This window comes from Triticum aestivum, chromosome 4B, assembly GCF_018294505.1.
Source record: "Triticum aestivum cultivar Chinese Spring chromosome 4B, IWGSC CS RefSeq v2.1, whole genome shotgun sequence".
NCBI lineage: Eukaryota > Viridiplantae > Streptophyta > Magnoliopsida > Poales > Poaceae > Triticum > Triticum aestivum.
Window position 1 is genome coordinate 40,394,059 of NC_057804.1, and position 72,089 is coordinate 40,466,147.

Genomic DNA, 72,089 nt, shown 5'->3' on the forward strand with positions numbered 1-72,089 from the left:
GATGCCACTGTTGGGGAACGTAGTAATTTCAAAAATTTCCTACGCACACGCAAGATCATGGTGATGCATAGCAACGAGAGGGGAGAGTGTTGTCCACGTACCCTCGTAGACCGAAAGCGGAAGCGTTATGACAACGCGGTTGGTGTAGTCGTACATCTTCACGTCCCGACCGATCAAGCACCGAAACTACGGCACCTCCGAGTTCTAGCACACGTTCAGCTCGATGACGTCCCTCGAACTCCGATCCAGCCGAGTGTCGAGGGAGAGTTCCGTCAGCACGACGGCGTGATGACGATCTTGATGTTCTACCATCACAGGGCTTCGCCTAAGCACCGCTACAATATTATCGAGGTGGACTATGGTGGAGGGGGCACCGCACACGGCTAAGAGATCCAAGGGATCAATTGTTGTTGTGTCTAGAGGTGCCCCCTGCCCCCGTATATAAAGGATCAAGGGGGAGGGGGCGGCCGGCCAGGAGGAGGCGCGCCAAGGAGGAGTCCTACTCCAACCGGGAGTAGGATTCCCCCCCCCCCTTCCAAGTAGTAGGAGTAGGAGTCAAGGAAAGGGGGAAGAGAAGAGAACGAAGGAGGGGGCGCAGCCCCTCCCCCTAGTCCAATTCGGACTAGGCCTTGGGGGGGCGCCCAGCCTCTCCTCTCTCTTTCCCCTAAAGCCCAATAAGGCCCATATACTCCCCGGCGAATTCCCGTAACTCTCCGGTACTCCGGAAAATACCCGAATCACTCGGAACCTTTCCGAACTCCGAATATAGTCGCCCAATATATCGATCTTTACGTCTCGACCATTTCGAGACTCCTCATCATGTCCCCAATCTCATCTGGGACTCCGAACTCCTTCGGTACATCAAAACACATAAACTCATAATATAACTGTCATCGAAACTTTAAGCGTGTGGACCCTATGGGTTCGAGAACTATGTAGACATGACCGAGACACATTTCCGGTCAATAACCAATAGCGGAACCTGGATGCTCATATTGGCTCCCACATATTCTACGAAGATCTTTATCGGTCAGACCGCATAACAACATACGTTGTTCCCTTTGTCATCGGTATGTTACTTGCCCGAGATTCGATCGTCGGTATCTCAATACCTAGCTCAATATCGTTATCGGCAAGTCTCTTTACTCGTTCCATAATACATCATCCCGCAACTGACTCATTAGTTGCAATGCTTGCAAGGCTTAAGTGATGTGTATTACCGAGAGGGCCCAGAGATACCTCTCCGACAATCGGAGTGACAAATCCTAATCTCAAAATACGCCAACCCAACATGTACCTTCGGAGACACCTGTAGAGCACCTTTATAATCACCCAGTTACGTTGTGACGTTTGGTAGCACACAAAGTTTTCCTCCGGTAAACGGGAGTTGCATAATCTCATAGTCATAGGAACATGTATAAGTCATGAAGAAAGCAACAACAGCATACTAAACGATCATGTGCTAAGCTAACTGAATGGGTCATGTCAATCACATCATTCTCCTAATGATGTGATCCCGTTAATCAAATGACAACTCATGTCAATGGCTAGGAAACATAACCATCTTTGATCAACGAGCTAGTCAAGTAGAGGCATACTAGTGACAATCTGTTTGTCTATGTGTTCACACATGTATTATGTTTCCGGTTAATACAATTCTAGCATGATTAATAAACATTTATCATGATATAAGGACATAAATAATAACTTTATTATTGCCGCTAGGGCATATTTCCTTCAACAGAAAGGATCGGATACAACTAAACTAATAATCTCAGGATCAACAGAGAATTCATATTGCTTATCAGTAACAAAGATAGGTGAAGTGGCAAAAGCAGGGTCATGTTTCATTTTAGCATTTAAAGTCTTTTGTTTCAGCTTAGCTAACAATTTCTTAAGATCTGATATATCTTTGCAAGCAAGAAAATCTCTAGCAGTTTCTTCATCCATAACATAACCCTCAGGAACAACAGGCAATTCATAATCATTCGGAGAACTTTCATCATCACTATCATCAATAATAGCATCTTCAATAATTTCATTCTCTCTAGCCCTAGCAAGTTGTTCATCAAGAAATTCACCTAATAGCACAGTAGTATCACGCACAGAAGTAGTTTCATCATAAGTATCATGCATAGCAGAAGTGGCATCATTAATAACATGCAACATATCAGAATTCATAGCAGTAGCAGGTTTAGGTGTCGCAAGAGAACGGGGTTGAGGGAGTCGTACTCGTCGTGATCCAAATCACCGATGACCAAGTGCCGAAGGGATAGCACCTCCGCGTTCAACACACGTATGGAGCGGATGACGTCTCCTCCTTCTTGATCCAACAAGGGGAAAGGAGAGGTTGATGAAGATCCAGCAGCACGACGGCGTGGTGGTGGATGCAGCAGGGTTCCGGCAGAGCTTCGCCGAGCTTCTACGAGAGGGAGAGGTGTAGCAGGGGAGAGGGAGGCGCCAAGACTTCAGGGTGCAGCTGTCCTCCCCCCTTTATATAGGCCCCCTGGGGGGAAGCCGGCCCTGGAGATGGGATCTCCCAAGGGGGGCGACGGCCAGGGGGTTGGAGTGCGCCCCCAAGGCAAGTGGAGGTGCCCCCCACCCCACCCTAGGGTTTCCAACCCTAGGCGCAGGGGGGGCCAAGGGGGGTGCACCAGCCCACCAGGGGCTGGTCCCCTCCCCACTTCAGCCCACGGGGCCCTCCAGGATAGGTGGCCCCACCCGGTGGACCCCCGGGACCCTTCCTGTGGTCCCGGTACAATACTGGTGACCCCCGAAACTCTCCCGATGGCCGAAACTGCACTTCCTATATATAATTCTTTACCTCCGGACTATTTCGGAACTCCTCATGACGTCTAGGATCTCATCCGGGACTCCGAACAACTTTCGGTTTGCTGCATACTCATATTCATACAACCCTAGCGTCACCGAACCTTAAGTGTGTAGACCCTACGGGTTCGGAAGACATGTAGACATGACCGAGACGGCTCTCCGGTCAATAACCAACAGCGGGATCTGGATACCCATGTTGGCTCCCACATGCTCCTCGATGATCTCATCAGATGAACCACGATGTCGAGGATTTAAGCAACCCCGTATACAATTCCCTTTGTCAATCGGTACATTACTTGCCCGAGATTCGATCGTCGGTATCCCAATACCTCGTTCAATCTCGTTACCGGTAAGTCACTTTACTCGTACCGTAATGCATGATCCCGTGACCAGACACTTGGTCACTTTGAGCTCATTATGATGATGCATTACCGAGTGGGCCCAGAGATACCTCTCCGTCATACGGAGTGACAAATCCCAGTCTCGATCCGTGTCAACCCAACAGACACTTTTGGAGATACCTGTAGTGCACCTTTATAGCCACCCAGTTACGTTGTGATGTTTGGTACACCCAAAGCACTCCTACGGTATCCGGGAGTTACATGATCTCATGGTCTAAGGAAGAGATACTTGACATTGGAAAAGCTCTAGCAAAACAAACTACATGATCTTGTGCTATGCTTAGGATTGGGTCTTGTCCGTCACATCATTCTCCTAATGATGTGATCCCGTTATCAATGACATCTAATGTCCATAGTCAGGAAACCATGACTATCTGTTGATCAACGAGCTAGTCAACTAGAGGCTCACTAGGGACGTATTGTGGTCTATGTATTCACATGTGTATTACGATTTCCGGATAATACAATTATAGCATGAATAAAAGACAATTATCATGAACAAGGAAATATAATAATAATCCTTTTATTATTGCCTCTAGGGCATATTTCCAACAGTCTCCCACTTGCACTAGAGTCAATAATCTAGTTACATTGTGATGAATCGAACACCCATAGAGTTCTGGTGTTGATCATGTTTTGCTCGCGGAAGAGGTTTAGTCAACGGATCTGCGACATTCAGATCCATATGTACTTTGCAAATATCTATGTCTCCATCTTGAACATTTTCACGGATGGAGTTGAAACGACGCTTGATGTGCCTGGTCTTCTTGTGAAACCTGGGCTCCTTGGCAAGGGCAATAGCTCCAGTGTTGTCACAGAAGAGAGTGATTGGCCCCGACGCATTGGGTATGACTCCTAGGTCGGTGATGAACTCCTTCATCCATATTGCTTCATGCGCTGCCTCCGAGGCTGCCATGTACTCTGCTTCACATGTAGATCCCGCCACGACACTCTGCTTGCAACTGCACCAGCTTACTGCTCCACGATTCAACATATACACGTATCCGGTTTGTGACTTAGAGTCATCCAGATCTGTGTCGAAGCTAGCATCGACGTAACCCTTTACGACGAGCTCTTCGTCACCTCCATAAACGAGAAACATGTCCTTTGTCCTTTTCAGGTACTTCAGGATATTCTTGACCGCTGTCCAGTGTTCCTTGCCGGGATTACTTTGGTACCTTCCTACCAAACTTACGGCAAGGTTTACATCAGGTCTGGTACACAACATGGCATACATAATAGATCCTATGGCTGAGGCATAGGGGATGACACTCATCTCTTCTTTATCTTTTGCCGTGGTCGGGCATTGAGCCGAGCTCAATCTCACACCTTGCAATACAGGCAAGAACCCTTTCTTGGACTGATCCATTTTGAACTTCTTCAATATCTTATCAAGGTATGTGCTTTGTGAAAGACCTATGAGGCGTCTCGATCTATCCCTATAGATCTTGATGCCTAATATGTAAGCAGCTTCTCCAAGGTCCTTCATTGAAAAACACTTATTCAAGTAGGCCTTAATGCTGTCCAAAAGTTCTATATCATTTCCCATCAAAAGTATGTCATCTACATATAATATGAGAAATGCTACAGAGCTCCCACTCACTTTCTTGTAAACGCAGGCTTCTCCATAAGTCTGCATAAACCCAAACGCTTTGATCATCTCATCAAAGCGAATGTTCCAACTCCGAGATGCTTGCACCAGCCCATAAATGGATCGCTGGAGCTTGCATACCTTGTTAGCATTCTTAGGATCGACAAAACCCTCCGGCTGCATCATATACAGTTCTTCCTTAAGATAGCCGTTAAGGAATGCCGTTTTGACGTCCATCTGCCATATCTCATAATCATAGTATGCGGCAATTGCTAACATGATTCGTACGGACTTCAGCTTCGCTACGGGAGAGAAAGTCTCATCGTAGTCAACCCCTTGAACTTGCCGATAACCCTTAGCGACAAGTCGAGCTTTATAGATGGTAACATTACCATCCTCGTCCGTCTTCTTCTTAAAGATCCATTTGTTTTCTATCGCTCGCCGATCATCAGGCAAGTCTGTCAAAGTCCATACTTTGTTTTCATACATGGATTCTATCTCGGATTGCATGGCTTCAAGCCATTTGTTGGAATCTGGGCCCGCCATCGCTTCTTCATAGTTCGAAGGTTCACCGTTGTCTAACAACATGATTTCCAGGACAGGGTTGCCATACCACTCTGGTGTGGAACGTGTCCTTGTGGACCTACGAAGTTCAGTAGCAACTTGATCCGAAGTACCTTGATCATCATCATTAATTTCCTCTCCAGTCGGTGTAGGCACCACAGGAACATTTTCCTGAGCTGCACTACTTTCCGGTTCAAGAGGTAGTACTTCATCGAGTTCTACTTTCCTCCCACTTACTTCTTTCGAGAGAAACTCTTTTTCCAGAAAGGATCCGTTCTTGGCAACAAAGATCTTGCCCTCGGATCTTAAGTAGAAGGTATACCCAATGGTTTCCTTAGGGTATCCTATGAAGACGCATTTTTCCGACTTGGGTTCGAGCTTTTCAGGTTGAAGTTTCTTGACATAAGCATCGCATCCCCAAACTTTTAGAAACGACAGCTTAGGTTTCTTCCCAAACCATAATTCATACGGTGTCGTCTCAACGGATTTAGACGGAGCCCTATTTAAAGTGAATGTAGCTGTCTCTAGAGCGTATCCCCAAAATGATAGCGGTAAATCGGTAAGAGACATCATAGATCGCACCATATCCAATAGAGTGCGATTACGATGTTCGGACACACCGTTACGCTGAGGTGTTCCAGGCGGCGTGAGTTGTGAAACGATTCCACATTTCTTAAGTGTGTACCAAATTCGTGACTTAAATATTCTCCTCCACGATCTGATCGTAAGAATTTTATCTTTCGGTCACGTTGATTCTCTACCTCATTCTGAAATTCCTTGAACTTTTCAAAGGTCTCAGACTTGTGTTTCATCAAGTAGACATACCCATATCTACTCAAGTCATCAGTGAGAGTGAGAACATAACGATATCCTCCGCGAGCCTCAACGCTCATTGGACCGCACACATCGGTATGTATGATTTCCAATAAGTTGGTTGCTCGCTCCATTGTTCCGGAGAACGGAGTCTTGGTCATTTTGCCCATGAGGCATGGTTCGCATGTGTCAAATGATTCATAATCGAGAGACTCTAAAAGTCCATCAGCATGGAGCTTCTTCATGCGCTTGACACCAATGTGACCAAGGCGGCAGTGCCACAAGTATGTGGGACTATCGTTATCAACTTTACATCTTTTGGTATTCACACTATGAATATGTGTAACATTACGTTCGAGATTCATTAAGAATAAACCATTGACCATCGGGGCATGACCATAAAACATATCTCTCATATAAATAGAACAACCATTATTCTCGGATTTAAATGAGTAGCCATCTCGCATTAAACGAGATCCAGATACAATGTTCATGCTCAAACTTGGCACTAAATAACAATTATTGAGGTTTAAAACTAATCCCGTAGGTAAATGTAGAGGTAGCGTGCCGACGGCGATCACATCGACCTTGGAACCATTCCCGACGCGCATCGTCACCTCGTCCTTCGCCAGTCTCCGCTTATTCCGCAGCTCCTGCTGTGAGTTACAAATATGAGCAACGGCACCGGTATCAAATACCCAGGAGTTACTACGAGTACTGGTAAGGTACACATCAATTACATGTATATCAAATATACCTTTAGTGTTGCCGGCCTTCTTGTCCGCTAAGTATTTGGGGCAGTTCCGCTTCCAGTGACCCTTCCCTTTGCAATAAAAGCACTCAGTCTCAGGCTTGGGTCCATTCTTTGACTTCTTCCCGGCAACTGGCTTACCGGGTGCGGCAACATCCTTGCCGTCCTTCTTGAAGTTCTTCTTACCCTTGCCCTTCTTGAACTTAGTGGTTTTATTGACCATCAACACTTGATGTTCTTTCTTGATTTCTACCTCTGCTGACTTCAGCATTGAAAATACTTCAGGAATAGTTTTCACCATCCCCTGCATATTGTAGTTCATCACAAAGCTCTTGTAGCTCGGTGGGAGCGACTGGAGGATTCTGTCAATGACCGCCTCGTCCGGGAGGTTAATGTCCAGCTGGGACAGGCGGTTGTGCAACCCAGACATTTTGAGTATGTGCTCACTGATAGAACTATTTTCCTCCATCTTACAACTATAGAACTTGTCGGAGACTTCATATCTCTCGACCCGGGCATGAGCTTGGAAAACCATTTTCAGCTCCTCGAACATCTCATATGCTCCGTGTCGCTCAAAACGCTTTTGGAGCCCCGGTTCTAAGCTGTAAAGCATGCCGCACTGAACGAGGGAGTAATCATCAGCACGTGACTGCCAAGCATTCATAACGTCTTGGTTCTTTGGGATGGGTGCTTCACCTAGCGGTCCTTCTAGGACATATGCTTTCTTGGCAGCTATGAGGATGATCCTCAGGTTCCGGACCCAGTCCGAATAGTTGCTGCCATCATCTTTCAGCTTGGTTTTCTCTAGGAACGCGTTGAAGTTCATGTTGACATGAGCGTTGGCCATTTGATCTACAAGACATATTTTGCAAAGATTTTAGACTAAGTTCATGATAATTAAGTTCATCTAATCAAATTATTTAATGAACTCCCATCAGATTAGACATCCCTCTAGTCATCTAAGTGTTACACGATCCGAGTCGACTAGGCCGTGTCTGATCATCACGTGAGACGGACTAGTCATCATCGGTGAACATCTCCATGTTGATCGTATCTTCCATACGACTCATGTTCGACCTTTCGGTCTCTGTGTTCCGAGGCCATGTCTGTACATGCTAGGCTCGTCAAGTTAACCCTAAGTGTTTTTGCATGTGTAAAACTGTCTTACACCCGTTGTATGTGAACGTAAGAATCTATCACACCCGATCATCACGTGGTGCTTCGAAACGACGAACTTTAGCAACGGCGCACAGTTAGGGGGAACACTTTCTTGAAATTATTATAAGGGATCATCTTATTTACTACCGTCGTTCTAAGTAAACAAGATGCATAAACATAATAAACATCACATGCAATTATATAGTAGTGACATGATATGGCCAATATCATATAGCTCCTTTGATCTCCATCTTCGGGGCTCCATGATCATCTTCGTCACCGGCATGACACCATGATCTCCATCATCGTGTCTCCATGAAGTTGCTCGCCAACTATTACTTCTACTACTATGGCTAACGGTTTAGCAATAAAGTAAAGTAATTACATGGCGTTAAATCATTGACACGCAGGTCATACAATAATTAAGACAACTCCTATGGCTCCTGCCGGTTGTCATACTCATCGACATGCAAGTCGTGATTCCTATTACAAGAACATGATCTCATACATCACAATATATCATTCATCATTCATCACAACTTTTGGCCATATCACATCACAAAGCAATTGCTGCAAAAACAAGTTAGACGTCCTCTAATTGTTGTTGCATCTTTTACGTGGCTGCAATAGGGTTCTAGCAAGAACGTTTTCTTACCTACGATAAAGCCACAACGTGATTTGTCAACTTCTATTTACCCTTCATAAGGACCCTTTTCATCGAATCTGCTCCAACTAAAGTGGGAGAGACAGACACCCGCTAGCCACCTTATGCAACTAGTGCATGTCAGTCGGTGGAACCTGTCTCACGTAAGCGTACGTGTAAGGTCGGTCCGGGCCGCTTCATCCCACAATACCGCTGAAGCAAAATAATACTAGTAGCGGCAAGAAAGTTGACAACATCTACGCCCACAACAGATTTGTGTTGTACTCGTGCAATAGAGAACTACGCATAGACCTAGCTCATGATGCCACTGTTGGGGGACGTTGTAGAAAATAAAAAAATTCTACGGTTTCACCAAGATCCATCTATGAGTTCATCTAGCAACGAGCGATAGTAGTGCATCTACATACCTTTGTAGATCGCGAGCGGAAGCGTTCAAGAGAATGGGGTTGAGGGAGTCGTACTCGTCGTGATCCAAATCACCGATGACCAAGTGCCGAACGGACAGCACCTCCGCGTTCAACACACGTACGGAGTGGATGACGTCTCCTCCTTCTTGATCCAGCAAGGGGAAAGGAGAGGTTGATGAAGATCCAGCAGCACGACGGCGTGGTGGTGGATGCAGCAGGGTTCCGGCAGAGCTTCGTCGAGCTTCTGCGAGAGGGAGAGGTGTAGCAGGGGAGAGGGAGGCGCCAAGACTTCAGGGTGCGGCTGCCCTCCCTCCCCCCTTTATATAGGCCCCCTAGGGGGGAAGCCGGCCCTGGAGATGGGATCTCCCAAGGGGGGCGGCGGCCAGGGGGTGGAGTGCCCCCCAAGCCAAGTGGAGGCGCCCCCCACCCTAGGGTTTCCAACCCTAGGCGCAGGGGGCCAAGGGGGGCGCACCAGCCCACCAGGGGCTGGTCCCCTCCCCACTTCAGCCCACGGGGCCCTCTGGGATAGGTGGCCCAACCCGGTGGACCCTCGGGACCCTTCCGGTGGTCCCGGTGCAATACCGGTGACCCCCAAAACTCTCCCAATGGCCGAAACTGCACTTCCTATATATAATTCTTTACCTCCGGACTATTCCGGGACTCCTCGTGACGTCCGGGATCTCATCCGGGACTCCGAACAACTTTCGGTTTGCTGCATACTTATATTCATACAACCCTAGCGTCACCGAACCTTAAGTGTGTAGACCCTACGGGTTCGGGAGACATGTAGACATGACCGAGACGGCTCTCCGGTCAATAACCAACAGCGGGATCTGGATACCCATGTTGGCTCCCACGTGCTCCTCAATGATCTCATCGGATGAACCACGAGGTCGAGGATTTAAGCAACCCCGTATACAATTCCCTTTGTCAATCGGTATGTTACTTGCCCGAGATTCGATCGTCGGTATCCCAATACCTCGTTCAATCTCGTTACCGGCAAGTCACTTTACTCGTATCGTAATGCATGATCTCGTGACCAGACACTTGGTCACTTTGAGCTCATTATGATGATGCATACCGAGTGGGCCTAGAGATACCTCTCCGTCATACAGAGTGACAAATCCCAGTCTCGATCCGTGTCAACCCAACAGACACTTTCGGAGATACCTGTAGTGCACCTTTATAGCCACCCAGTTATGTTGTGACGTTTGGTACACCCAAAGCACTCCTACGGTATTCGGGAGTTACACGATCTCATGGTCTAAGGAAAAGATACTTGACATTGGAAAAGCTCTAGCAAAACGAACTACACGATCTTGTGCTATGCTTAGGATTGGGTCTTGTCCATCACATCATTCTCCTAATGATGTGATCCCGTTATCAATGACATCTAATGTCCATAGTCAGGAAACCATGACTATCTGTTGATCAACGAGCTAGTCAACTAGAGGCTCACTAGGGACATATCGTGGTCTATGTATTCACACGTGTATTACGATTTCCGGATAATACAATTATAGCATGAATAAAAGACAATTATCATGAACAAGGAAATATAATAATAATCCTTTTATTATTGCCTCTAGGGCATATTTCCAACAGTAATAGCTATAACATAGGGTGAGACAGAACTAGCTCTAATTCATCAATGTAATGTAGGCATGTATTCTGAATATAGTCATACGTGCTTATGGAAAAGAACTTGCATGGCATCTTTTGTCCTACCCTCTCGTGGCAGCGGGGTCCTAGCGAAAACTAAGGGATATTAAGGCCTCCTTTTAATAGAGAACCGGACCAAAGCATTAACACATAGTGAATACATGAACTCCTCAAACTACGGTCATCACCGAGAAGTATCCCGATTATTGTCACTTCGGGGTTGTCGGATCATAACACATAATAGGTGACTATAGACTTGCAACATAGGATCAAGAACACACTATTGGGGAACGTAGCAGAAATTCAAAATTTTCCTACGAGTCACCAAGATCTATCTACGGAGAGACTAGCAACGAGGGGAAGGAGAGTGCATCTGCATACCCTTGTAGATCGCTAAGCGGAAGCGTTTAAGAGAACGGGGTTGAAGGAGTATGTGTCGTGATCCAAATCACCGGAGATCCTAGTGCCGAACGGACGGCACCTCCGCGTTCAACACACGTACAGTCCGGTGACGTCTCCCATGCCTTGATCCAGCAAGGAGAGAGGGAGAGGTTGAGGAAGACTCCATCCAGCAGGAGCACAACAGCGTGGTGGTGATGGAGGAGCGTGGCAATCCTGCAGGGCTTCGCCAAGCACCGCGGGAGAGGAGGAGGACTTGGGAGAGAGGAAGGGCTGCGCCAGAACTTTGGGGTGCGGCTGCCCTCCCACCCCTCCACTATTTATAGGTGGGGGAGAGGGGGCCGGCCCCCCTAGATCTCATCTAGGGTTGAGGCAGCGGCCAAGGGGGGAGGAGTGCCTCCCAAGTCAAGTGGAGGCCCTCCCCCTTAGGGTTTCCCCTCTCCCATGTGCATGGGCCTTGGGGGGGCTGGTGCCCCTAGCCCATTAAGGCTAGGGCGCCCCCTTACAGCCCATGCTGCTGTATTGGACGTGGTGGAACAATTTCCGGACCTCCGGACCCCTCCGGAATTCTCCGGAACCTTCTGGAAGCTTCCGGTACAATACCGGAAAAACCCGAACTTTTCCCGGAACCCAAACAACAACTTTACATATATAAATCTTTACCTCCGGACCATTCCGAAACTCCTCGTGACGTCCGGGATCTCATCCGGAACAACATTCGGTAACCACATACAAACTTCCTTTATAACCCTAGCGTCATCAAAGCTTAAGTGTGTAGACCCTACGGGTTCGGGAACCATGCAGACATGACCGAGACGTTCTCCGGCCAATAACCAACAGTGGGATCTGGATACCCATGTTGGCTCCCACATGTTCCACGATGATCTCATCGGATGAACCACGATGTCAAGGACTCAATCAATCCCGTATACAATTCCCTTTGTCCAGCGGTATATACTTGCCCGAGATTCGATCGTCGGTATGCCGATACCTTGTTTAATCTCGTTACCGGCAAGTCTCTTTACTCGTTCCGTAACACATCATCCCGTGATCAACCCCTTGGTCACATTGTGCACATTATGATGATGTCCTACCGAGTGGGCCCAGAGATACCTCTCCGTTTACACGGAGTGACAAATCCCAGTCTCGATTCGTGCCAACCCAACAGACACTTTCAGAGATACCTGTAGAGCACCTTTATAGCCACCCAGTTACGTTGTGACGTTTGGTACACCCAAAGCATTCCTACGGTATCCGGGAGTTGCACAATCTCATGGTTTAAGGAAAAGATACTTGACATTAGAAAAGCTTTAGCATACGAACTACACGATCTTTGTGCTAGGCTTAGGATTGGGTCTTGTCCATCACATCATTCTCCTAATGATGTGATCCCGTTATCAACGACATCCAATGTCCATGGTCAGGAAACCGTAACCATCTATTGATCAACGAGCTAGTCAATTAGAGGCTTACTAGGGACATGGTGTTGTCTATGTACCACACATGTATCTGAGTTTCCTATCAATACAATTATAGCATGGATAATAAACGATTATCATGAACAAGGAAATATAATAATAACTAATTTATTATTGCCTCTAGGGCATATTTCCAACAGTCTCCCACTTGCACTAGAGTCAATAATCTAGTTCACATCGCCATGTGATTAACACTGACAGGTCACATCGCCATGTGACCAACATCCAAAGAGTTTACTAGTGTCATTAAACTAGTTCACATCATCATGTGATTAGGACTCAATGAGTTCTGGAGTTTGATCATGTTTTGCTTGTGAAGAAGTTTTAGTCAACGGGTCTGCCAACATTCAGATCCGTATGTACTTCGCAAATCTCTAGGTCATAATGTAAATGCTACTTCCACGCTCCACTTGGAGATATTGCCTCCACTATACGTATCCGGTTTGCTACTCAGAGTCATTCGGATAGGTGTTAAAGCTTGCATTGTTGTAACCCTTTACGCCGAACTCTTTATCACCTCCATAATCGAGAAACAAATCCTTATTCCTCTAAGGATAATTTTGACCGCTAGCTGGTGATCCACTCCTTGATCACCTTTGTACCCTCTTGCCAGACATGTGGAAATGCACACATCAGGTGCGGGTACTTAGCATAGCATACTGTGGAGCCTACGTCTAAAGCATAGGGTGACGACCTTCGTCCTTTCTCTCTTTTCTGCCGTGGTCAAGCTTTAAGTCTTAACTTCATACCTTACAACTCAGGCAAGAACTCCTTCTTTGACTGATCCATCTTGAACACCTTCAAGATCATGTCAAGGTATGTGCTCATTTGAAAGTACCATTTAGCGTTTTTATCTATCCTCATAGATCTTGATGCTCAATGTTCAAGTAGCTTAATCAAGGTTTTCCATTGAAAAACATTTTTCAAACAACCCTATATGATTCCCAGAAAATCTACATCATTTCTGATCAACAATATGTCAACAACATATACTTATCAGAAATTCTATAGTGCTCCCACTCACTTCTTTGGAAATACAAATTTCTCATAAACTTTGTATAAACCCAAAATCTTTGATCATCTCATCAAAGCGTACATCCCAACTCCGAGATGCTTACTCCAGCCCTTAGAAGGATCGCTGGAGCTAGCATACCTTTTAGCATCCTTAGGATCAACAAAACTTTCTGGTTGTATCGCATACAACCTTTCCTTACGAAAACTGGTAAGGAAACTCGTTTTGACATCCATTTGGCAGATTTCGTAAATGCAACTAATACTAACATGATTCCGATGGACTTAAGCATCGCTATGGATGAGAAAATCTCATCGTAGTCAACTTCCTTGAACTTGTGAAAAACTCTTCGCCACAAGTCGAGCTTCACAGACGGTGACATTACCGTCCACGTCCATCTTCTTCTTAAAGATCCATTTATCTCAATGGCTTGCCGATCATCGGGCAAGTCCACCAAAGTCCATGCTTTGTTCTGATACATGGATCCTATCTCGGATTTCATGGCTTCTAACCATTTGTCGGAATTTAGGCCCACCATCGCTTCTCCATAGCTCGTAGGTTCATTGTTGTCTAGCAACATGACCTTTAAGATAGGATTACTGTACCACTCTGAAGCAGTACGCATCCTTGTCGACCTACGAGGTTTGGTAGTGACTTGATCCGAAGTTTCATGATCACTATCATAAGCTTCTACTTCAATTGGTGTAGGTGCCACAGGAACAACTTCCTGTGCCCCGCTACACACTAGTTGAAGTGATGGTTCAATAACCTTATCAAGTCTCCACCATCCTCCCACTCAATTCTTTTGAGAGAAACTTTTCCTCGAGAAAGGACCCGTTTCTAGAAACAATTACTTTTGCTTCCGGATCTGAGATAGGAGGTATACCCAACTGTTTTTGGGTGTCCTATGAAGATGCATTTTATCCGCCTTGGGTTCAAGCTTATCAACCTGAAACTTTTTCACATAAGCGTCGCAGCCCCAAACCTTTACGAAACGACAACTTAGGTTTCTCCAAACCATAGTTCAAACGGTGTTGTCTCAACGGAATTACGTGGTGCCCTATTAAAGTGAGTGTGGTTGTCTCTAATGCCTAACCCATGAACGATAGTGGTAATTCGATAAGAGACATCATGGTATGCACCATGTCCAATAGGGTGCAACTATGATGTTCGGACACACCATCACAGTATGGTGTTCCAGGCGGTATTAATTGTGAAACAATTTCCACAATGTCTTAATTGCGTGCCAAAGCTCATAACTCAGATACTCGTCTCTATGATCATATCATAGACATTTTATCCTCTTGTCACAATGATTTTCAACTTCACTCTGAAATTACTTGAACCATTCAATAATTCAGACTTGTGTTTCATCAAGTAAATATACTCAACATCTACTCGAATCATCTGTGAAGTAAGAACATAACGATATTCACTGCATGCCTCAGCACTCATTGGACTGCACACATCAAAATGTGTTACTTCCAACAAGTTGCTATCTTGTTCCATCTTACTGAAAACGAGGCTATTCAGTCATCTTGCCCATGTGGTATGATTTGCATTTCTCAAGCGATTCAAAATCAAATGAGTCCAAACGATCCATCTGCATGGAGTTTCTTCATGCGTATACACCAATAGACATGGTTCGCATGTCTTAAACTTTTCAAAAACGAGTGAGTCCAAAGATCCATCAACATGGAGCTTCTTCATGCGTTTTATACCAATATGACTTACATGGCAGTGCCACACGTAAGTGGTACTATCATTACTATCTTATATCTTTTGGCATGAAAATGTGTATCACTACGCTCGAGATTCAATAAACCATTCCTTTAGGTGCAAGACCATTGAAGGTATTATTCAAATAAATAGAGTAACCATTATTCTCCTTAAATGAATAACCGTATTGCGATAGACATAATCCAATCATGTCTATGCTCAACGCAAACACCAAATGACAATTATTTAGGTTTAACACCAATCTCGATGGTAGAGGGAGCGTGCGATGCTTGATCATATCAACCTTGGAAACACTTCCAACACATATCGTCAGCTCACCTTTAGCTAGTCTCCGTTTATTCCATAGCTTTTATTTCGAGTTACTAACACTTAGCAACTGAACCGGTATCTAATACCCTGGTGCTACTAGGAGTACTAGTAAAGTACACATTAACATCATGTATATCCAATATACTTCCGTCGACCTTGCCTGCCTTCTTATCTACCAAGTATCTAGGGTGGTTCTGCTTTACTGTCCGTTCCTCTCATTACAGAAGCACTTAGTCTCGGGTTTGGGTTCAACCTTGGGTCTTCACTAGAGCAGCAACTGTTTTGCCGTTTCATGAAGCATCCCTTCTTGCCATGGCCCTTCTTGAAACTAGTGGTTTTACTAACCATCAAAAATTGATGCTCCTACTTGACTTCTACTTTCGCGGTGTCAAACATCGCGAATACTTCAAGGATCATCATATCTATCCCTGATATGTTATAGTTCATCACGAAGCTCTGGTAGCTTCATGGCAATGACTTTAGAGAAACATCACTATCTCATCTGGAAGATCAACTTCCACTCGATTCAAGTGATTGTTGTACTCAAACAATCTGAGCACAAGCTCAACGATTGAGCTTTTCTCCCTTAGTTTGCAGGATAAGAATATCGTCGAAGGTCTTATACCTCTTGACGTGGGCACGAGCCTGAAATCCCAATTTCAGCCCTTGAAACATCTCATATGTTCTGTGACGTTTCGAAATCGTCTTTGGTGCCTCAACTCTAAACCGTTTTAACTGAACTATCACGTAGTTATCAAAACGTGTACGTCCGATGTTCGCAACATCCATAGACGACATTTGGGGTTCAGCACACTGAGCGGTGCATTAAGGACATAAGCTTTCTACTGTCCGCATAATCGCTACTGTCAACTTTCAACTATATTTTCTCTAGGAACATATCTAAACAGTAGAACTAAAGCGCGAGCTTACGACATAATTTGCAAAGATCTTTTGACTATGTTTAGGATAATTAAGTTAATCTTATGAACTCCCACTCAGATAGACATCCCTCTAGTCATCTAAGTGATTACATGATCCGAGTCAACTAGGTCATGTCCTATCATCACGTGAGATGGACTAGTCATCATCGGTGAACATCTTTATGTTGATCGTATCCTCCATACGACTCATGCTCGACCTTTCGGTCTCTTGTGTTCCGAGGCCATGTCTGTACATGCTAGGCTCGTCAAGTTAACCTAAGTGTTTTGCGTGTGTAAATCTGGCTTACACCTGTTGTATGTGAACGTAAGAATCTATCACACCCGATCATCACGTGGTGCTTCGAAACGACGAACTTTCGCAATGGTGCACGTTAGGGGGAACACTTTCTTGAAATTTTAATGAGGGATCATCTTATTTACTACCGTCGTTCTAAGCAAATAAGATGTATAAACATGATAAACATCACATGCAATCAAATAGTGACATGATATGGCCAATATCATATTGCTCCTTTTGATCTCCATCTTCACCATGATCTCCATCATCATGATCTCCATCATCGTGTCTCCATGAAGTTGTCTCGCCAACTTATTACTTCTACTACCATGGCTACCGGTTAGCAATAAAGTAAAGTAATTACATGGCGTTGTTCAATGACACGCAGGTCATACAATAAATAAAGACAACTCCTATGGCTCCTGCCGGTTGTCATACTCATCGACATGCAAGCCGTGATTCCTATTACAAGAACATGATCAATCTCATACATCACATATCATTCATCACATTCTTCTTGGCCATATCACATCACATAGCATACCCTGCAAAAAAAAGTTAGACGTCCTCTAATTGTTGTTTGCATGTTTTACGTGGCTGCTATGGGTTTCTAGCAAGAATGTTTCTTACCTACGCAAAAACCACAATGTGATATGTCAATTGCTATTTACCCTTTATAAGGACCCTTTTCATCGAATCCGATCTGACTAAAGTGGGAGAGACTGGCACCCGCTAGCCACCTTATGCAACAAGTGCATGTCAGTCGGTGGAACCTGTCTCATGTAAGTGTACATGTAAGGTCGGTCCGGGCCGCTTCATCCCACAATACCGTCGAAACAAGATTGGACTAGTAACGGTAAGCATATTGAACAAAATCAACGCCCACAACTACTTTGTGTTCTACTCGTGCAAAGAATCTACGCAATAGACCTAGCTCATGATGCCACTGTTGGGGAACGTAGCAGAAATTCAAAATTTTCCTACGAGTCACCAAGATCTATCTATGGAGAGACTAGCAATGAGGGGAAGGAGAGTGCATCTGCATACCCTTGTAGATCTCTAAGCGGAAGCGTTCAAGAGAACGGGGTTGAAGGAGTCGTACTCGTCGTGATCCAAATCACCGGAGATCCTAGTGCCTAACGGACGGCACCTCCGCGTTCAACACACGTACAGCCCGGTGACGTCTCCCATGCCTTGATCCAGCAAGGAGAGAGGGAGAGGTTGAGGAAGACTCCATCCAGCAGCAGCACAACGGCGTGGTGGTGATGGAGGAGCGTGGCAATCCTGCAGGGCTTCGCCAAGCACCGCGGGAGAGGAGGAGGACTTGGGAGAGAGGAAGGGCTGCGCCAGAACTTTGGGGTGCGGATGCCCTCGCACCCCTCCACTATTTATAGGTGGGGGGAGAGGGGGCCGCCCCCCCTAGATCTCATCTAGGGTTGGGGCGGCGGCCAAGGGGGGAGGAGTGCCTCCCAAGTCAAGTGGAGGCCCTCCCCCTTAGGGTTTCCCCTCTCCCATGCGCATGGGCCTTGGGGGGCCTGGTGCCCCTAGCCCATTAAGGCTAGGGCGCCTCCTTACAGCCCATGCTGCTGTATTGGACGTGGTGGAACAATTTCCGGACCTCTGGACCCCTCCGGAATCCTCCGGAAACTTCTGGAAGCTTCCCGGTACAATACCGGAAAAACCCGAACTTTTCTCGGAACCCGAACAACAACTTTCCATATATAAATATTTACCTCCGGACCATTTTGGAACTCCTCGTGACGTCCGTGATCTCATCTGGGACTCCGAACAACATTCAGTAACCACATACAAACTTCCTTTATAACCCTAGCGTCATCGAACCTTAAGTGTGTAGACCCTACGGGTTCGGGAACCATGCAGACATGACCGAGACGTTCTCCGGCCAATAACCAACAGTGGGATCTGGATACCCATGTTGGCTCCCACATGTTCCACAATGATCTCATTGGATGAACCATGATGTCAAGGACTCAATCAATCCCGTATACAATTCCCTTTGTCCAGCGGTTTTATACTTGCCCGAGATTCGATCGTCGGTATGCCGATACCTTGTTTAATCTCGTTACCGCCAAGTCTCTTTACTCGTTCCGTAACACATCATCCCATGATCAACCCCTTGGTCACATTGTGCACATTATGATGATGTCCTACCGAGTGGGCACAGAGATACCTCTCCGTTTACACAGAGTGACAAATCCCAGTCTCGATTCGTGCCAACCCAACAGACACTTTCGGAGATACCTGTAGTGCACCTTTATAGCCACCCAGTTATGTTGTGACGTTTGGTACACCCAAAGCATTCCTACGGTATCCAGGAGTTGCACAATCTCATGGTCTAAGGAAAAGATACTTGACATTAGAAAAGCTTTAGCATACGAACTACACGATCTATGTGCTAGGCTTAGGATTGGGTCTTGTCCATCACATCATTCTCCTAATGATGTGATCCCGTTATCAACGACATCCAATGTCCATGGTCAGGAAACCGTAACCATCTATTGATCAACGAGCTAGTCAATTAGAGGCTTACTAGGGACATGGTGTTGTCTATGTACCCACACATGTATCTGAGTTTCCTATCAATACAATTATTGCATGGATAATAAACGAATATCATGAACAAGGAAATATAATAATAACTAATTTATTATTGCCTCTAGGGCATATTTCCAACACACACATATATTCATGAAAACATAATAGGTTCAGATCTGAAATCATGGCACTCGGGCCCTAGTAACAAGCATTAAGCATAGCAAAGTCATAGCAACATCAATCTCAGAACATAGTGGATACTAGGGATCAAACCCTAACAAAACTAACTTGATTACATGGTAAATCTCATCCAACCCATCATCGTCCAGCAAGCCAATGATGGAATTAGTCACGCATGGCGGTGAGCATCATGAAATTGGTGATGGAGGATGGTTGATGATGACGCTGGCGACGAACCCCCCTCTCCAAAGCCCCAAATGGACTCCAGATCAGCCCTCTCGAGAGAGATTAGGGATTGGCGGCGGCTCCGTATCGTAAAACGCGATGAAACTTTCTCCCTAAGTTTTTTCTCCGCGAGACGGAATATATGGAGTTGGAGTTGAGGTCAGCGGAGCTGCAGGGGGCCCACGAGACAGGGGGCGCGCCTAGAGCGGGTGGGCGCGCCCCCACCCTCATGGACAGGGTGTGGCCCCCCTGGTCTTGATTCTTTCGCTAGTATTTTTTATATTTTCTGAAACTTGTCTCCGAGGATTTCAGGTCATTCCGAGAACTTTTGTTTTCTACACATGAGACAACATCATGGTAATTCTGCTGAAAACAGCGTCAGTCCAGGTTAGTTTCATTCAAATCATGCAAGTTAGAGTCCAAAACAAGGAAAAAAGTGTTTGGAAAAGTAGATACGTTGGAGGCGTATCAGAGTACAATTTTAAACGTCGCTGTCGGTGTCAAAACTGGCGGATCTCGGGTAGGGGGTCCCGAACTGTGCGTCTAGGCGGATGGTAATAGGAGACAAGGGACACGATGTTTTACCCAGGTTCGGTCCCTCTTGATGGAGGTAAAACCCTACGTCCTGCTTGATTAATATTGATGATGTGTGTTACAAGAGTGGATCTACCACGAGATCAAGGAGGCTAAACCCTAGAAGCTAGCCTATGGTATGATTGTTGTTCGTCCTATGGACTACAACCATCCGGTTTATATAGACACCGGAGAGGGCTAGGGTTACACAAAGTCGGTTACAAAGGTAGGAGATCTACATATCCGTATCGCCAAGCTTGCCTTCCACGCCAAGGAAAGTCCCATCCGGACACGGGACGAAGTCTTCAATCTTGTATCTTCATAGTCTTGGAGTCCGGCCGATGATGATAGTTCGACTATCCGGACACCCCCTAGTCCGGAACTCCCTCAATAGCCCCTGAACCAGGCTTCAATGACGACGAGTCCGGCGCGCATATCGTCTTCAGCATTGCAAGGCGGGTTCCTCCTCCGAATAATTTATAGAAGATTGTGAACACCAGGATAGTGTCCGGCTCTGCAAAAATAAATTCCACGTACCACCGTAGAGAGAATAATGTTGCACAAGATCGATCTGCTGACGTATTCTGTGGCGTGACGTCACACCACTTCCAAGCCTTTACTCGAATTGTTTTTATTGTTCCACCTTAGCACGTTTAACGAAGCGGTTTCCTTGGCACGTCTTTTCGAAGCAGAGATCGTGTTCCCCTTATTCCGGGATTCTCATCAATACAGACGTGGGTAACCCAACCGCGCCCGTTGCCACGCCCCCTCCATCGAAGGCGGGTTCCAAACGGTCATGGGGACGGCTCTTGGTATTCTTCCTCTTTATAATGAGACCAAGGCCCGTTCTTTTTATTCAATCCTCTATCAAATCCGCCCCTCTCCCCGAGTTCCAACACCCAGGGCTCCAAATTCGGGTACCTTTGATCTTCAACAATGTCCGGTCCTGACCTACGAGGCCGGTGGATGCCCTCCTCCGTCACGGAAGAGGACGTGCTAAAGCTGAGAGACGCTAGGTACTTAACCTACGAGATTTCGCATAGGCTGCCTGCCCGAGGGCAAGTTATCCCTACTCCCGAGCCTGGCGAGAGCGTCGTGTTCGTGTCTTACCTCCGTCGGGGTCTAGGCTTCCTGACGGATCCCTTTGTTAGGGGGCTCATGTTTTACTATGGGCTGGAATTCCACAACTTGGCTCCGGAGTCCATCCTCCACATCTCATCCTTTATTGTCGTCTGTGAAGCCTTCCTACGCACTACCCCTCACTTCGGCTTGTGGCTCAAAACCTTCAACGTGGATCCGAAGATGATTGAGGGGCGTCAGGCAGAGTGCGGAGGGGCGGTTATAAGCAAGAGGGCCGAAGCTCCATGGCCCGAGGGCTCTTTTCAGGAGGAGCTCGGCTTGTGGCAACAGGAGTGCTTTTATATTACCGCTCCCCGGGGCAGCAGGCAGAAGCCGCCGCCCATCTTTCGCTCGGGTCCTCCACAACAGCTGACATCATGGGTCAGGAAGGGGCGTGACTGGGGGCCGCCCAAAGACGTCCCCCTGTTGCAGGACCGGATTCGAGGCCTCCAAGAAAGGGAGATCAATCTGGTTGCAGTGGTACATGTCATGTTGATCCGGCGCCTACTGCCCTGCAAACGTCGCCCCCTCGCCTGTGGGGATTTAATCCGGAGGGGCCACGAGCTCTTCAACACTTCATGGGTTTTACACCCGTGGAGATGTATAAACTGTTCTTCGGATCGCAAGAGACGCATCCGGAATTGACCGAGGACGCTGGCCTAAGCTGCAATCGCCCGGATACTCAAGTAAGTAGCCCTGTGTCCGGACACACCGTCCATTTATTTATCGTGAGCTTGCCTTTTAACCAGCTATCCCTGGACAGGAGTGGATAGCGCAAGCAAAACTGATACGGTGTCCGGCCCCCCTCCCTGAGACCATGCAGGATCCCGTGTTAATCAAAATGTTGGAGGTTGCACCTTCGAATGAGGGCGAAGGGGGGCACAGGGAAACTACCACCTCTGCCAAGGAGGTTTTTAGTAAGGGAGGAATCGAGAGTCCCTCCTTCCATGGGGAGAAGAGGACCGCTTCCGAAGACCCGGAGGCCAAGGCCTCAAAGCGGAGAAAGAAATTTGTACCGGAAGGTCCTGTGCCGGGAAGAGCCCCGGCCGTACTGTCTCCTCAGAGGAATCAGCCCTCTAACGAGCCTTAAGTAAAAAAGGGGGATTTTATAATTATTAGACACCCCTGCTTAATGTCTAAAGGTAACTGAAGTTTTTACCTTGTAGTTCGGATCTCAGCCCATCTCAGCACAGCTCATCTTCGGGAGACCTTCGTCCGGAGATGATGGAGAGCGAAACGCCTCCATCTGCCGCCCCGTCATACGGGGCGGGCGACCCTGAGGTGTCGTCACGGAGGGTCTCCCCGAGTCTGGCGGGGCCGGAGAGTTTGGCACCCATTGGAGTACGGCTGGTGGAGCTGCAGGATTTGCTCAAGAGGGTGTCTATCTCAGAAGATCACCACACATTAATGGGTAGGGTGATTGAGAGGATCTCGTCCGCCGAAAGCGGGTTGTATAAGGCCGTCGGAAGTTTACTGATGGGGTTTGAGGTACGCAAAAAATGACATACCTTTTGATAGTTTTGCACATAAAGTGCGCCCTGTATAGATAGTAGCCCCTGAGACTTGGTATGCTGTCAAAAACGACGGCGTACCTAGGATCATAATCTCAGTTATTGATTGTCGCCTGTCTTATGAAGGTGGTGGGGCGTTCGGTGGCCAGCCGGACTGATGGATTTGCCGAGCTGAAGAGGCAACTCGACGCTGCGGATGCGGACATCTCGCTGGTCAATAAATGACTTGATGAGTCACAAGGTATGTGGTTGCTCCGCGGTCGCTTAGTAAGGGAGCTGACGCCCATTCCTTACAATTTGTATGCTTGACGCAGATGGCACTACTACTATGGAAGACCTTCGAGCAGAACTTGCTCGGGCCGAGGAGCAAGCCAGAAAAAGCGAGGCGGCTGCCTCGAAGGCAGCGGAAGAGCTAGAAGCCGAGAAGGCTGCTAACTACCGAAGCAGGGAGGAGATGGCCGGAATGGCCGCGAAATTAAAAGTTGCTACCGACCGCCAGGAGGTTCTTGAAAGAGAACGCCGAGCCGAGTAAGAGGACCTGAAGAAGGCCAACGCCAAAGCCAAGGATGCCCGTAGTGCGATGCGGGCTATGAAGGAGGAACTGCGTCAGATCGGAGACATTATGGCTGGAAAGCCCTTTATGCTGCGTAGGATGTTCACGGATCCGCAGTATGCTCAGCTGGGCCGGTTGTACGGTGCGGAGGATCCTTATCTGGACTTAGCAGCGAGTGCGGCGGACGCAGTCGTGCACTTTCAAAGCCAGAAGGATCACGAAATGGAAGAGCTGTTCTGGTCTCAATTCCATAGTCCGGAGCGTCCACTTCTGTTGAGTGATCGGTTGGTTGAGTGGGCTGAGCTGAATAGATTGTCCGGACTTGCCATGACGGACGTGGTCACTCATCTGTGGCCGAAAAGGCCCAAGCCGAAGAGTTATTTTGGCTTGTTGCAGCAATTCCTTGAGGCGGTGCCGCGTGTTGAGGCGATGAAGCGGTCGGCATGCATAGAAGGTGCACGGATGGCTCTCGCTCGTGGTAAGACATACTGGGCGGAGATGGATGCCACCACTGTTGCATCCCGGGGTTCGGACAGAAGCCGATTCCCCACCGAGCACTATTTTGAGGAAGTCCTGCAGGGCGCTCGCTTAATAGAGTCGCAGTGCTCGAAAGATGTTATGTTTGAATGACATTTATGATTTCTGGATCATGTTTATAATGCAATAGCTTTTTATACTTGTGTGTTCAAGTGTTGGACTATCTCCTGTGCGGCCGTATATGTATAATCTGAAAGATGGCAGTCTTTGGCTTCAGCCCCCACGCACATGGTGCGGGGGTGTTTGCAAAAGAAAAGCGCTTTTTCACACTTAATCCAACGTCTTGGTCCTTTTAAGGAGGTGATAGCGTAGCAAACTAGGAAACTGGACTATAATGCTTTATCACTTTCACTTAGCCATAGGAGCTCGAATGTGGGGCTACTATATAGCCCCTGGTGGCACCGCTCTTCTCCGAACTCGGGACGCGTATGTGCCTGACCGGGAAGCGGCCCTTCGTCAAAGCGGAGGAATTCTAAACATTCCAATGGTCGATCGAGTGGTTGACCAGTCTCTCGCTATATCATGACAGTCAGTTTTCGGCTTTCTCTACTGAGGTGCTCGCCCGGCCGAACCGGGGCACAATCGCAATAGTTCTCCTGGTGCCGCGTTAGCCGATGATACGGAACGTAAGGCAGCAAAACACAGGAGCCGGGCAAACCCAACATTTGACCAAAGACATGATTCGGAGCTGATGCATATAAGGCCTAACTCGAGACGCCGAACACTCCCTGAGGTGTTCGGTCTTTATAATACCGGGCAGAATAATGCCCTAAGCCCCTAGTGTCCAGGTACAGGCGGGAACTTCTGACGCGGCCGATGCCAAAACGCCAGCCACCTCCTCGGCTATGATAGGAAACCGGGGGATGTGTATCAACAAGAGACAGTAAGAAAGGTTTACGCAGGGTCTTAATCTGAAAAGAATCCTTGCAACGGGTCCCTGCTGCACGTCTGCGTCTGTGTCTCCGTTGTGCTGTATCCTGGACGGGTGTAGCACGTGCTTCATCTGTAAAAGAGAAGGACTTAGTTCTTTAAGAAATATCGTGCAAAAGTTGTATTAAAATGAAGTATAACTATGAAGATGAAGAAAGTTGAGCTTTATTGGCTCTCATCATTGATACGCGCGGCCCTTTAAAAAAGGGGGGGGGTATGCGGCTGGGAAGCCCCTTGTTAACTTACGCCGGACTTGTCTAACCATGTCCGAGGTCTAAATGACCTGTTTTTTCAGGGGCTTTGACCTACAAGGTCTGATTAGTGTGTGGCTGTCGAGGCAGTCGCACATTCTCTGTGGTCGAGGGACACTCGGAATTATGAGATTATGCCACGTGGACCGGGCATTTCTAAGCGTAAGAGACGCGTAATGTGGTATTACATTAAAGCAGGCGAAAGCTTCGCGCCCCAGTAGTGCTTAAGGGCTACTGTTAAATGGGGCGATGGAGAGTGAGCTTTTCATGACGGAGGTTGTCGGATGAACCGAACACAACCTCTAGTGGTACAGAGCCTGTAAAATTGGCTTAAAAGGCCTGGCGTCACTCCTTTGAAGGAAGTGCTGCTATAGCGCATTTTGGTGGGTTCTATCCCCAGTCTGCGGACGGTGTCCTGGTATAGCAGGTGCCGCGCTGCGTGTTATCACATGAAGTGAGTTCACTGTTTTGACTTCTAGTGGGAAAGTCTTTTGTTTTCCGGAGCGCTGCTTTTGGGTTTCGTCACTTTCACTTGGTGCGTCGAGCCCCTTGTGTTCGGCGTTAAGTCGGCCGGACTGCTTGAAGACCCAACAATCTCTGTGGGTATGGTTTGCAGGCTTCCCGGAGGTACCATGTATTTGACACAGTCTGTCCAGAATCTTGTTTAGGTTGGATAGCTCGTCACTGTTATCCTTGAGGGGCAGTGTTTTGTTGTTCGGCCGAGAGCTTTTGAATCCGGCGTTGACCGCCGTACTATTTGGGCCATTTTCCTTATTCCGGCGCTGATCTTTTCTGCGTCGTGATTTCCCATTTCCATCCCTGATTTCGGATGTACTCGGGTCGCTGGTGCTGCATCTGGCCAGCCAGCTGTCTTCCCCTGCGCAAAAGCGTGTCATGAGGCTTGTTAGTGCGGCCATTGTTCTTGGTTTTTCCTGGCCGAGGTGTCTGGTGAGCCATTCGTCTCGGACGTTGTGTTTAAAGGCTGCTAAGGCTTCAGCGTCCGGACAGTCGACTATTTGGTTCTTTTTAGTGAGGAACTTGTTCCAGAATTTGCGTGCTGACTCTCCGGGCTGTTGAGTTATGTGACTTAAATCGTCTGCATCCGGAGGCCGGACATAAGTCCCCTGAAAATTTACTCGAAACGCATCCTCAAGCTCTTCCCAACTTCCAATCGTATTTTCTGGGAGGCTTTTAAGCCAATGCCGAGCTGGCCCTTTGAGCTTGAGGGGTAGGTATTTTATGGCATGGAGATCGTCTCCTCTTGCCATATGTATGTGTAGGATATATGCCTCTATGTTTACGGGTTTGAATCCCGCTAGAAATCCATGATCCAGTACCTCGTCGGTAAAACATAGTGGGTGTGCGGCGCCCCTGTATTTGGGTGTACCGTTGTCTTCAAATGCTCGGCGGGTTATGTTGCTTCCTGGAGTCTTCTGTTTTGGCCCATAGATAGACCTGGCTGGGTCATCTTTTTTCCGAGGATCCGTATGCTGATTGTGTGCCGGATTGTGTGCGGCGCCCCTTGTTGCTCTTGGCCTGTCATCTGGTCGTCTATCCGGCCAGGTGGCTTCTTTCTTTTTTTGACTGCGGGGGATCTAAGGCCTCCTCGTCAAATTCGGGCAACAGCTTGCGCTTCAGGTAGCTCTTTGTCTGGCGTCTAGCGCCATATTTATCTGCGGTGTTGAGTACTTTGCTCCATCTCATTCTGAGTGCGTCCTCCGCTGTTTTGAGCTTCCGTTTTTGCTTCTTCAAGCTCCGTGCGGTGGCGACGAGTCTTTTATGAAGGTTCGTATGCTCTGGTGATGTGAGATCATCTTCGCCGGGGATGGGTTGCTTGTCCCGTTCATCATGTCCGACTGGCTGCTTGGTGACATGTGCGTCGTCCACTGCTTTGCCCTTCTCTAGGGCCGGGTCCGTATGGGTGCCGTTTTTATCGAGGCCGGTCTTCGGGCGGCGCTTGCGTCGTCGTTTTGGTTGTTTGTTGGGGGAGTTGTCCTTCGCCACGTCCCGTTTTTCCTCATTGTCGCTTCCTTTTGGTGTATCCACCATGTATACGTTGTGAGCTGGGGTGGCTTTCCAGTGTCCGTTAGGCGCTGGTTCTTGGTCGTCTCCGGCATCGTCGTCCATACCGTCGATGTCTTCGGAGTCGTAGTCTAGCATGTCGGTTAGATCGTCGACAGCGGCTACCAAGTGGGTGGTGGGTGGGCTTTGAATTTCTTCGTCGTCCGCATCCCAACCGTCCTGACCGCAGTCCGGCCAGGGCTCTCCTGATAACGAGAGATACTTTAGCGAACTCAAGATGTCGCCAAAAGGTGAGTGTTGAAAGATGTCCGCTGCGGTGAATTCCATGATCGGCGCCCAATCGGATCCGATCGGGGAGGGCGCGGGAGGTTCGGAGTCCGGCGAGGAGTCCGGCACCTCGGAGTCACGAGCTTTATGAGGGACAAAGTCAGTGTTCGGCTCTATCTCCGTAGAGGTTGCAGCCCCCGAGGCGATGTCTAGGCATCCGTCCTCGATCTGCGCAGCCGGCTCCGGATTGAAGATCGGAGCGGTTTCGAGTGCGGCCTCCAGGGTACTGTCCGGCTGCAGAGCTAAATCATGCTCGCCGTGATAGTGCGGCACGCTCGGCTGTGGCTCAGATCCATCGAGGATCAAGTCCCCGCGGATGTCAGCCGTGAAGTTCAAACTTCCAAATCTGACTTGACGGCCAGGGGCGTAGCTTTTGATCTGCTCTAGTTGGCCAAGCGAATTGGCCCGCAGTGCAAAGCCGCCGAATACGAAGATTGTCCGGGGAGGAAGGTCTCACCCTGGACTGCGTCGTTGATGATGATTGAGGAAGCCATCGAGCCTATCGGTGACGGCACAGAGGAACTCTCAATGAAAGCACCAATGTCGGTGTCAAAACCGGCGGATCTCGGGTAGGGGGTCCCGAACTGTGCGTCTAGGCGGTTGGTAACAGGAGACAAGGGACACGATGTTTTACCCAGGTTCGGGCCCTCTTGATGGAGGTAAAACCCTACGTCCTGCTTGATTAATATTGATGATGTGTGTTACAAGAGTGGATCTACCACGAGATCAAGGAGGCTAAACCCTAGAAGCTAGCCTATGGTATGATTGTTGTTCGTCCTATGGACTACAGCCATCCGGTTTATATAGACACCGGAGAGGGCTAGGGTTACACAAAGTCGGTTACAAAGGTAGGAGATCTACATATCCGTATCGCCAAGCTTGCCTTCCACGCCAAGGAAAGTCCCATCCGGACACGGGACGAAGTCTTCAATCTTGTATCTTCATAGTCTTGGAGTCCGGCCGATGATGATAGTTTGGCTATCCGGACACCCCCTAGTCCGAAACTCCCTCAGTCGCAATTTATGAGAGTAGTGTGCTCTCTAGTAAACTCGTGAAAGGTCTCGGAGTATGACACGTAAGCTCCACCCACGGGGAAGACCCATGGTAGCCTAGTATCGGTCAAGGTTGTGTGTGAATCTAGATTCGCAAAAAACTTGCAGTTCAAGGCCCAGAACACTGTTCAAGTTGCTTATTAGTGTGGCACTCAGTTCCAGGTGGAAGTTCAACTTAACAGTCTCCACTGCAGTATCGGTATATAAAATAGTGTTTTGGAACTAAAGGCAAATTTTATGTGCCTCTAGGATTTGGTGGGTGATTGCTGGAATTTAGTCTACTTTGGGACAGCCAATAACAATTTCAGAAATTCCTAATAAATCCTAGAGGCCCACTTAGCCCATTCGTGCAAGGCAAGAGGTGGAACCAAAGTTAGTCCCACATTGCTAGTTTGGTGGGAGTTGGACCTCCTTATAAGGTAGGGTGTTTCCCCACATGTATGAGCATGAGAACAAGAGGTACATTCACGCGCGCTCCTCCTCCTCCGCCTGCCTCGCCACGACGCGACGCGACGCGACGCGACACGACGTGATGTGATGCAAGTTGTGGGAATGAGCCGAGCCGATGTCTACATTTTTGCCACGCACGACAGGTATACAAAAGGTCACTCGGAAGCTAGAAAATTTGCTGTAGTGGATATTGAATACGAACGCGGCACCCTTCGGCTGTTGCATGTTCATTTCGTCTCCCTTTTCACCTTCAGCTTCCGATGCGGCCTATTCGCCTCCTTCTCCTGTGCCTATAAAAGGGGGGGGTCGCTCCTCTCTAGAGAGACACACTAGAAGATCATCTTCGTCTCGCCACCATGTTCCTGAGCATTGCGCTGCCACTACGATCTTCCCCATCCCGGCTTGCAGCATGCACCGCAGGTCGGGACAGTAGGCCTCCCAAACCGCACATCTTTGAGTCCTGTACAGGAGAAGGGTGATAAGGTTTTTGGTGAGCGCTTCGCGCGACTTCTGACTTCTTCGTCACGGACGCCTCGGACTCTGATGACTACTTCCCCGACGTCGACAACCTCTTCAACGACATGGCTGGCGAGGACACTGACCCCAAGACCGGTGCTTCTACCGCTGTTTCGTATGTCCTCGTGTTCTCTCTGTTTAATATGTTGCCTCAGTTTCTTGCTCTAGCGTTTCTGGTTCTAGCCTCTGTTCTACATATGTTCTCTTCTAGTTCATATGTGCACATGCCATTTGCTGTCTCATCTTTAGATTACATGACTTGTTTCATCTCTACTATGATAGTCCTGTTGTATCCACTAATTGCTCATATTTCCAACACACGATCACCTAATTTGACCCCATGTACGCCCGCGGACGCGTCCGCTGAAGATGACGGGGCGAACCTCGTTTCTTCTATTCCACAGCTGCATCCATCATATGCCTTACCTCAAATCCATACAAAATCATGCAAACAGTCTTTCTACGTACTTGATCATAGAACATAGCAATCCGGCATACATAACATATAGTCCGATAGTCCGATACAAAAGATGTTAGCCGAGTTCATCGGTTACAGTACTAAAAATCAACTAAAACTGGCAAGGGGAGTGGATTTCACCACTTCCTCCATGTGGGACGCTTCCCCTTGGGGTCTCGGTGGTTAGACTCGGTGTAGGCGTCAGCTGCTCCGGGCGCGTCGTTGTCGTCATTGTCACTGTCTGATGCGGAGGAGGAGGAAGACGAGATGATGATGCCCGCCATGCGACGGGCTTCGCGGTACTGCTCCTCCTGGAGCCATGGGGCTCTCTTTGCCACTATTACCTGCTGCCTGGCCAACCGCTCCGACTCCTCCAGCGCCACGCGGAGCGCCTTCACATCTTTGCGGCGATGATGGCGGGCGTCCGTCTCCGGGGACGTGTATGAGCGGAGGACGGCGGTGCGAAGGTCCTCCTCGTCGTCGCTGGATGGGGAAAGTGGTTGTGGCGCGGAACTGCTTGGTCGTCCCTTGGATCCGCCTCCACTGCCCGCTTTTTTGCGAGCCGATACGTGCGGCCCATGGACTCAGGCTGCGGTTCCGCCGGCAGTAGCACCCACCGGTGCCCCGGAGGGGCCGGTGCCGACGGTGCTGGGTGCCGCCTGGCAGGGGCCAGAAGAGAGCGCGTCGGATGAGCGCGGGGCACCATAGAGCTACTACTCTCTACCCAGCCAGTCGCCGATGCCCTGGAAAAGGAGTTGCCGCCCTGATCCAACAACGACCGACGGAGGGCAATGCGGAGCGCTAGCTCCTCCTCGACGAGGGCTGACGTGAAGGAAATATGCCCTAGAGGCAATAATAAAGTTATTATTTATTTCCTTATATCATGATAAATGTTTATTATTCATGCTAGAATTGTATTAACCGGAAACATAATACATGTGTGAATACATAGACAAACATAGTGTCACCAGTATGCCTCTACTTGACTAGCTCGTTTATCACAGATGGTTATGTTTCCTAACCATGGACAAAAGAGTTGTCATTTGATTAACGGGATCACATCATTAGGAGAATGATGTGATTGACTTGACCAATTCCGTTAGCTTAGCACTTGATCATTTAGTATGTTGCTATTGCTTTCTTCATGACTTATACATGTTCCTGTAACTATGAGATTATGCAACTCCCGTTTACCGGAGGAACACTTTGGGTGCTACCAAACGTCACAACGTAACTGAGTGATTATAAAGGAGTACTACAGGTGTCTCCAAAGGTACATGTTGGGTTGGCGTATTTCGAGATTAGGTTTTGTCACTCCGATTGTCGGAGAGGTATCTATGGGCCCTCTCGGTAATGCACACCACTATAAGCCTTGCAAGCAATGTAGCTAATGAGTTAGTTACGGAATGATGCATTACGTAACGAGTAAAGAGACTTGCCGGTAACGAGATTGAACTAGGTATTGGATACCGACGATCGAATCTCGGGCAAGTAACATACCGATGACAAAGGGAACAACGTATGTTGTTATGCGGTTTGACCGATAAAGATCTTCGTAGAATATGTAGGAGCCAATATGGGCATCCAGGTTCCGCTATTGGTTATTGAGCAAGAATAGTTCTAGGTCATGTCTACATAGTTCTCGAACCCGTAGGGTCCGCACGCTTAAGGTTTCGATGACAGTTATATTATGAGTTTATGAGTTTTGATGTACCGAAGGAGTTCGGAGTCCCGGATGAGATCGGGGACATGACGAGGAGTCTCGAAATGGTCGAGACGTAAAGATCGATATATTGGATGACTATATTCGGAGTCCGGAAAGGTTCCGAGTGATTCGGGTATTTTTTAGAGTACCGGAGAGTTACGGGAATTCGCCGGGGAGTATATGGGCCTTATTGGGCCATACGGGAATAGAGGAGAGAGGCCGAAAGGAAGAAGGCGCGCAGCCCCCCTCTGGTCCGAATTGGACAAGGGGTGCGGCCCCCTTTTCCTTCCTCCTCTCCCCCTCTTTCCCCCTTCTCCTACTCCAACAAGGAAGGAGGGAGTCCTACTCCCGGTGGGAGTAGGACTCCCCTTGGCGCGCCCCTCCTAGGCCGGCCGCCCCCTCCCCCTTGCTCCTTTATATACGGGGGCAGGGGGCACCTCTAGGCACAACAACACAAGTTGGTCTACGGATCGTTCCTTAGCCGTGTGCGGTGCCCCCTCCACCATATTCCACCTCGGTCATATCGTCGCGGAGTTTAGGCGAAGCCCTGCGCCGGTAGAGCATCATCATCGTCACCACGCCGTCGTGCTGACGGAACTCATCCCCGACACTTTGCTGGATCAGAGTCCGGGGATCGTCATCGAGCTGAACGTGTGCTGAACTCGGAGGTGTCGTACGTTCGGTACTTGGATCGGTCGGATCGTGAAGACGTACGACTACATCAACCGCGTTATCATAACGCTTCCGCTTACGGTCTACGAGGGTACGTGGACAACACTCTCCCCTCTCGTTGCTATGCCATCACCATGATCTTGCGTGTCCGTAGGAATTTTTTTGAAATTACTACGTTCCCCAACATGACGAGCCATCGGAATCCCCAGCGGCCTTGAGCCACTCCGGTAGGTCAGATTCACTGTTGAACATGGTGGGCGGGGGAAGGCAAACTGGATTTGGGGGAGAAGTGGAGAGGTCGAGTGAGTACAGACTGAATTTGACTAGGGTTTGCTCGTCGATCGTCATATATTTCTGGGGGCTGGAGTGGGGTTATTTCGGGCCATAGCGGGCCAGGCCGACGTGGCGGGTGTGCCCGGGCACCCCCGTATCCGCCCAATATTTGGGCTGGATATGAGGGGTGTCGGTCAGCCCGGACGTTTGAGGCCCGTTTGAGGCGCCCGTCTAGGTCAACTTTTCGTGATCGGGCAGGCCGTCTGAATGTTTGAGGAGAATTTGAGGCGCCCGACTGTAGATGTTCTTAGACGTCATGAGCGGAAGTTGCATGCATGGCCAACCTGCTAGGGTGGTGGGTATGTGCATGCTCTTGGATTTCTCTCAATGCAGTATTATACGAGTATCATGCAAAAAAAGATGTGACATTGCAATTAAGGATTTGAAAGAAGAATTCTAATATCATATTATGGTAGAATATCATATTATGTCAATCATGCTTACTAGTTGGCATGCATGATACTAGTTAGGATACTCCTTCGGCAGGAGGTCTTGTGGCCTGATTGTTCGACCCTTACATGCAACAAAGTGATTTGGGTGAGGTCGGGGGAACAAAATGAGGCAAATTATTAGGAGACTTTTTTATTAGGCCACAGTTACCAACCGACAATTACGGAGCCAACTTGTACTTTCAAAATATTCGATGGTGGTGAGCCATCCTATTCTCATGCCAAGGGAGTATTGCGATTCTACAAATGAATAAATGAAATGACAATATGATAGTAGCACTACTACTATGCATTTGCTGGAGGTAATAACATAGCATCGGTGATGGAGCTAGAATGCCAAATTGGGGCGGGCTAGTACAAAGGAGATTCCACTATTTCCCCCCTCATGACCAGGTATAATCTCAACCCCTCAAACCTGGGCGGACCATGGCCCATTTAACCTTGTTATAGCTCCACCAATGTGGATGATATTACCCACAGTGAGAGGTCCTTACGGGAAAACTGAGCATGCACGACAACTTCCTCTCTTTATCTGCATTTGGAGATGACGCGGCGGTTGTGCTACTTCGACAACACTCGTGCACACTTCGGCTATGCACTACGTACTGACATGATGACTGTGGCATGTTGGTGCTTACTTCTACCTTTACTTCACTTTTTAAAATCCTCTTTAGATGGTTATTCTTGTTTCTTAATGTTTATAGCCTATTTATTTTTATTGCTTTCTTACCTTTTTATTACTTCTAAATAAACAATTATGACAATTATTCAGGGCATGCATGCAATGGTTGATAAGGAGGTATTTTCTTATGTATTCCACTCCTTTTCGAGAAGGCAATAAGACATGTTAGAGCATGACATAGCGTAATCCATTGAATAACATGTTTTCTTTCCTTACCTAAATGACATGCAATATGTGAGAGAACACCGTGTTATCAATCATTGTACATGCCCTTATACGATGGATTGTCTTTTAGTGTCATCGCTAGCATTTATTGCCATGAGATTACCTCTTATTTTTATAATATCTTCTTTGTTTCTTTCTTTTCCTGTATTTTTCTTTTTATATTTTTATACGTGGACATTTTTTAAATACGAGATATACGGCGAGCACTTTTAAAATATATAAAACTTATATTTAGTTTAATAAATAAATTTTAAAATATGGGAACATTTACCTTCGATTTTCTGGACATTTAACTAAACCTATTTTCTTTCAGAATTTTAAAATTAATTCAGGAAAATCCTTTTTATTTTTTTCATTTTTTGAGTGGTTTTTAATTTTTTAGATACAAATGAAATATGTGCTAGTGGGCCGTGCCAGAGGCCGGCCCATTAATGCCCACCGTTGTTGAGGCGGCAGTATGGGTTATGTGAGCTGTCAGCGCTAGAAACTCTGTCACGCCGCCACTCCCGCTGTGTGCCGCCGCCGACAGGCCCGCCACCCACCCCGACAACCGTCGCGCCGGCCGCACTCCCCGCCGCCCCCCTCCCCCTCGCCTTCCCTCCGGAGCCCACCCCGCAGCTCGGCGACCTCCACGGCGTACATCAGCCGGTCTGCGATGACCCTCGTCGGGATTTTCCTCGCAGCCCTCATCTGGTGCGCCGCCTACGTCGCCGCCGCCATCTCCTCAGTCTTCTAGTCCCCCCTTTCTCCGGCAACTCCGCCCCCACAAGCCCAACCCTACCCCCGTCTTCAATCCTTTGGTAGCCCAACGCCTACCATGGGTTTCGCGCAGCTCGTCATCGGCCCCGCCGGCAGCGGCAAGGTGACTGTCTCCGACTCCCGCCCGCTCCCTCTTTCGCTCCATGCTCAATTCAGTCTCCGGAGCTAATTTGATTGGGGACGAATTGGTTCGTCGCTCTGACCAATGCTAATTTCGCATGGTTGTGCTCCTGCTTTGTTTCAATGCTAATTTTGTGCTGTTTTGATGTGGTTTGCTCCCTGTTTAGACGTGATTTCATACGAAGTAATGTACCCATCTGCTTTCTGACTATACATGTGTGTGTATATTCCAACGAATTTGACTGATTGGAGTGCGTTGCAAGGGGGGTTAGAGTATGATTATGGAGAAGCTGATAAATAGTGTTTTCTAATCAGTTGTTAATCAATAATCATATGCAGTCGACCTATTGCTCTGGTTTGTATCAACATTGCGAGACAGTGGGCAGGAGGATTCATATGGTCAATCTGGATCCAGCTGCAGAGCACTTCAGCTACCCTGTATCTACTGGTAAGATTACCTGCACGCTGTTGTGCACAGATATTTTTTGTAGGGATCTTACTCACCTTTGTTTGGTATTTTTGTAGATATTAGAGAGCTCATATCACTGGATGATGTCATGGAGGAGCTTGGGATGGGACCAAATGGTGGCCTCATCTATTGCATGGAGTATCCTGTTGTTCGATAGCATGTTGTTTTGTTGTTGATTGTTGTCTTCCAAGCTATTTAGTTATGAAGTGACCCCTTATGGTATATCATCTGCAATGTATTTCTGTTCTGTATTGGTACTTATAAGCGGGTTGGAGGTGCAACGTTACACTGCTGAGGTGGATTTGGTCTTATAGCACATCCCTGCAATTCTTCATTGTGCCTAGAATTGAACTGCCTTCTGTTTTGTTTTCAATAGCAAAAGTTATATGTAGGTGCTCCAAGAGCAAATAGTATTGCTATACTTGCACTATTTGTTACTCCCTCCGCCCCAAAACAACTGTCTCAACTTAGTACAATTTTGTACTAAAGTTAATACAAAGTTGAGACACTTATTTTGGGACGGAGGGAGTATCTGGATAGCAGATACTATGACATCCAGTTACTTTCAATTTGCTGCTCCATTTGGTGAAGTCATTTGTATGGATGTTACTTGTACACTTTGGATACTATGGAGTTCCTATGCTGTGAATTTTAGAAGTGCCTTCTCTGTTGATTTATACTCTGTAGTCCAATTCATAGTTCCATTTGTAATCTAGGATCTGATTGAACTCATTTTAATTATACAATTCCAAGGGGATATGAATACTCTTTATTGGCATAAAGTTATTGTTTTAGGATCTTATGTTGGCAGTTGTTGTTTTTTCCTTAAGAAACCCTTAGGCACCTTGAAGACAATTTGGATGATTGGTTGGATGAACAATTAGAAAACTACTTCGATGATGACTATCTTGTGTTTGATTGCCCAGGTAATATTCTCAATGAATGTTTGCATGCTCTAATTGTATCTTGTTTGTTAGATGGACTATTTAATGCCACCTACTATTCGTACCACCTACATGGGCCTAACGTAATGAGTTTCCTTTTACTTATTATAAACTTATGCACTGCCATGTACATGTTGCCACCTTTATCTATCTCTTGTGTGGTTCTGTAGCATGTCTTATTTTATGAAAAATCCGAGATATCTTGATTGCTTAACATTGCATGAAAACAGTTAACCCAAGATTCCACATCTTGTTTTGGCAGGCCAAATTGAACTCTTCACTCATGTTCCAGTTCTGCGTAACTTTGTTGAGTATCTGAAACGGAAAAATTTCACTGTTTGCGCTGTGTACCTTTTGGACTCACAGGTTTGAATCACCAATGTACTTTTCCTTTACAACAACACTGAACTCAGATCCCAGACTGATAACTGTTTGTTTTTCTTGGTACAGTTTGTCAGTGATGTCACAAAATACATTAGCGGTTGCATGGCTTCTCTTTCTGCTATGATTCAACTCGAGCTTCCTCATATCAACATCCTTTCTAAGATGGACCTTGTTTCCAATAAAAAGGATGTAGAAGAGTATGTTCTCTTCTTTTCCCTCTCGTATACTTAGCTATAACATTTCAAAGTTGCTCTTTTTTGTATTAATAATGTTTTTTATATTTTTAGCTATCTGAACCCTGAGGCACAGGTTCTTCTGTCACAGCTGAATCGACAGATGGCGCCTCGGTTTCACAAGTTAAACAAGGCTTTAGCTGAACTGGTATGCCTTCTATGAACCTGTAAATTATGTGAAATCTCATGCTTTATGAAGCCCTATAAGTATAACTGTCAGTATATCGTTATGTCATAAAGCCATAATTGCTGGACGTGTATCTCCTGCGTTGAACTGTTACGTTTCCGATGAAAATTGTCTGCATGGTTAAGCTTTGCTCTGACGGCACATGGCTTAAGTTTTAATTTATGATGAAACACCACCTTATTCGGTGCTTATATTCTGGCATCTGAGTTCTGACTATGCACTAGCTATTCTGTGCTGCAGAATAATCTTGCGTAAAAAATATGTTTCGAGTTCCATGATGCACTCACTGTGTGATTCTATAAACCATGGCCAACTCATTTCTATGTAGTACATTAAAATATCTATAACATCTTATATTTGTGAATGGAGGAAGTAGAACTGTTCTAGCATGATAACTTCTGCTGATTTATAGTCCAAGACTCCAAGTAGACAACCATCTCTTATGTTTGGCTATGGTAATTGGGGAGTCTCTGGACTTCTGGAAACTATAGTAGATTAAAGCTTTAGATAGCTTTGATTGGTGTAAATACCATTATATGAGTGAGTCCACAACAATATCTAAGGAAGTAATGATGATTGCAGGGATTTTCACACACATGATTCTTTTCATACCTTTCTTTTGTACTTTCAGCAGTGAGCATTTCACTTTGTGATCCATAGTTATTTTATTAAGCCAAAGGAAACTTCATGGCCTGGGAAAAACGATAAATTCATCTTGGCACTCTTACGTTAACATTTGGAACTCCGCCTATGTCTTCTAGGCATAGCCGGTCCCAAGCCCGGGTAAAGGAGGAGGGTTGTGATAGGCTTGGCGAGCCAACGTAAAAACTAGCCAGTCCCATAGGTATGAAACCCATTTGAGCGAGAATAGTACTAGGATGGGTGACCTCCTAGGAAGTCCTCGTGAAAGGGTTTCATATCTAAGGGTTGTGATAGGCTTGGCGAGCCAACGTAAAAACTAGCCAGTCTTTTGGGTATGAAACCCATTTGGGCGAGAGTAGTACTAGGATGGGTGACCTCCTGGGAAGTCCTCGTGAAAGGGTTTCATATCTAGCCTACCCCAACTTGTTTGGGATAAAAGGTTTCGTAAGTAAGTAAGTAAGTAAGTACTCTTACGTTAACATTTGGAATAGATGGATGTGCTGATGCAGTACTGCCTCCCTCCCCGCCTTTTTCTTCATAGTGCATATTACTTGTCTCCACGTGCTTCATTTCTTCCCCCCTTTTTTTTTCTGTACCCTCATTTGTTAGGTAATTTGCTCTTATATTGCGTCTCCGCCTCCAATATTGATGTCCATACTACTATCATGTAGGTTGATGATTACAACATGGTGAATTTCATACCACTTGATTTGAGGAAGGAGAGCAGGTATTGCTGTTTGTTTTGTTGGTTTAATTGAAACCTCAGCCCTTCTTTACATGCCTAAGCTTTCCTTCTTTTCTGCTCAAGTGATCGAAGGAACCCTTTGCCACTTGAGTTTCTGATCCTTGGACATGCTACTTCTACTAGTATGTATCTGGATACAACTTTAACATTTATCTGGAAGACACATTCCCTTATTGCCAGATTCAAATTTCTGGTGGGGTGATGGTATAATATCACACTTAACAATTTGCTCTACTACTTTTGTGCTGTTGTTCCATTTTTTGCTGTCATATACTGGTCTGGTCTTTCCGGAAAATAATAATAATTATGGAATCAACACTGTACTGAGCTGGAAAATTTCCACCTTGAGATGATTGTGCAGTTGAAATTTATGTGCTATAGCTGGTTTAGTTTGAAGTATAATGCTGCAGTGAAACAAAACGTTCCAGCAATGATGAAGTGTGGTACTTCCATTTGCCATGCTGATATTAAATTTCCAGTTATTTTCATGGCATGTATGGACCAGTTAGCCTAGAGACTTGGCAGATTTATCTACCTGGTTCTGTTTTTTGGTATCCCTGACCATCCTCCCATTTGCAGCATTCAGTATGTGCTGTCAAACATCGACAACTGCATCCAGTACGGGGAAGATGCTGATGTGAAAGTTAGGGATTTCATTCCTGAGGATGATGATTGACCATTTGATCAAGCAGAAGCAACAAATTAGTCCGTATCATGTAGTGTGGGTCCATGGGAGGAGGAATTCACCGCAACGGTAACGTTGAACGGGCAGAAGCGATGTTTATCTGTTTCAATCGTTGGTCGAAAAAACAACACACAATGCATCTGCAGAGTGTCACCTTATGCTTGTGTGGTTGGTAATTACCAATTGCTTTTAAAAAGTCCTCTTTCGGAGCTCTTGAATGGCACCAGACATGAGTGGTACTGTAATACCTAAAATTGTGTATGCGCCGTTGCATCAATTCTGCTTCTTTATTTCTGAACACATGGCCGTGAAATTCTGGTCAGCTTAATGTCAATTATATTTTGGAAGCGCTAGGTTTTGGAAAGTCCGTGTCAGATTGTAGGACGCGTCTAGCGAGCGAGGCCGCTCGCTAGCGCTTTAAAGCAGCCTTCCACTTTTAGTAAATTTGTGTCCCTGTCAAACAAATTAGGAAAGATTCTGTCCTATTGGCTAGGAAAAGTATCATTCAACGATGTTTTGAAAAAGAAAGATTATAACGCACTCATGAGACATGTCTGAACGCGTTTAATTTGGAGTTCAACCTCTTTTAAAATGTCATAACTTTTGAACCGAATATAGAAATTAAGATTCGTTTTCACTGTTGGATTCCTCGCGATGTCCTCTTCGAAACTAGACCCAATATGCGCCTGTTTCGAAAAAACTTTTTCGTGTGCAATTTAGGCACCGTTTGGTGCAACTGTCTAGTTCTCGTTGTGCAACTACTGATACTCGATGTGCAACTTTTTTCTGACTCGTGGACATGCACTTTCACTCGCAAACATATGTGCAACCAGTTATCTGCTTTCGTGCAACTACAGCAATTCAAGCAGCCAACTATGGGCACACTGTCTCAAAAAAAAGTAGACAGAAAATATATCCACAATAGTTGTGTGCAAACAAAACATAGGCAGATTTAAGCTGCTTTCATGCAACTAAATCAGTTCCAGCAACCAAAAAAGTAGACACACTGTGTGCAAAAATTATGTGCAACAAAAAAGATGTGCAACAACATAGTAAGTTTGTCAGCATCCCAAGCACCAAACCAGTAAACCCAGCCATTATTGTGGCAACTGCAGCACCAAGTGAGCCAGCAGCAGGTCCAAATGAACCAACTGTATCAGATGTTGTGCCAACTCCACTAGCAAGTGAGCCATCTACAGACACAACTGTGCAACCACAACAACCAGGTGGAGGGAAAGTGAGGATCCATTAAATTTCTTCCTCTTTAACTTCCCCTTCACCTCCCCTCCCGACCTTGTTTACCCATGGCTTTGTCATCTTCAAAAAAAAGTGTAGACTCCTATAGACTTCCTTCTTGAGATGATTGTGCATTTTGAAATTTATGTGCTATAGCTGGTTTAGTTTGAAGTATAATGCTGCAGTGAAACAAAAACGTTCCAGCAATGATGAAGTGGGGCACTTCCATTTGCCATGCTGATATTAAATTTCCAGTTATTTCCATGGCATGTATGGACTAGTTAGCCTAGAGACTTGGCAGATTTATCTACCTGGTTCTGTTTTTTCGTATCCCTGACCATCCTCCCATTTGCAGCATTCAGTATGTGTTGTCAAACATCGACAACTGCATCCAGTACGGGGAAGATGCTGATGTGAAAGTTAGGGATTTCATTCCTAAGGATGATGATTGACCATTTGATCAAGCAGAAGCAACAAATTAGTCTGTATCATGTAGTGTGGGTCCATGGGAGGAGGAATTCACCGCCACACGATAACGCTGAACGGGCATAAGTGATGTTTATCTGTTTCAATCGTTGGTCGGAAAAACAAAAGAGAATGCATCTGCAGAGTGTATTTAGTCACCTTATGCTTGTGTGGTTGGTAATTACCAATTGCTTTTAAAAAGTCCTCCTCTTCCGGAGCTCTTGAATGGCACCAGACATGAGTGGTACTGTAATACCATGGTACTGTAATACCAAGAATAGTGTATGCGCCTTTGCATCAATTCTGCTCCTTTATTTCTGAACACATGGCCGTGAAATTCTGGTCAGCTTAATGTCAGTTATATTTTGGAAGCGCTAGGTTTTGGAAAGTCCGTGTCAGATTGTAGGACGCGTCTAGCGAGCGAGCGGTCGCTCGCTAGCGCTCCAAAGCAGCCTTCCACTTTTAGTAAATTTGTGTCCCTGTCAAACAAATTAGGAAAGATTCTGTCCTATTGGCTAGGAAACGTATCATTCAACGATGTTTAAAAAAAGAAAGATTAGAAAGCACTCATGAGACATGTGTGAACACATTTAATTTGGAGTACAACTTCTTTTAAAATGTCATAACTTTTGAACCGAATATCAAAATTAAGATCCACTTTCATCGTTGGATTCCTCGCGATGTCCTCTTCGAAACTAGATCCCATATGCGCCCGTTTCGAAAAAACTTTTTTGTGTGCAATTTAGGCACCGTTTGGTGCAACTGTCTAGTCCTCGTTGTGCAACCACTGACACTCGATGTGCAACTTTTTTCTGACTCGTGGACATGCACTTTTCACTCATGCGAACATATGTGCAACCAGTTATCTGCTTTCGTGCAACTACAACAATTCAAGCAGCCAACTATGGACACACTGTCTGAAAAAAAAGTAGACAGAAAATATATCCACAATAGTTGTGTGCAAACAAAACATAGGCAAATTTAAGCTGCTTTCATGCAACTAAATCAGTTCCAGCAGCCAAAAAAGTAGACACACTGTGTGCAAAAATTATGTGCAACAAGAAAGATGTGCAATAACATGGTATGTCAGCATCCCAAGCACCAAACCAGTAAACCCAGCCATTATTGTGGCAATTGCAGCACTAAGTGAGCCAGCTGCAGGTCCAAATGAACCAACTATATCAGCCGTTGTGCCAACTCCACCAGCAAGTGTGCCATCTGCAGACACAACTGTGCAACCACAGCAACCAGGTGGAGGGAAAGTGAGGATCCATTAAATTTCTTCCTCTTTAACTTCCCCTTCACCTCCCCTCCCGACCTTGTTTACCCATGGCTTTGTCATCTTCAAAAAAAAGCGTAGACTCCTATAGACCTCCTCCTTGAGATGATTGTGCAGTTGAAATTTATGTGCTATAGCTGGTTTAGTTTGAAGTATAACGCTGCAGTGAAACAAAACGTTCCAGCAATGATGAAGTGTTGCACTTCCATTTGCCATGCTGATATTAAATTTCCAGTTATTTCCATGGCATGTATGGACCAGTTAGCCTAGAGACTTGGCAGATTTATCTACCTGGTTCTGTTTTTTGGTATCCCTGACCATCCTCCCATTTGCAGCATTCAATATGTGCTGTCAAACATCGACAACTGCATCCAGTACGGGGAAGATGCTAATGTGAAAGTTAGGGATTAATTCCTGAGGATGATGATTGACCATTTGATCAAGCAGAAGCAACAAATTAGTCTGTATCATGTAGTGTGGGTCCATGGGAGGAGGAATTCACCGCCACACGGTAACGTTGAACGGACAGAAGCGATGTTTATCTGTTTCAATCGTTGGTCGAAAAAACAACACACAATGCAGCTGCAGATTGTATTTAGTCACCTTATGCTTGTGTGGTTGGTAATTACCAATTGCTTTTAAAAAGCCCTCCTCTTCCGGAGCTCTTGAATGGCACCAGACATGGGTGATACTGTAATACCATGGTACTGTAATACCTAAAATAGTGTATGCGCGTTGCATCAATTCTGCTCCTTCATTTCTGAACACATGGCCGTGAAATTCTGGTCAGCTTAATGTCAGTTATATTTTGGAAGCGCTAGGTTTTGTAAAGTCCGTGTTAGATTGTAGGACGCGTCTAGCGAGCGAGCGACCGCTCGCTAGCGCTCCAAAGCAGCCTTCCACTTTTAGTAAATTTGTGTCCCTGTCAAACAAATTAGGAAAGATTCTCTCCTATTGGCTAGGAAAAGTATCATTCAACGATGTTTTGAAAAAGAAAGATTAGAAAACACTTATGAGACATGTGTGAACGCATTTAATTTGGAGTACAACTTGTTTTAAAATGTCATAACTTTTGAACCGAATATCAAAATTAAGATCCGCTTTCACCGTTGGATTCCTCACGATGTCCTCTTCGAAACTAGATCCCATATGCGTCTGTTTCGAAAAAACTTTTTGTGTGCAATTTAGGCACCGTTTGGTGCAACTATCTAGTCCTTGTTGTGCAACTACTGACACTCGATCTGCAACTTTTTTCTGACTCATGGACATGCACTGTCACTCATGCGGACATATGTGCAACCAGTTATCTGCTTTCGTGCAACTACAGCAATTCAAGCAGCCAACTATGGGCACACTGTCTGAAAAAAAAGTAGATAGAAAATATATCCACAATAGTTGTGTGCAAACAAAACATAGGCAAATTTAAGCTGCTTTCATGCAACTAAATCAGTTCCAGCAGCCAAAAAAGTAGACACACTGTGTGCAAAAATTATGTGCAACAAAAAAGATGTGCAACAACATGGTAAGTATGTCAGCATCCCAAGCACCAAACCAGTAAACCCAGCCATTATTGTGGCAACTGCAGCACCAAGTGAGCTAGCAGCAGGTCCAAATGAACCAACTGTATCAGCCGTTGTGCCAACTCCACCAGCAAGTGAGCCATCTGCAGACACAACTGTGCAACCACAGCAACCAGGTGGAGGGAAAGTGAGGATCCATTAAATTTCTTCCTCTTTAACTTCCCCTTCACCTCCCCTCCCGACCTTGTTTACCCATGGCTTTGTCATCTTCAAAAAAAAGCGTAGACTCCTATAGACTTCCTTCTTGAGATGATTGTGCAGTTGAAATTTATGTGCTATAGCTAGTTTAGTTTGAAGTATAATGTTGCAGCGAAACAAAATGTTCCAGCAATGATGAAGTGTGGCACTTCCATTTGCCATGCTGATATTAAATTTCCAGTTATTTCCATGGCATGTATGGACCAGTTAGCCTAGAGACTTGGCAGATTTATCTACCTGGTTCTGTTTTTTGGTATCCCTGACCATCCTCCCATTTGCAGCATTCGGTATGTGCTGTCAAACATCGACAATTGCATCCAGTACGGGGAAGATACTGATGTGAAAGTTAGGGATTTCATTCCTAAGGATGATGATTGACCATTTGATCAAGCAAAAGCAACAAATTAGTCTGTATCATGTAGTGTGGGTCCATGGGAGGAGGAATTCACGGCCACACGTTGCCGCTCAACAAGCAGAAGCGATGTTTATATGTTTCAATCGTTGGTCGGAAAAACAAAAGAGAATGCATCTGCAGAGCGTATTTAGTCACCTTATGCTTGTGTGGTTTGTAGTTACCAATTGCTTTTAAAAAGTCCTCCTCTTCCGGAGCTCTTGAATGGCACCAGACATGAGTGGTACTGTAATACCATGGTACTGTAATACCTAAAATAGTGTATGCGCCGTTGCATCAATTCTGCTCCTTTATTTCTGAACACAGGCCCGTGAAATTCTGGTCAGCTTAATGTCAGTTATATTTTGGAAGCGCTAGGTTTTGGAAAGTCTGTGTCAGATTGTATAGCATCGCATTGCAATCAATGGCCGGCCTTACACACATCAAGTCTTACTATGCAAATTGCCTTTTAAAGTTTCAATGGACAGAGTAGGGCATGCACCGATCTTTGCCTTCGGTGTTCAGATATACACCTACGTTGATGCATATGATATCCCAGATTACAAGCTCACCGTCACACGGCTGAAAACCAGGGATGTTTTCCTACTTCACCTTGTTTCTCTGCTTCCTTTGTGCCAATTCCCAAGAATATTTACTAAATTGACATGTTGATGCGGAGCATCCTACGGTCATCCCATGGACACGATACCGACTTACCAAGTGGACCTACAACGAGCTCACGCACATGCCATTGAAAACGAGGTGAACTCATCCTCTATGAGATTGATATGGATATGGACGAAACTTGGATGCTACCTCACCAAAGGATGTTATGTGTCGTTAGGTATGAGGACGACCCCATCAAGAAGCTAAGGAGCATCGCCAAGGCCTAGGAGGACACCAAGGCCACAAGGAAGATGGAGGCCGGACACCCGAAGGAGACGGCGCACGGGCCTCCCCGGCCCCGTCCCCACGGGCCATCCAGAGAGCTACGAGAAGTGAAGAAGCACACCCCGTGGCCCGTGCGGACGGCCCTCCAGACCCCATGTCCACATGCCTCGCCGCTGTAGTTCCTGTTTTGCCTCCGCCTCGTCTCTCACCTCTAGTCACCCTCTAGTCACCTATATATTTCATGCCTAGGACATTTGTTAGGGTCAGCAAAGTGTATGAGACCATCTAGAGGGAGCTTCACTCATCTACCAATCCCATATGAGATCAAGACATCCTAGGACAAGATCCCTAGTGGATATCAAGACCCCTTCTAGGGAAGGATCTATCTAGATCATCCAGACCTTATCTCCTCTTGGATTTTGGAAGAAATCTACCTTTGTGCCTATTTCCATGGATTGTTCTTGTATACTTGTGGATCGCATGTATGCTATTCTAGTGGAAGTGTGATTTGGGTTTGTTTGAGTGTTATTCTTGTGTTCTTCTCTTGATTTGCTCCTGTCCCCATGTCTAAGTGGGAAAAGATCTTCAATTAGGGTTTCATCCTACACCATCTTAGTATCAGAGCCAGGTTGATTCACATCTTCGAGTCCCTAACCCCCTAGTCTAGCCTAATTTTGTTTTTTTGTCCCAATTCAAAAATCCCCACAAAATAGCCCTACCATTTTCAATTTGTTGAATCTTGTGAGATTTTGTTGATTTGATCCATGAATTTCTTGTTTGGCAACAGGGTCTACCCCTCCCCCACCATCCCCAACCTTACGAACCGTTGAATTTCTCTAAATTACAATGGATTTGGGGTTGTTCTCGCGTAGGCAGAACACCCAGTGCACACGGCCCCCGATAGCCCATGCCCACGGGACCCGGGCCTCACTTACCCCGTGCGCACGGCCTCAACAGAGAGGATTTCCTTCGCCATTTTGGTTATGTTTTCCATTACATAGACCACCATTTGCCTTCCCCACCACGTTGTTGATGACATGGGTGACCCACGACATCGGAGATATTTCTTCGCCAAAAGACCCCTGTCACGAGTCTAGCCAGTAAACTTTATCCTCTGTAAACATGGCCACGTAGATATATTCTTCGGGGTCTAGTGTGAAAGTAGGCGCCCCATCTGCATGCGCATTTGTGTATACAAATACTGCTATTTTTTTATAGAAACACAATATAGACTTAGACGCTCGCATATATGCATATGACTTCATCCCTATGAATGCAAGGTCGGATGGTTAGGAGGACAATGGTATCCCCAGCCCACCAGGGTTCAAGTGATAAACTTGACATTGATGCTTGCATTACTTCTGAATTTATTTCAGGTTTCCCGCGATGTTCCGTTCACTGGGAGGAGACATTCCTGTCGACTGCAAGGTGCATGTGTTGACTTCGTAAAATCTTAAAATGATATGCCGGCTCAATCTCTCAGAGGTGCTCACAAGTGGTAGGGTGTGCACGCGTGCATTCATCAGGGTGAGTGTATGTTCATGTATATGAGCGATTTTGATTGTATCGTATTATAAAAAATAATGCAACATGCATATTCTAACTGTACGAGCACCTTCGAGCCCATAGAATTCACCACACACGTCTTGTAATCAGCGATAACATCTCTCACTAAAAGAATATCAAAAGTCCCAAAAAAACCAATAACTTAGGAGGGTTTGCAGCTGGGGTTGATGGGGATATAGACCTGGGGTAGGGTCATAGGCCTGACCAACACACCCTACCCAAGGTCACTACCCTAGAAGCAAAGAAGCTCAAGAGACAACAGGGAGTACCCAACGAAGACGTCGAGTGCAATCCACTCGACCACTCATATCACTCGGGTATCCCACCTTTTCGAAGACCACTCGACCATACAAGAAACCACTCGACCTATGAAGACCAGGAGTCACACGGGACTGCAACGGTCAGGCATTCACTCTGTAGTCTTCATGGGTATTAATGACACTCATGGCTGGCGTTATCAGTAACGCCCCTCCTTTATGTACATTGAACTCTCTGTAATGGAGGACGGCTGGGGTCCTGGCACTATATAAGCTGCCCCCTCCTCTGGGACAAGGGTTCGCACCCCCTGTAACACACACGCATATACTGAAATCCAGTCGACTGCCTCCGGGCACCGAGACGTAGGGCTTTTACCTCCTCCGAGAGGGGCCTGAACTCGTAAACACTTGCGTACAACCTCACCATAGCTAGGACCTTGCCTCCTCCTATGTACCCCCTACTCTTACTGTCAGTCTTAGTACCACGACAGTTGGCGCCCACCGTGGGGCGAAGCGTCTTAGCGACTTCCGGCGAGGTTGCAATTTCTTCAGTCTTCATCAACATGGTTTCCGGCGGCAGTTTGATCATGGGCCACGAATTCCGACTCAGGGCGCTCACATTCGTCGCCGACGATTCGGCCTGGCTCCAGGAGGCCCCCCTCGACATCGAGGCGCTGCCGATCCGAGGTTCGTCGCACTGTCGCATGAGTGCCCATGGCGTCCTCCTCCGGCAGCCGTCGACTCCGTACTAGTCGACGCATGTGCCGACCTCTCGCTCCGCTGGACGCCGCCGCAAGTAGTCGGGCCATTCACGGCTCCAGCGTAGGGTGAAGCACACGGTGGCTCGGCAAACATTCACCCCCCAGGTTGCTGTGATCGAGCCCGACGTATATCACTGCGGTCCAGTCGACCCGTCGACTGACTTCGCAGACACACTTTTCAAGAGCGGGAATTGTGACCCCACGGCAGAAGTTCTCATGGTCGACTCTCATCGCAGCCCGCCTGGTTTCCGCTGCAACAGCGAGAACAGGGACGGCAACGGGTCGCTCAGCCACGAGGAGTACCAGCCCCAACCTCTCAGTTCGCAGCAGACGGAGGAGTTGCGTCGTCGCAACGAGGAGGCTCTCCATACTCCCATCATAGGGGAAACCACCGAGGCTCGGACTTTGGAGGACGTGCGCCTGGCCATGCTGGCCGAGCGCACCCGTTTGGAGAATCTCCAACAGTCTCTCGACGAGCGTGCCCGTCGATTGATCCCCGGATCCAGTCGGCACACACGACAACTGTTTCCACCAGAAACTCAGGTATTCCGCACACCAATTCAGAATCTCACAGCGGTTGCGCGTATTGCGGAATCCATTCAGCCGTCCCGCTCGGAGGCTGGAAGAGGCCCGGAACAGATCAGAGCGCTGCTCCGGGCATCAGGAGATCAGAACTCCGTGGTGTCCCAATTGCGGAACATAATTCACAGTCGGTCGGTAAGGACAGAAACCGTTTAGTCGGCACACAGTCCTAGATCGCCGTTGATGCAAAGAGATTGTGAGCATCGTCAGGATCGGCATTTGGGAAGAGTTCATGGAGATGATGATCGTGAGTTCGCCCGTGACAACTACCATTGAGTGTCTTTGCCCCTCCCGAGGGGCGGGTCATACACGCCCCGACGGTATGACGACAGACGTCCATTCAGTAATGACCGCAGAGTTCCAATCGACCGAAGGGAGCCTGGGTTCGATGCGAGGTCAGACCTTGTTCAATGCTTGGTCGACCGGAACAGAGCATACATAGAAGGGCTGGACAGAGACAGGCCCAGCAGCAGGGTCCATGTATCTGGCCCCGAGTGCTTTGGAAGAGCCATCAGGGCCGCTGAGATCCCCCACAACTTCAGATTGGCAGCTGGTGTCAGCAAGTTCACGGGAGAGTCAAAGCCCGACACTTGGCTTGAGGATTACCGAGTGGCTGTGCACATCGGAGGTGGTAGCGATGAGGTGGCCATGAAGCACCTCCCTTTGATGCTTGAAGGTTCTGCCAGAGCTTGGCTCAATCAGTTGACCCCTGGGAGCATTTTGAGTTGGGATGAGTTGGCCTGAGTGTTTACCAGAACATTCGAGGGCACCTGCAAGGGACCAGCCAGTCTACCAGAGGTGCAGCATTGTGTGCAAAAACCGAATGAAACGACTATATCTAGAGATGGATCACTCTTCACCACATAGTGGAGAATGTGTCAGATCACCAAGCAGTCTATGCCTTCAAGGAAGGCGTTTGCTACAGAGAGCTCAATCTAAAATTCGGTCGGACATGAGATATGACTCTGACTCGGATGATGGAGATTGCCACCAAGTATGCTAATGGTGAAGAGTAAGACCGATCCAAAGTGGTAAACACAAAACAGTGGCCCAGGACACCGGAGGAGGAAATTCCAGTCGGAAGCAGAAGCGAAAGGCTGAGGCAGCATGGCCTGCCGAGGGAGTAGTATTGAATCAAGGGAAGTTCAAGGGGAATCCCAAAGGGCCTGGAATCCCAAGAAAGTGAAAGATCAAGATGGAAATGATGTGATGGATTTGCCGTGTCATATTCACACCAAGAAAGATGAAGAGGGGAATCTGATCCTCCCCAAACATACCACTCGACAATGTCGACTCCTGATCCAGAGCTTCCAGAAGAAGGGTCAGCCCAGTGAAAAGGATAAAGATTCTGAAAAGGAGGAAGACAAGGAAGAAGAGGAGGATGGATATCCCCATGTTAATGCCACCCTAGTGATTTTTGCTGATGTCAAGAGCAAAAGTCGACTAAAAGTCATTAACCGGGAAGTGAACATGGTCGCTCTAGCAACGCCCAAGTATTTAAAATGGTCAAAGACTCCTATCACATTCGACTAGTCGGACCACCCGCCGTGAGTAGCTACCCCTAGGCGGCAGGCGCTGGTGGTCGACCCAGTTTTTGGAGGCACCCGATTGACCAAAGCCCTGATGGATGGCGGCAGTGGCCTCAATATTCTGTATGTCGAGGCTCTTAAGGGAATGGGCATTCCGGTGTCCAAACTGAGCGAGAGTAACATGAGATTCCACGGTGTCATCCCTGGGAAGAAAGCCGAGTCACTCGGCCAGATAGCTCTCGATGTGGTTTTCGGCGATGAGAAGAATTTCCGCAAATAGAAGTTGACGTTTGAAGTTGTGGATTTCGAGAGTGCTTATCATGCCATTCTGGGCAGACCTGCCTATGCCAGCTTCATGGCTCGACCATGTTATGTGTACCTCAAAATGAAGATGCCTGGCCCCAAGGGCGTGATTACAGTCTGTGGTAACCGGAAGAAAGCGGAGGATTTTCTTCAAGATGGTGCAAAAATAGCAGATGAACAGATGGCAGCAGTGGGGTTCCAAGAGAATAAGAAGATGGCAGATCCGAGTGATTTGCTGTGTCCAAGAAGCCCGACTTAGAGTCCGCGTTCCAGTCGGCCGGGGAAACCAAGCCGGTTCACATCCACCCGACCGATCCCAATGCAGCTCCGACTCATATTTCCACGACGCTCGACGGCAAATAGGAAGCCGCGCTCATCCAGTTCCTCTGCGAGAACTGGGACATCTTCGCATGGAAGTCGTCTGACATGCCAGGTGTACCCAGGGGGCAGGCTGAGCACCATTTGCATGTCGACTCAAAAGCAAAACCGGTCAAAGAGCATCTACATCGGTCCGCCACGGAGAAGAGGTAAGCAATTGGCGAGGATGTGGCTCGACTTCTGGCTGCTGAGTTCATTCGCGAGATCTACCACTCCGAGTGGCTCGCCAATGTTGTTATAGTTCCCAAGAAAGACAAATCACTTCTAATGTGTATTGACTTCAAGCACATCAATCGGTCCTGCCCGAAGGATCATTTTCCGCTGCCCCGCATCGACCAGATAGTCGACTCAACTGCGGAGTGCGAACGATTGTCCTTCCTGGACACTTATTTCGGGTACCATCAGATCCGACTTTTTGGACCCGATGAGATCAAGACTGCTTTCATCACCCCGTTCGGGTGTTTTTGTTATGTCACCATGCCCTTTGGCCTCAAGAATGCCGGTGCCACGTTCATGCGCATGATCCAGAAGTGCTTGCTCACTCATATTAGTTGAAACATGGAAGCATACATGGATGACATAGTGGTTAAGTCACGCAAAGGTTCCTACCTGCTGACTGACCTCGCTGAAACCTTTGCCAACCTAAGAAGGTACAATATCAAGCTCAATCCATCAAAAATGCACATTCGGAGTCCCAGGCAGAAAATTACTCGGTTTTCTCGTTTCCGAACGAGGAATCGACGCAAATCCAGAGAAGATTGGCACAATCCTCCGAATGAAGTGCCCAGTGCGAGTGCATGATGTCCAGAAGCTTACTGGTTGTTTGGCTGCATTGAGTCGATTCATCTCACGCCTTGTTGAAAAGGCATTGCCTCTTTACCGACTGATGAAGAAGTCTGACACGTTCGAGTGGAATGATGAAGTCGAAGCAGCATTTGAAGAGCTCAAAGCCCTGCTTTCCACCCAGCCGGTGCTTGCTGCTCCAATCAGCAAAGAGCCTCTTTTGCTTTACATTGCAGCCACGGGACAAGTTGTCAGCACAGTGCTCACGGTCAAGCGGGAAGAGGAAGGCAAAGCCTTCAAAGTTCAGCGCCCAGTCTATTACATTTCTGAAGTTTTGACCCCATCCAAGCAGAGATACCCTCACTATCAAAAGCTTGTTTATGGGATTTACTTAACCATGAAAAAGGTTGCACATTACTTCTCTGATCATTCAGTTTCAGTCGTCAGCAACGCTCCTTTGTCAGAAATTCTGAATAACAGAGATGCAACTGGTCGAGTGGCAAAGTGGGCGATTGAACTTCTTCCATTGGATATCAAGTTTGAGGCAAAGAAGGCCATCAAGTCTCAAGCAATTGCAGACTTCCTCGTAGAGTGGACAGAATAACAGCAGCCGACTCAAATCCAGTTGGAACATTGGACCATGTTCTTTGATGGGTCCAAAATGTTGAATGGCTCTGGTGCAGGAGTGGTTTTAGTATCCCCACGAGGAGACAAGCTCAGTTATGTCCTTCAGATTCACTTTGATTCTTCCAACAATGAAGCTGAATATGAGGCACTATTATATGGGTTGCGTATGGCAGTCTCGCTCGGCGTCTGACGCTTGATGGTCTACAGCGACTCAGATTTAGTGGTCAATCAAGTGATGAAAGAATGGGATGTCAGGAGCCCTGCAGTGACTGGTTACTACAATGTAGTGAGAAGGTTGGAGAAGAAGTTTGAGGGGTTAGAGCTCCACCACATACCCCGACTCAAGAATCAAGCGGCTGATGACCCGGCGAAGATAGGTTCCACTCGAAAGCCTATCCCAAGCAATGTGTTCTTGGAGCATCTCCATACCCCGTCAGTACAAGAAGATCCCTTCAAGGAAGAGCCCCCGCAATCGATAAGTTCAACCAACCCGACTAAGATTGAGATTCTAGCTGTGGTCGACTTGATCATGGAAGTCTTAGTGATCACGCCCGACTGGACGGTGCCGTACATTGCATACATTCCCAGGAAGGAGCTCCCGGAAGACGAGGACGAAGCCCGTTAGATAGTTCGCCGATCCAAAGCCTTTACAGTGATGAAAGGTCAGCTTTACAGAGAAAGTGTCACAGGAGTATACCAGCGCTGCATCACACCTGAAGAAGGTCGAATGATCTTAAATGATATCCACTCGGGGACCTGTGGTCACCATGCGTCTTCTCGGACCATCGTGGCCAAATCATACCGAGCGGGATTCTATTGGCCTCGAGCAAACGAAATGGCAAAGGATATAGTCGACAAGTGTGCAGGCTGCCAGTTCTATTCCAACATGTCCCACAAGCCAGCATCCGCTTTGAAGACTATTCCTCTTGTCTGTCCGTTCGCAGTCTGGGGGTTGGATATGGTCGGCCCCTTCAAGACCGGCGCGAGTGGTTTCACACATGTGCTCGTAGCGGTCGACAAGTTCACCAAGTGGATTGAAGCTAAACCCATCAAGAACCTCAGCGCAAGCACTGCTGCCAATTTCATCAAGGAGTTGATATTCAGATATGGAGTTCCTCACAGCATTATCATGGATAATGGCTCCAACTTTGATTATGATGAGTTCAAGGCGTTCTGTGCAACCCAAGGCACTCGGGTCAATTATGCATCAGTCGCACACCCTCAGTTGAATGGACAAGCAGAAAGGGCGAACGGTTTGATTCTCCAAGGATTAAAACCCCGCCTGATGCGTGATCTCAAGCATGCTGCTAGAGCCTGGGTAACCGAGTTGCCTTCCGTCTTATGGGGGATGAGAACAACGCCAAATCGGTCGACTGGTCGGACCCCTTTCTTCTTGATGTACAGTGCAGAGGTCGTACTCCCGAGTGATTTGCTGCACAATGCCCCCAGAGTGGAACTATTCATAGAAGTTGAAGCAGAACAAGCACGAGAAGACGTCGTTCATCTCCTGGAGGAAGAGCGCGAGATGGCTTTGATCCGGTCGACCATCTACCAGCAGAATCTGCATCGACTCCATGCCCGAAACGTTAGAGGACGAGCATTCCAAGAGGGAGACCTGATTCTTCGAGTGGATCAGAAACGGCCTCACAAGCTTGCTCCAGCCTGGGAAGGCCCCTTCATCATCACCAAGGTTCTTCACAATGGAGCCTACCACATCTACAACATAGCCAAGAAGATAGACGAGCCACGAGCATGGAACGCAGAGCTGCTCCGTCACTTCTACACATAGATCACTCGACCTGACGAGTTGTAATAAAAGTATTTCAGTTCGCTTTCCAAAGACAAGATTTTCTCAATATCATAATGATCAGATTCACGTAAGCATCTGTGTCTAAAATCCCCCAGCGGGTGGCTTAGCCGCGAATCTGATTCGCCTAAGTTAAAAACATTTCCGAGTGGAGAGCAATCCTCCCACTCGGGGGCTTAGCTGCGACCCCGTAATCGCCTAAGTTAAAAACACTCCAAGTGCAGAGAAATCCTCCCACTCGAGGGCTTAGGTGCGACCCCGTAATCGCCTAAGTTAAAAACATTTCCGAGTGGAGAGCAATCCTCCCACTCAGGAGCTTAGCTGCGACCCCGTAATCGCCTAAGTTAAAAACACTCCGAGTGGAGAGAAATCCTCCCACTCGGGGGCTTAGCTGTGATTCCGTAATCACCTAAGTTAAAAACATTTCCGAGTGGAGAGCAATCCTCCCACTCGGGGGCTTAGCTGCGACCCCGTAATCGCCTAAGTTAAAAACATTTCCGAGTGGAGAGCAATCCTCCCACTCGAGGACTTAGCTGCGACCCCGTAATCGCCTAAGTTTAAAACACTCCGAATGGAGAGCAATACTCCCACTCGGGGGCTTAGTTGCGACCTCGTAATCACCTAAGTTAAAAACACTTCGAGTGGAGAGCAATCTTCCCACTCGGGGTCTTAGTTGCGACCCCGTAATCGCCTAAGTTAAAAACACTCCGAATGGAGAGCAATCCTCCCACTCTGGGGCTTAGCTGCGACCTTGTAATTGCCTAAGTTAAAAAACATTTCCGAGTGGAGAGCAATCCTCCCACTCGGGGGCTTAGCTGCGACCCCGTAATCGCCTAAGTTAAAAACACTCTGAGTGGAGAGCAATCCTCCCACTCAGGGGCTTAGCTGTGACCTCGTAATCGCCTAAGTTAAGAACACTCCGAGTGGAGAGCAATCCTCCCACTCGGGGGCTTAGCTGCGACCCCGTAATCGCCTAAGTTAAAAACACTCCGAGTGGAGAGCAATCCTCCCACTCAGGGGCTTAACTGCGACCCCGTAATCGCCTAAGTTAAAAACATTTCCGAGTGGAGAGCAATCCTCCCACTCGGGGACTTCGCCGCCACAAGTACAACGTGCGTTCCTTCCCTATCCACAGGGACGACGAGGTGTCGATTGAACACCTCTGAGCTACGCCACAAGTACAACATGCGTTCCATCCCTATCCGCACGGACGACGAGGTGTCGATCGACACCTCTGAGCTACGCCACAAGTACAACGTGCGTTCCATCCCTATCCGCAGGGACGATGAGGAGTCGATTGAACACCTCTGAGCTATGCCACGAGTACAACGTGCGTTCCGTCCCTATCCGCAGGGACGACGAGGTGTCGATTGAACACCTCTGAGCTGCACAAGCACAATGTGCGCGTCATCAAAGACAAATCTGTTCAAAATCAAAGAACACCAGGAAGCAACAAGAACGAGAGCTAAAATATCCAAGGAAAGCAAAGTTCGGATAAATCCCTCAAAAGTTCAGAACCACGATGGGCAGAAGTACTCGAGCGTCAAGCCCGATAGAGTTTAACGGTTACATAACCACTCGGCATCCCGAGGCAAAAAAAGGGTGATGCATAATGTTTTGTTCACTCGGCTGGAGGAGGACTCGCTGGCTCGACGAAGCTGTCAAGGTCGATGCTGTCTGTGATGCGTGTGGCGGCGTCAAGGAAGGTGCCCATGAAGGACTGGAAGTCGAGCTTCTTTGTGTTGGCAACCTTGAGGGCCGCTAGTTTGTCTTCTCTGACATCCTTGCAATGCACTCGGACGAGCAATAGAGCGACGTCAGCACCACACCGAGCGGATGACTTCTTTCATTCCTTCACTCGGCCAGGGATCTGATTCAGCCGAGCCATCAAAGACTCAAGGTCCTGTGAAAGTTCCCCCTGAGGCCAGAGTTCTTCATCAACCCGCGTCATCGCGGCCTTCAGCCGAGCGAGGTAGTCTAAAGCACTGTCCAAACGGGACTCCAGCCGTAGCACGTTCATCGCAACATCGTCTTTAACAGGGCAGTTTGTGGGATCGAGACCTGTCTCAACCCGCCCAGTTTCTGCTTTGAAGTCCTGACAGAGCTCTGCACAGTCGGAAAAATAATGAGTCGATGGTTCAACAAGACATGTCAGTCGACGTCTCAAATTAGTCGAGCCAGAGGAAATACCTTCAAGTATCAGGACCAACTTCGCAGCAAGCTACCCCAGATACGACTCTAGCTCACCCTGTTTTGCTTTGAGGTTCCCCACTTCACCAGTCAAGTCTCTGTGTCCTTCTTCAGTTGCGCAATTTCTTCTTCCAATTTGCTGACTGAAGCCAGCTTCTTGTCCACAAGCATTGTTTTCTCATGAGCCTCCTTCTGAGCCGCAGCAAGATCCAGGTCCCTCTTCTCCAGTGCCTGCTTCATTTTCTCTAAAGAAATAACATTCTTCAAACGAGCCTAAAGATGACGGTTTTCACTATGCACATCTGTTCGAGTGGAATCACTCGGTTCAAAGAGACTGGAAAGAAAAAAGGGGAATCATAAGGTGAAAGGTTCCGAGTGGTTACCTCCCATGGCAGTTGTTTTGTCTTGGGCCTTCTTGGGGTTCTTCCTGGCCAGCTCCAAGTCAAGATTGATGCTGATCTGCTTCTTGTCCAGCTCAGCAAGTTGAGCCCCAAGGTCACAAGAGTTCTGCAGTCAGCAAAAGAGATATGTCAGTCGGCAGCAACAAAATTTAATCTCAGACTACTGCCGAATCAAACATGCAACAGTAGTCTCTAGGACTACACCCAGTGGGTGCACTTGGCGTGCCGCCACTGGTCCGGTTCTTACACTAGGCATGGTCTGCCCAACAGGAGTAAAAAACGTGATTCTCATACCCCAGTCAACTGCCAGCAGTCGGCCGCGGTCTCGGGGTCTACACCCAGTGGGTGCACTATGCGTGCCCCCACTGGTTCCGAAAAACACTCGACTTAACCTAGTCAACTCAAGAAGAGAAGCTACATCCGATTGGCTACAAGGAAAACACCCAGTGGGTGATTGGATGCGGAACGAATACTCATAGATGCACATAAAAGGTTCCAGAGCAATCATTCAAAGACATCATATGGGCAGTAAAGCAATGGTCGCAACTATCACTACTCAAAAGATCAGTCGGAGATCAACTAACCTTGACATTCGCCTGCAGAGCGGTTGTGGCCTTGTAAGCAACCTGACTGGCCTCATGCACCACCTTCATCTGTTCCATCACAAGATTCACTTGGAGAAGAGCTTCCTGGGCAGCGCTCGGCGGATGGTCTGGGGTCTGGTAGGTGGTGAAGAGGGATGCCGACAATGCAGTCGGAGCAGCTACAGGATCAGATGCGTGGACTTGTACCGGAGCAGCAGGATCCTGAGAAGTCAACCCTGACGGGCGGTCAGTCGACAGCGGATTGGCAAATGAGACGCTGGCCCGAGCAAGATCTTTGGATCGCTCGACGGCCAGCTCAGGCACTTGCCCTTCAGCCGCCCTCCCGCTCGAAGCCATGCCCTTCCTCCTCCTCTCTCTCAGAGGCACTCCTTCATCGTCGTCATCTAGAAGAGTAATGACATCTCATGGGGCTACAACACAGACAATCCCAAGAATTCAATCGACTAGTGAATTAGTCAGAGGATCAAACTCAAGTTGGAAAGGCTCTGGGGCCTTGTCAACATCCATGTCAGTCGCAGAAGTCACAGGGCTGAAAAAAGTTCATGGTCCACTCAGTAACAAACAGAAGTATCAATCGGAGGAAAGGAACACAGAAAGATAAAACACTCACCTAGACGCGACTGGAACGTCCATCTTGATCCTCGGCAGGGTATTCTGAGTCTTCGAGGGCACAACCTTGGGCTGCTTGGCAACCTTCTCAGTCGGCTCCGGAGTCGACGTCCGAGTGCGCTTCTGCACCTGGGTACTAGGAGCCACGGCCTTTCCACGCTCGCCCACTGGATCATGATGGTGTTTGGTTCGACGCTCCAAGCATGGCGGCGAGTCGACCCCTGACGACCCACAAGTGTAGGTGATCTATCGTAGTCCTTTCGATGAGTAAGAGTGTCGAACCCAACGAGGAGCAGAAGGAAATGATAAGCGGTTTTTAGCAAGGTTTTCTCTGCAAGCACTGAAATAATAGGTGATAGATAGTTTTGTGATAAGATAAATAGTAACGAGCAAAAATTAAATAAAGTAAATAAAGTGCAGCAAGGTGGCCCAATCCTTTATGTAGCAAAGGATAAGCCTGGACAAATTCTAATAATGAAGAAGGAGCTCCCGAGGACACATTGGGAATTATCGTCAAGCTAGTTTTCATCACGTTCGTAAGATTCGCGTTCGGTACTTTGATAATTTGATATGTGGGTGGACCGGCACTTGGGTACTGCCCTAACTTGGACAAGCATCCCACTTATGATTAACCCCTATTGCAAGCATCCTCAACTACAAAAAGGAGTATTAAGGTAAACCTAACCACAACATTAAACATATGGGTCCATATCAACCCCTAACGAAGCAACGCATAAACTAGGGTTTAAGCTTCTGTCACTCTAGCAACCCATCATCTACTTATTACTTCCCTATGCCTTCCTCTAGGCCCAAATAATGGTGAAGTGTCATGTAGTCGACGTTCACATAACACCACTAGAGGAAAGACAACATACATCTCATCAAAATATCGAACGAATACCAAATTCACATGACTACTAATAGCAAGACTTCACCCATGTCCTCAGGAACAAACGTAACTACTCACAAAGCATATTCATGTTCATAATCAGAGGAGTAATAATATGCATAAAGGATCTGAACATATGATCTTCCACCAAGTAAACCAATTAGCATCAACTACAAGGAGTAATCAACACTACTAGCAACCCACAGGTACCAATTTGTGGTTTTGATACAAGATTGGATACAAGAGATGAACTAGGGTTTTGAGAGGAGATGGTGCTGGTGAAGATGTTGATGGAGATTGACCCCCTCCCGATGAGAGGATCGTTGGTGATGACGTTGGTGATGATTTCCCCCTCCCGGAGGGAAGTGTCCCCGGCAGAACAGCTCCGCCAGAGCCCTAGATTGATTCCGCCAAGGTTCCGCCTCGTGGCGGCGGAGTTTCGTCCCGTAAGCTTGCCCACGATTTTTTCCAGGGTAAAAGTGATGATATAGCAGAAGATGGACGCCGGAGGCCCACCAGGGGGCCCAGGAGATAGGGGGCCGCGCCCTACAGGGGGGGCGCCCCCTGTCTCCTGGACAGGGTGTGGGCCCCCTGGCCTATTTCTTTCGCTCATAAATTCTTATTAAATCCAAAAAGTTGTTTCGTGGAGTTTCAGGACTTTTGGAGTTGTGCAGAATAGGTTTCCAACGTTTGCTCCTTTTCCAGCCAGAATTCCAGCTGCCGGCATTCCCCCTCTTCATGGTAAACCTTGTAAAATAAGAGAGAATAGCCATAAGTATTGAGATATAATGTGTAATAACAGCCCATAATGCAATAAATATTGATATAAAAGCATGATGCAAAATGGACCTCGCTTGTCCTCAAGCGGAAGCCGAAATCGAAAAATATGTCCACATGTTTAGAGATAGAGGTGTCGATAAAAATAAAATACGGACATGAGGGCATCATGATCATTCTAATAACAGCAACATATATAGATTTTGTCATATGATTTCCTATGCTCAAGTAATAAGCAATTCACAATGTCAAGTATGGTTCAAAAACTTCATTGGGAACTAACAAACTATAATCTCAGTCATTGAAGCAATTGCAATTTATCGTAACATCAGAAAGAGTCAATAATAGAGCTTTTCAGCAAGCTCACATACTCAACTATCTCGTAGTCTCCTATAATTGCTAACACTCACGCAATACTTGTGGTTATAGAGTTTCAGCCGGACACTGAGAAAGATAGGGGCTTATTGTGTTGCCTCCCAACGTATTCACCTTTAGGTGATGTCAACAATAATAGCCTATGCCAACTTACATCCAATTGGATATATGTATCATGATCTTTCAAACACGAGGAGCTTGCCAAAGGATAAAATGAAAAAGGGAAAGGTGAGGATCACCTTGACTCAAGCATAAAGTAAAAACATAAAGTAAAAGATAGGCCCTTCGCAGAGGGAAGCAGAGGTTGTCATGCGCGTTTAGGGTTGATGCACAAATCTTAATGCAAAAGAACGTCACTTTATATTGCCCCTTGTATGTGGACCTTTATTATGCAATCCGTCGCTTTTATTACTTCCACAACAAGTTCGTACAAAGCTTATTTTCTCTGCACTAATAAGTCATACATATTTAGAGAGCAATTTTTATTGCTTGCACCGATGACAACTTACTTGAAGGATCTTACTCAATCCATAGGTAGGTATGGTGGACTCTCATGGCAAAACTGGGTTTAAGGATATTTGGAAGCACAAGTAGTATCTCTACTTGGTGCAAGGAATTTGGCTAGCATGAGGGGGAAAGGCAAGCTCAACATGTTTGGAAGGTCAATGACAATATACTTTAACTGAGATGTCGGAAAACATAAACCATTACGTTGTCTTCCTTGTCCAACATCAACTCTTTTAGCATGTCATACTTAATGAGTGCTTCACAATCATAAAAGATGTCCAAGATAATATATTTATATGTGAACCCCTCTTTCCTTATCACTTCCTATTAATTGCAACGATGACCAAGGCTACGTTCATCAACTCTCAACAATTTTTATGCCTCATACTTTCTATGTGTGAAGTTATCACTATCCATAAGATCAATATGAACTCTTTTGTTCTTTCTACTTTCTCAAGATCATAGCAACATAGCAAAGCCCTTGACTCAACACTAATCTTTATTATAGATAGCACACGGACTCGATTACATAAAGAGATCACAATGCAAAACTCAAAACTACTTGATATCAAAACTTCAATCTACTAGATCAAGATACTACTAAAAGGATCGAACTAAATAAAGCGGTAAAGATAGGAGTGTGATGGTGATACGATACCGGGGCACCTCCCCCAAGCTTGGCAGTTGCCAAGGGGAGTGCCCATACCCATGTGATTATTTCTTCGGAGGTGGTGAAGTAGGAGTTGTTGATGATGTAGGCTTGTCGTCCGTCTTCCAAGGCATAGGCTCTCCATCATAAAAGGACGATCGAATCTCCGGGATCCTTAAATCTGTAGCCAAACTCATTCGCTTGAATCTATATTCATACTCATAGTTATGGTTTTGCAGGTCATAAATCTGGGCTTGGAGGTGCTCGATTTTCTCTTGAAGCTTGAAGATGGTCTCCCCAATGACTTTGGCATCCAGCTTGTGGTTGTTGGTGAACTCCGTGATCATCATCTGGTTGGCGTTGAGTCCACGCTCCACCATCCCTTGACACTTGAAAACTTCTTGCTCCATGGCTTCGAGCTTTGTCTCCACGCTCCCGGTACGCCTTGGTCCCTCCACATCGCGGATGTGCAGCACCCCTCACGCATCTCAATGGTTTGAGGGTGATGCAGCACCTCCGCGAGATAGGGGTTGATAACCTTCTCGAAAAACTTGTCCTTGGGAGCGCTTGGAGACGACATGATGCTCTAGATCTGAAATAGAAATAGCTCGAAACAAAAACAGGGGATATTTGCGTGATACGGTGGTCAAAACCTTTGGGAGTATATATAATGAATTTTTACCGACCAAAATACGTAACATACAAGAAAACGGAGTCCGGGAGGCACACGAGGTGCCCACGAGACAGGGGGCGCGCCCTACAGGGGGGCGGCCTCCTCTCTCGTGGGAGCCTCGTGTCCCTTTCGGACTACTTCTTTCTTCCTAAAATTCTTAAATAATCCAAAACTGATAAAAATTGCCATTAGAGTTGTTTTGGAGTCGGTTTACTTACCGTACCACGTACCTATGCCTTTTCGGAGTCTGGAACGTTCTGGAAAGTGTCTCTTATGTATTCCTCAGGGGTTATGGTTTCAATAATATTAGTTTCAACATTGATAGGATTACCTGAAATATAATGTTTAATTCTTTGACCGTTAACCACCCTCGGATTTGTGCCTTCGAAGTTGTTGATTTTTATAGCACCAGAACGATAGACCTCCTCGATAACGTAGGGACCTTCCCATTTTGAGAGAAGTTTTCCTGCAAAAAATCTTAAACGAGAGTTGAATAATAACACATAATCTCCTACGTTAAACTCACGCTTTTGTATCCTCTTATCATGCCAGCGTTTGACTTTTTCTTTGAAAAGCTTGGCATTCTCATATGCTTGGGTTCTCCATTCATCAAGTGAGCTAATATCAAACAACCTCTTCTCACCGGCAAGTTTGAAGTCATAATTGAGCTCTTTAATAGCCCAATATGCTTTATGTTCAAGTTCAAGAGGTAAATGACATGCTTTTCCATAAACCATCTTATATGGAGACATACCCATAGGATTTTTGTATGCAGTTCTATAGGCCCATAATGCATCATCAAGTTTTTTGGACCAATTCTTTCTAGATCTATTCACAGTCTTTTGCAAAATTAATTTGAGCTCTCTATTGCTCAACTCTACTTGACCACTAGACTGCGGGTGATAAGGAGATGCGATTCTATGATTGACATCATACTTAGCAAGCATCTTACGGAAAGCACCATGAATAAAGTGTGAACCACCATCAGTCATAAGATATCTAGGGACTCCAAACCTCGGAAAAATAACTTCTTTAAGCATTTTAATAGAAGTGTTATGATCAGCACTACTAGTTGGAATAGCTTCTACCCACTTAGTAACGTAATCAACAGCAACTAAAATATGTGTATAACCATTGGAGGCAGGAAAAGGTCCCATATAATCAAAGCCCCAAACATCAAACGGTTCAATAACAAGAGAATAATTCATAGGCATTTCTTGACGTCTACTAATGTTACCTATTCTTTGACATTCATCACAAGATAAGACAAACTTACGAGCATCTTTGAAGAGAGTAGGCCAATAAAAACCAGATTGTAGTACCTTGTGTGCAGTTCTATCTCCAGCGTGGTGTCCTCCATAGGATTCAGAGTGACACTTGCGTAGGATTTGTTCCTGTTCATGCTCAGGCACACAACGTCTAATAATACCATCTACTCCTTCTTTATAAAGGTGTGGATCATCCCAGAAGTAATGTCTTAAATCATAAAAGAACTTTTTCTTTTGCTGGTATGTGAAACTAGGCGGTATATATTTAGCAACAATGTAATTAGCATAATCAGCATACCAAGGAGCAGTACGAGAAGCATTGACAACCGCTAATTGTTCATCAGGAAAACTATCATTAATAGGCAGTGGGTCATCAAGAACATTCTCTAACCTAGACAAGTTGTCTGCAACGGGGTTCTCAGCTCCCTTTCTATCAATAATATGCAAGTCAAATTCTTGGAGCAAGAGAACCCATCTAATGAGTCTAGGCTTAGCATCTTTCTTTTCCATAAGATATTTAATAGCAGCATGATCAGTGTGAATAGTAACTTTGGAATCAACAATATAAGGTCTAAACTTATCACATGCAAACACAACTGCTAAGAACTCTTTTTCAGTAGTAGCATAATTTCTCTGGGCAGTATCAAGAGTCTTACTAGCATACTGGATAACATTCAATTTCTTATCGACTCTTTGCCCTAAAACAACACCTACAGCATAATCACTAGCATCGCACATAATTTCAAAAGGTAAATTCCAATCAGGTGGCTGAACAATAGGTGCAGTGATCAAAGCTTTCTTAAGTGTTTCAAATGCTTCTACACAATCATCATCAAAGACAAAAGGAATATCTTTTTGCAATAAATTAGTCAGAGGCCTAGAGATTTTAGAAAAGTCCTTAATGAACCTCCTATAAAAGCCGGCATGACCAAGGAAACTTCTTATACCTTTTATGTCCTTGGGACATGGCATCTTTTCAATAGCATCAACTTTGGCTTTATCAACTTCAATACCTCTCTCGGAGATCTTGTGCCCCAAGACAATGCCTTCATTAACCATAAAGTGACACTTTTCCCAATTCAGGACGAGACTAGTGTCTTCGCATCTCTGCAAAACTCGATCAAGGTTGCTCAAACAATCATCAAAAGAGGATCCATAGACGGAGAAGTCATCCATGAATACCTCACAAATCTTTTCACAAAAATCAGAAAATATAGCCATCATGCATCTTTGAAAGGTAGCAGGTGCATTACATAAACCAAAAGGCATACGTCTATAAGCAAAAGTACCAAAAGGGCAAGTAAAAGTAGTTTTAGATTGATCCTTCGCTGACACAGGTATTTGAGAGAAGCCAGAATAACCATCTAGAAAGCAAAAATGTGTGTGTTTGGATAGCCTTTCTAGCATTTGATCAATAAAAGGTAAAGGGTAATGATCTTTCTTAGTAGCTTTATTTAACTTACGAAAATCAATTACCATCCTATAGCCTGTAATAATTCTTTGCGGGATCAATTCATCTTTATCATTAGGAACAACGGTAATACCTCCCTTTTTAGGGACACAATGGACAGGGCTTACCCATTCACTATCAGCAACGGGATAAATAATACCTGCCTCAAGGAGTTTTAGAATCTCCTTTCTTACCACTTCCTTCATTTTGGGATTTAATCGTCTTTGAGGATCTCTAACTGGTTTGGCATCTTTCTCCACTGAAATTTTGTGTTGACATAATGTGGGACTAATGCCCTTAAGATCATCCAGAGTATATCCAATAGCAGCTCGGTGCTTCTTCAGAGTTTTCAATAATCTTTCTTCTTCTTTCTCTGAAAGGTTAGCACTAATAATAACAGGATATATTTCTTTTTCATCAAGATAAGCATACTTAAGATTATCAGGTAAGGGTTTGAGTTCAAACACGGGATCACCCTTGGGTGGAGGGGGATCCCCAAGAATTTCAACGGGAAGGTTATGTTTTAGCATAGGTTCTTGTTTAAGGAACACTTCATCTATTTCATCCCTTTCCTTCATAAACATATCGTTTTCATGGTCTAACAAATATTGTTCTAACGGATCAGTTGGAGGAACAGCAATGGAAGCAAGACCAATAATTTCATCCTTACTAGGTGGTTCCCTTTCACGAGGTTGTCTACTAAACTTAGCGAAATTAAACTCATGAGACATACCATCTATGCCAACAATGACAATATTCTTTTCACAATTAATCTTAGCACTAGCAGTATTCAAGAAGGGTCTACCAAAAATAATGGGACAAAAATCATCTTGTGGGGAACCAAGAACAAGAAAATCAGCAGGGTATTTAATCTTCCCACACAAGACTTCAACATCTCTAACAATCCCAATAGGTTTAATGGTGTCCCTATTAGCAAGCTTAATAGTAACATCAATGTCTTCTAATTCAACAGGTGCAATATCGTGCATAATTTCTTTATAAAGATCATAAGGTATCGCACTAGCACTAGCACCCATATCACATAAGCCATGATAACAATGATCTCCTATTTTAACAGAAATAACAGGCGTGCCTACAACAGGTCTACGTGTCTTAGTATCGGGTCTAGCAATATTAGCAGTTTCACCCAAGAAAGAGATAACATGCCCATCTAAGTCCTCATCCAAGAGATCTTTAATCATAGCAATACCAGGTTCAACATTAATTTGCTCAGGAGGTGTATAAGTCCTAGTATTACTCTTACGAACAACAGTCGAAGCTTTAACATGATCTTTTATCCTAACAGGAAAAGGAGGTTTTTCAACATAAGCAGTAGGAATAATAGGATCACTATATGTAATAGTCTTTTCTTCGACTGTAATAGGTGCAACTACTTTCACTTCAACAGGAGGATTATATTTAAACCACTTCTCTTTAGGGAGATCAACGTGAGTAGCAAAAGTTTCACAAAAAGTAGCTACTATCTCAGAGTCAAGTCCATACTTAGAGCTAAATCCACGGAAAGCATCGGTATCCATAAAAGATTTAACACAATCGAACTTAGGTGTCATACCTGACTCCTTACCATCGTCGGAACCCCAATCTTCAGAGTTGCGTTTAATTCTTTCCAATAAGTCCCATTTGAAATCAATAGTCTTCAGCATATAGGAACCAGCACAGGAAGTATCGAGCAGGTTGCGATTATCAAGAGAAAGCCGAGCATAAAAATTCTGAATAATCATTTCCCGAGAGAGCTCATGATTGGGGCATGAATATAACATTGACTTAAGCCTCCCCCAAGCTTGAGCGATGCTTTCTCCTTCGCGAGGCCAGAAATTATATATGTAATTACGATCACGATGAACAAGATGCATAGGATAGAACTTTTGGTGAAATTCCAACTTCAATCGCTTATAATTCCAAAATCTCATATCATCACATAGCCTATACCATGTCATTGCATCTCCCTTCAAATATAAAGGGAAGACCTTCCTTTTGACAACATCATCGGGAATACCTGCAAGCTTAAATAATCCACAAACTTCATCCACAAAGATAAGGTGTAAGTCGGGATGCAATGTTCCGTCTCCTGCAAAAGGATTAGCTAGCAGTTTTTCTATCATACCCGAAGGAATCTCAGAGTGAATATTTTCATAAAGTTCAGTAGGTTGAGGAGCATCTCTTTGCTCTTCTGGTTGGGGTGAAGATACCCCAAACAAGCCCCTCAAAGGATTAGTTTCCATAGTGACAGGTAACAGAAAATTTCAGCACACTATATAAATGTTTCCTTACCAAGTTCCACTCACCAAAAGCGCTACACTCCCCGGCAACGGCGCCAGAAAAGAGTCTTGATGACCCACAAGTTAGGGGATCTATCGTAGTCCTTTCGATAAGTAAGAGTGTCGAACCCAACGAGGAGCAGAAGGAAATGATAAGCGGTTTTCAGTAAGGTTTTCTCTGCAAGCACTGAAATAGTAGGTGATAGATAGTTTTGTGATAAGATAAATAGTAACGAGCAAAAAGTAAATAAAGTAAATAAAGTGCAGCAAGGTGGCCCAATCCTTTATGTAGCAAAGGATAAGCCTGGACAAATTCTAATAATGAAGAAGGAGCTCCCGAGGACACATTGGGAATTATCGTCAAGCTAGTTTTCATCACGTTCGTAAGATTCGCGTTCGGTACTTTGATAATTTGATATGTGGGTGGACCGGCACTTGGGTACTGCCCTAACTTGGACAAGCATCCCACTTATGATTAACCCCTATTGCAAGCATCCGCAACTACAAAAAGGAGTATTAAGGTAAACCTAACCACAACATTAAACATATGGGTCCATATCAACCCCTAACGAAGCAACGCATAAACTAGGGTTTAAGCTTCTGTCACTCTAGCAACCCATCATCTACTTATTACTTCCCTATGCCTTCCTCTAGGCCCAAATAATGGTGAAGTGTCATGTAGTCGACGTTCACATAACACCACTAGAGGAAAGACAACATACATCTCATCAAAATATCGAACGAATACCAAATTCACATGACTACTAATAGCAAGACTTCACCCATGTCCTCAGGAACAAACGTAACTACTCACAAAGCATATTCATGTTCATAATCAGAGGAGTAATAATATGCATAAAGGATCTGAACATATGATCTTCCACCAAGTAAACCAATTAGCATCAACTACAAGGAGTAATCAACACTACTAGCAACCCACAGGTACCAATTTGTGGTTTTGATACAAGATTGGATACAAGAGATGAACTAGGGTTTTGAGAGGAGATGGTGCTGGTGAAGATGTTGATGGAGATTGACCCCCTCCCGATGAGAGGATCGTTGGTGATGATTTCCCCCTCCCGGAGGGAAGTGTCCTCGGCAGAACAGCTCCGCCAGAGCCCTAGATTAATTCCGCCAAGGTTCCGCCTCGTGACGGCAGAGTTTCGTCCCGTAAGCTTGCTCCCGATTTTTTTTCTAGGGTAGAAGTGATGATATAGCAGAAGATGGACGCCGGAGGCCCACCAGGGGGCCCAGGAGATAGGGGGCCGCGCCGTACAGGGGGGCGCCCCCTGTCTCCTGGACAGGGTGTGGGCCCCCTGGCCTATTTCTTTCACTCATAAATTCTTCATAAATCCAAAAAGTTGTTTCATGGAGTTTCAGGACATTTGGAGTTGTGCAGAATAGGTTTCCAACATTTGCTCCTTTTCCAGCCAGAATTCCAGCTGCCGGCATTCCCCCTCTTCATGGTAAACCTAGTAAAATAAGAGAGAATAACCATAAGTATTGAGATATAAAGTGTAATGACAGCCCATAATGCAATAAATATTGATATAAAAGCATGATGCAAAATGGACGTATCAACCCCCTCGTCGTCGTCCGCCTCGTCGCTCTCCTCTTCGTCGTCGGCATCCGAGGACTGCCATTTGCCGCTATCGTCTGCGCTATCCTCCCCCTCCTGGTCCTGCTCCAGAATTTGCTCGCCGTTGGGCATGGAATACATCTCGGTATAAACCTACAAAATAAGGAGTCGAGTGAATTCCAGTCGGATTCAGAGACAGATGCAAGATACACAAGAAAGCAGTCGGTGGCGAAAGTTTGAACCTTGTCTGGTGGATTGCTGTCGCTGAAGGGAACGACCCTCCAGCCCCCCTAGGGTTGTCCTTGTTGCCCGTGATGCTCTTCAACCACATGGCCACCGTTTTGGTCGGGACTTCCTCCTGATGAACCCGAGCGGTGTCATTGGCACCAGAGTACATCCACATCGAGTGATCCCGAGCTTGAAGCGGCTGGATGCATCGACTGAGAAACACCTCCAGTAGGTCCATTCCGGTCATGCCCTGATTAATCAGCTGGACCACCCTCTCGACCAGCATATCCGTCTCCACCCTCTCCGCAATAGTCACTTTCAGCGAGGAAGGAGTCTGAATACGATCGAAGGAAAAAGGGGGAAGTCCAGTCGACTGGCCTGGAGTGGGGACGTCCTGGCAGTAGAACCAGGTCGACTGCCAGCCCCTGGCCGACTCAGGAAGAGACAGGGAAGGGAAGGAGCTCATTTTCCTCTTCTGGATACCCAAACCCCCACACATTTGGATAACGTGTGTTTTCTCGTCACTCGAGTTTGCCTTCTTGACCGACTGGGAACGAATGGTGAAGATGTGCTTAAAGAGGCCCCAGTGCGGTCGACAGCCAAGAAAATTCTCGCACATGGACACGAACGCCGCGAGGTAGGTGATGGTGTTGGGAGAGAAATGATGAAGTTAGGCTCCGAAGAAGTTCAGAAAACCCCGGAAAAAGGGGTACGGGGGAAGCGAAAAACCACGGTCGACGTGGGTGGCGAGCAGTACGCACTCACCCAGTCGCGGCTACGGCACCGTCTCCCACTCCGACAACCTCGCGGCGCCGTTGGCAATCAGCCGAGACTCGACTAGCTCATCAGGTCTTCCTGCCGGAGCGAGCATCGGATCCAGTCGCCCCGGATCCAACTCGGCGGTAGCGCCGACCGCGACAACGACCCCCGTTGGGTCTTCTTGCCCTTCGCCGCTCCCGTCGCCTTCTTCGCGCGTTCTAGCGCCGCCGTCTTGTCCTTCACCATTGCAGCGGAGCAGTGGCGTCGAGAGAGCTAGGCGCAGTGGAGAAGCAGAGGAGAAATGGGGAGATTGGAAGCGAATAGTTCAAATGCCTCGGCCCCGTCGCCTTTTAAAGGCCCACTTCCGAGTGGCTGATGCGCAGGCCCGGGCGATCCTATCCAATCCCGCAGCAGTTGCATGCTGGATACGTGGCGAAAAAGGTGGCGCGGGGATCGAGGCGTTCCTACCTATCCGTCCCGATTACCGTGGCACGCTCCACCCCGCGTGCTTCCCCGAAATTTCGAATCCCGCCAAATCCGGGATACGCAGTAACCAATCATGCCGAAGATCTTGCAATAGAAGGCAACAATCGACAGATGATGCTACTAATTCACTCGGCAACTTCTGAATCGATCGAGGCGACTGAAACGAAGCTGAAGTTCCAACGCGAACCTCCCATTCAACACAAGTATTTGTGAAGCACAAGGGTCGAAGCAAGATCCACTTGAATCTTCTCTCCACTCGGACCTCAATCCATTCGGGGGCTAGTGATGAGGATATAGACCTAGGGTAGGGTCATAGGCCTGGCCAACATACCCTACCCAAGGTCACTACCCTAGAAGCAAAGAAGCTCAAGAGACAACAGGGAGTACCCAACGAAGATGTCGAGTGCAATCCACTCGACCAATCATATCACTCGGGTATCCCACCTTTTCGAAGACCACTCGACCATACAAGAAACCACTCGACCTATGAAGACCAGGAGTCACACGGGGCTGCAATAGTCAGGCATTCACTCCGTAGTCTTCATGGGTATTAATGACACTTATGGCTGGCGTTATCAGTAACACCCCTCCTTTATGTACATTGAACTCTCTATAGCGGAGGAGGGTTGGGGTCCTGGCGCACTCTATATAAGCCACTCCCTCCTCTGGGACAAGGGTTCGCACCCCCTGTAACACACACGCATATACTGAAATCCAGTCGACCGCCTCCGGGCACCGAGACGTAGGGCTTTTACCTCCTCCGAGAGGGGCCTGAACTCGTAAACACTTGCGTACAACCTCACCGTAGTTAGGACCTTGCCTCCTCCTACGTACCCCCTACTCTTATTGTCAGTCTTAGTACCACGACAGGGGTGCTTTCTCAAAATTTCTTTCCTCACTAAATCTAACATATCGGTCCCACTTGTCAATGAGTGGTGACATAGTGGCCCGGTGATGGCGGCGATGCTCCGGCGGGTGATCTGATAACCTGCGACAGTGGTGGCGAGGTGGTACGGCGGGCTGCTCGGGCCACACACTAACGTGGCACTTATTTGGAGAAATATTCGGAGAGGCCAAATTTCTCAAAATATTGGGGAGATGGGACTTATTATTGAAACATCCCAATAATTTATTGGGAAAATGGAGTTCATTGGAGCATGTTTTTTGGTTAACTCTTTTGACACGAGAAATTTATTGGAGAAAAGGAGGCTCCTTTCTTTTGCGTGGTAAATGAGAGTTTTATTCCAAAGGTGCATAATTACAATCTAGAGGCAAGATTTTCTCAATACATGGAGGCCCTCTGTGTAGCCAAACATCAGTGCTACATTCAGTACAACTATATCTTGCTAAAGTATCTGCAAATTTATTCTGACTACGAAGAAGTTTCTGCGGAATAAACTCCCTGCCAACTCTTAGCCCTTTAATTTCTAGCACTAGATGACCGTACATTGAATGGGCCAAAGAATCACCGAAGAAAAGGAGGCTCTTGCAGATGCTCTTAGGGCATGTACAATGCATAGCCTCAAGATGATGCCTCGCATGCCATGTAGGATCGGATATGACGTAAAGTAGGTTCAGATAGGGAAGGGGGATCCTTTCCAGGAGGCGGGTGCTTGAAGAGAAAAAGTGTGGTCCGGTGACAAAAGCTGAAAAGGTTGGAGTGAAAAGTAGAGATGCATGTATACTAAAGTCTTTATTTTCTATTTCTTAATGAGGCCCACTAGTGGTAGCTTGCATTAGGGAGAAAAAATAAATGTAGATGCCTCAAATTACTTTTTGTCATGAGGCATATGTATCCATATGCCATCATTGTACATGCCCTTAGGATACCCAATGTCAAATGTGAACTTTGATCCTGGTGGTGGTGCTGGGCTGCATATACGTAGCAATTGCCAGGACTAAAGTAGTTTGAGATGTGCTTTGTCTGGTACCTAATTTTAGCCCCAAGTGACATGCATGGGGTTCCTTTAATCCTTTTCTTAAGTGTACTCGATCGCCCATCTGCGCTGCACATGCAACCGTCCCTTCGGCGATTGACCATTGACTACGACATGCATGGGGTATATTGCATCCTATGATCTATTTTCTCCAGTACTATGCTTTAAAATAACATTCTTAGTCTCTATATAAACATACCCTCGGTGATCTAGGCCATATAGCTCCCGCTCCAAGTTCTCTCATTAGAGCAGGAGTATTCATGCGCGTGTAGCTAAGGAAAGAAACTAAGCTAGGTCGATCGC

At 46.5% G+C, this 72,089-nt stretch overlaps 1 protein-coding gene across 3 annotated transcripts; it reads left to right on the plus strand.

The window, feature by feature from the left end:
- The first annotated feature begins 34,856 nt into the window (after window positions 1–34,856).
- LOC123090872 (GPN-loop GTPase 3) lies at window positions 34,857–39,792 on the plus strand. Of its 3 annotated transcripts, none has more exons than XM_044512224.1 (10): window positions 34,857–35,186; window positions 35,543–35,651; window positions 35,729–35,810; window positions 36,513–36,598; window positions 36,879–36,982; window positions 37,067–37,197; window positions 37,288–37,381; window positions 38,734–38,789; window positions 38,871–39,011; window positions 39,387–39,792. In XM_044512224.1, the coding sequence occupies exons 1-9, from the start codon at window positions 35,142–35,144 to the stop codon at window positions 39,007–39,009; spliced, it is 846 nt and encodes a 281-aa protein (XP_044368159.1). In that variant the 5' UTR covers window positions 34,857–35,141; the 3' UTR covers window positions 39,010–39,011; window positions 39,387–39,792. The 3 variants fall into 3 exon arrangements, with proteins under 3 accessions (XP_044368159.1, XP_044368160.1, XP_044368161.1); XM_044512225.1 differs by having other exon boundaries at window positions 34,858–35,186; window positions 38,871–38,929; XM_044512226.1 differs by lacking the exon at window positions 38,871–39,011 and having other exon boundaries at window positions 34,870–35,186.
- The last annotated feature ends 32,297 nt before the right edge of the window (window positions 39,793–72,089 follow it).

Excerpts from the sequence above, each read along its gene's own strand:
- LOC123090872 (XM_044512224.1), top strand. The coding sequence starts at position 35,142 with ATGGGTTTCGCGCAGCTCGTCATCGGCCCCGCCGGCAGCGGCAAG. Across the intron at positions 35,187-35,542 it reads GCCCCGCCGGCAGCGGCAAG|TCGACCTATTGCTCTGGTTT; the intron begins GTGACTGTCTCC and ends AATCATATGCAG. Across the intron at positions 37,198-37,287 it reads AATAAAAAGGATGTAGAAGA|CTATCTGAACCCTGAGGCAC; the intron begins GTATGTTCTCTT and ends TTATATTTTTAG.